The sequence below is a fragment of the Gossypium arboreum genome, chromosome 13 (assembly GCF_025698485.1).
Source record: "Gossypium arboreum isolate Shixiya-1 chromosome 13, ASM2569848v2, whole genome shotgun sequence".
Lineage (NCBI taxonomy): Eukaryota > Viridiplantae > Streptophyta > Magnoliopsida > Malvales > Malvaceae > Gossypium > Gossypium arboreum.
The window spans coordinates 87,296,349-87,368,437 of NC_069082.1; the positions used below are offsets into that span (position 1 = coordinate 87,296,349).

At 36.1% G+C, this 72,089-nt stretch overlaps 2 protein-coding genes across 2 annotated transcripts; both read left to right on the plus strand.

The window, feature by feature from the left end:
- Positions 1 to 15,324: 15,324 nt before the first annotated feature.
- LOC108464164 (protein HASTY 1-like) lies at positions 15,325 to 23,683 on the plus strand. Its single transcript, XM_053024208.1, is given in 22 exon segments — positions 15,325 to 15,902; positions 16,998 to 17,100; positions 17,255 to 17,398; positions 17,496 to 17,576; positions 17,667 to 17,736; positions 18,005 to 18,074; positions 18,150 to 18,314; positions 18,405 to 18,476; positions 18,566 to 18,805; positions 19,020 to 19,080; positions 19,173 to 19,463; positions 19,547 to 19,660; positions 19,764 to 19,890; positions 19,981 to 20,150; positions 20,240 to 20,350; positions 20,745 to 20,848; positions 20,931 to 21,177; positions 21,317 to 21,561; positions 21,907 to 22,410; positions 22,530 to 22,824; positions 22,930 to 23,117; positions 23,287 to 23,683. Coding segments are annotated over 22 exon segments (3,594 nt in total). The 5' UTR covers positions 15,325 to 15,786; the 3' UTR covers positions 23,363 to 23,683.
- Positions 23,684 to 28,761: 5,078 nt separating this feature from the next.
- LOC108463378 (myb-related protein 1-like) lies at positions 28,762 to 30,550 on the plus strand. Its single transcript, XM_017763325.2, has 5 exons — positions 28,762 to 29,179; positions 29,270 to 29,346; positions 29,445 to 29,502; positions 29,593 to 29,677; positions 29,757 to 30,550. Exons 1-5 carry the CDS (start codon positions 28,975 to 28,977, stop codon positions 30,454 to 30,456), a joined length of 1,125 nt encoding a protein of 374 aa, XP_017618814.1. The 5' UTR covers positions 28,762 to 28,974; the 3' UTR covers positions 30,457 to 30,550.
- The last annotated feature ends 41,539 nt before the right edge of the window (positions 30,551 to 72,089 follow it).

Genomic DNA, 72,089 nt, shown 5'->3' on the forward strand with positions numbered 1-72,089 from the left:
AACCTAAATGATAATTTGTACTGCTATTCACTACCACTGGGGTCAATAAGAGTGTACATGCCCCCAATTTTGTTTTGGCTACGGAACCATCTACATAAACTAGCCAACTTTTTGAAGTATCAGTTGCATGTACACTTTCTAGAAACGGTGTACAGCAAATGAAAAAGCAATTTAGTACAAAATACATGGTGCTTCATTATAAAGTATAACATATGGAATTGTTAGCATGTTATGCCTCTTCATGAAATATAACTAATCAAACTATTAACTTCCATCAATGTTCATGCAACATACAATTTTTATAGGGTAATTACTATCCAACATTTCAAGTTTTAGCCCACATTAACTGTCGAATCCTCAGTCCTTTCAAAAGAACACTTTACTATGAAGTCAGCTAGCACCTATACTTTTATTGTTGTTCCTAGGGCGAAGTCTCTTTTGAATTCAGTAAGTTCAGTACTCCACTTCCTTTCCCTTCCTGAAGTGTCCGTCTTGGACAACACTTCCTTCATGGGCTGATTGGTAACCACAACAACTTGATGGGATTGAAAGTACGGGCATAATTTGTGAGTTGCAATTATCCAAGTATAGATACATTTTTCTATTTTTAAGTACATCAGTTAACCATTTTGGAGTATCCTACTGATGTAGTATACCAGGAATTGGTAGACACCCTCTGACTTAACAAACACTGCTGCGACTGTTTCTTCTAGGGTAGCCAAATATAGGTAAAGGGTTTCTCCTACCCGGGGTGATTTCAAAAGTGGATGGGAGGTAAGGTACAATATCAAATACTCGAAGGCTACTTGACATTCTTCGGTCCATGAGAAGGAGGTCCTCAAAGCTTTGCAGAAATGGAGGCACTTATCTACCATTCTGGAAATGAATCTGTTGAGCACCACCACTCTGCTTATGAGGTGCTATATGTCTTTTATGGTTCGGGGATGAGGCATGTCCATTTTGGTTTGGATCTTTTCTGGGTTCACCTCTATCATTCTTTCTGAGATCATTAAACTTTATGTTATAAGCCCTTAAGACTACGACTACCTCTCATAAGCTTCACACATGTTCCCCCATCGACTCACTCTTTACTAACATGTCATCCACATAAACCTCGATCTCGCGACCTATCTGGTTCTAAAATATCCTATTTACTAGTCTCTAATAGGTTGCTCCCACATTCTTAAGGCCAAATGGCATGACCTGATAACAAAAAAGTCCTTCTTCGGTGATGAAGGTTGTCTTTTCTTGGTCGCCCCTATCCAACAAGATCTTATTGTATCTCGACAAAGCGTCCATGAAGCTTATGAACTTGTGACTTGCAGAGGTATCCACCAATCGGTCAATTGATGGTAGGGGAAAACTGTTCTTAGGGCATGCTTTGTTGAGGTTGGTGAAGTTAATACATATTCTCCCTTTTCCATTCGCCTTCTTTGCCATTACTACATTTGAAACCCAATCTGGGTATTCCACTTCTCTAATAAACCCTACTAATAGTAACTTAGATACTTCCTATCTCACTGATTCCACCACTTGTAGTGCGAATTGCCTTTTCTTCTACTTTGCTGGCTTCATCTCTAGGAGTACGCTCAACTTGTGCAAAATTACTAAGAAGTCTACACGCAACATGTTTGTTGTGGACCAGGGAAAAATATTTGAGTTCTTCTTAAAACACTAGATCAACATAATTTTCTCTTCCTCTTCCAATTTTGACAATTCTTTCCTTACTATTACAAAATAGCTATAGAGTCTCAGTATGTTTCACAGCCTCAAGATTTTTATTCCGATACTCATCTCTTACATCCAAACTATCTAAATCAAGAACTTGGCTTGCCAATTCAACCCCCTACGAACTTTTTCTTTCAATTACAGACTCTCTCGCTTACTTGACACACAATAATGGCATGTGTAATATCCTGATTTTGGGCCTAGTCAGAATAGCGATTTCGTGACCACAAAATCCGAGATAGAAATAATTATTTTATGATTATTTTGAGGTCTATGATATGATTGCATGATTGTGTGAAAATTTCGTGAAGAAATTTTATGCATAAAGCGCTTAAATTGAAATTAGGGACTAAATTGAATAATTTGTAAAACTTGCATTCTAGAAGTTTCTAGTATGAAATTGTTTTGAAATATTAATTAGGAGGTCTTAAATAGCAATTTTACCAATTTCTAAGTCTATGGACAAAAATTGGACATGGATGGAATTTTTGGAAAGTTTAATAGTAAGGGCATTTTGGTCATTTAGGGATAAAATGAATTAAAATACAAAATTAAAAGCCAATTTTGCTCATCTTCAACCCATGGCCGAATATAGCAAAGAGAAACCATGGCTAGGGTTTTTCAAGCTTCCAAGCTCGATTAGCAAGGAAAACTAAAATTCGGGCTAAAATGGGGAAAATACCAAGTTGTGGACGAAATGGTAAAAGTAGCCATTTTAGCATACGAGGTAAGTTCATATGTAAATGTTGGTAACATAGTTATTATTTTAAATGTTTTTATGTTATTTAAATGATATGATAATTATTATGAAATATTATCTTTGTGATAATTGTTTGTTAATATGTCAAATTATGTGATATACTTGGAAAATGTGAAATACTACCGAGTATCGATAACGGCATTCCGTAGAAGATGGTTGAGACAAATGATTGGGAAAAAGGTCCGTTGAACCTTAGGAATGGATTAGGATACAAGTGACATGTCACTAGGATATTTGGGCATTGAACTCGTTGAGTTGAGTCAGGAGTTCACTTATGGATGCAAATGTCAGAACTCGTTGAGTTGAGTCAGAGTTCGAGAGATGTAACTAGGCATCCGAGCTCGTTGAGTTGAGTCGAGTTCACTTATGGATCTGAACGCATGAGCTCGTTGAGTTGAGTCTGAGTTCACTTATGGGCGGGTTACATGGTAGCTTGGCTACATATGTGGCACTTATGTGCAAACTTTCCATGTATCCGAATTATATTAGATGTGTTCAACAGTAAAATTCTACTCAAATGGAGGAATACTCGAGATGAAAGGGACGTATTGGTAAGTGTTGCGAAATGAATACTTTGAACAGGTATGTACTTAACCCTCGGGTTGAAAACTCGATATAACAACAATATGGTAAGATGATAAATGAAAATGTGATATGAATGTCTCAGTGATGATTATGCAAATGATGTTTTATATTTGCTTATATAGTTATGTTACTTGCTATTTGCATGTGAGCTTACTAAGCATTTATGTTTACTTCCTCCTTTTCATTCCTTGTAGTGTTGACAAGCCAGCTCGGAAATCGGGAACGGTCGGAGGCATGCTCACACTATATCCGTATACCATCTTGGCATAATAGCTTGTATATTTTGAGTATGGCATGTATAGCATTATAATCATTTTGTATATATGGTTTTATGATATGGTTATTGAGTGGTATGGAAATGCTTGGTAATGATTAGTCATTGGAATGGCTAATCATGATCATATTTGGTGTTATGTATGCTAAATTGTTAGCTAATCCATGGAAACCATGAAATAGGTAAAATTTACCATAAAATAGATTAAGACAGCAACAGTGATGTGAGTTTGAAAAATCATTAAAAATAGTAGAGATACAATTAGATGATGAATAAAATATGGAATTGAAGAATTATGAGTCTATTTTCATATGGATGGAACAAAACAGGTATATGAGTTATATTTTATGAGATGTTTAAATTTTTGTGAAACAGGGCCAGAGAGATTTCTGGATCCCCTGTTCTGACTTTGGAAATTCACCATAAATTGTTCAAAGATAATTATAAGTCATGAATTATATGTACAGATTCCTATTTGAGTCTAGTTTTATTAGAAACAAACGGAATAGTCATTGAAACTCTGTACAGGGAGATATCTGATTCATAATACACAGAGGTCAGAGTAGTCAAACCCTGAAATAGGGGAGACTTTAACTAATAAAATGTACTAATTTGCTCAATCAAAAATTCTAAAAAAAAATTAGTAAATAGATATATGAGTCTAGTTTCGGGGAAAATTTACAGAATTGGATTTAGAGTTTTTGAACTCAAGATATGAATTTTTAAGCGACTGTGATGCAGATTGCTAGCTTGACTGAAAATTTTAAAAATAAATTATTTGAGCTGTTTAAGTAATGAATTAAGTCCGTTAACACCTCGTGTTCGACTCCGGCGATGGTCTCGGGTACGGTCCGTTACAGCATGTCTCATAGTTCGTTGATCAGATCGTAGGAATCTAACTCCAATCTTTGTTGAAAACTTAATTTTCATATAGAATGTTGCAATCACCATCTTTTCCATCCTAATTATCGGTCTTTTGAAGATGGCATTATATTCCATTGGGTGATTTACTACATGGAACTGAACATATTCCATAGTTGTATGCTCACCATCCCCCAAGGTTGTAACACCCCGTACCCGAGACCGTTTCCGGAGTCGAACACGAGGTGTTAACGGACTTAATTCATTACTTAAACAAATTTCATACAATTCATTTTAAAATTTCCGGACAAGTGGCTAACTGCATCATAGTCGCTTTAAAATCATATCTCGAGTTATGAAACTCAAATCCAATTATGTAAATATTTCCTGAAACTAGACTCATATATCTATCTAGTAATTTTTTCTAGAATTTTTGTTGGGCCAATTAGTACAGTTTATTAGTTAAAGTCTCCCTGTTTCAGAGGTTCGACTACTCGACCTATGACTATGATGTTTGTCTTTAATAAAACTATACTCAATAATGAATCTGTAAATATAAAGCATGACTTCTAATTATCTTTTAAAATTTATGGTGAATTTCCAAAGTCGAACAGGGGATCCAAAATCGCTCTGGCCCTGTTTCACAAAATTTAAACATCTCATAAAATATAGCTCATATACCTGTTTCGCTTCTTCCATATGAAAATAGACTCATCAAGCTTCGATTCCATAACTTATTCATTATTTAATTCCATTTTTACAATTTTTAGTGATTTTTCAAATTCACGTTACTACTGCTGTCTGAATCTATTTTATGGTAAATTTTACCTATTTCATGGTTTCCATGGATTAGCTAGTAATTTGACATACATAACACGAAATATGATCATGATTAGCCATTCCAATGGCTAATCATTACCAAGCATTTCCATACCACTCAATAACCATATCATAAGACCATATATGCAAAATGATTATAATGCTATACATGCCATACTCAAAATATGCAAGCCATTATGCCAAGATGGTATACGGATAGTGTGAGCATGCCTCCGATCGTTCCCGTTTTCCGAGCTGGCTTGTCAACACTACAAGGAATGAAAAGGAGGAAGTAAGCATAAATGCTTAGTAAGTTCACATGCAAATAGCAAGTAACATAACTATATAAGCAAACATAAAACATCATTTGCATAATCATCACCAAGACATTCATATCACATTTTCATTTATCATCTTACCATATTGTTGTTATATCGAGTTTTCAACCCGAGGTTAAGTACATACCTGTTCAAAGTATCCATTTCACAACACTTACCAATCGTCCCTTTCATCTTGAGTATTCCTCCATTTGGGTAGAACTTTACCGTTGAACACATCGAATATAATTCGGATACATGGAAAGTTTGTACATAAGTGCTACATATGTAATCAAGAAATCATGTAACACCCTAAGTGAACTCGGACTCAACTCAACGAGCTCGGGCATTCGCATCCATAAATGATCTCGGACTCAACTCAACGAGTTCGGATGCCTAGTTACATCTCACGAACTCGGACTCAACTCAACGAGTTCGGACATTTGCATCCATAAGTGAACTCGGACTCAACTCAACGAGTTCGGATGCTCAACCATCCTAGTGACATGTCACTTGTATCCTAATCTATTCCTAAGGTTCAAGCGGGCTTTTTCCTCGATCTCACATTTGCCGTCTTCCATGGAATATCGTAATCGATACTCGATAGCAATTCATATTTATCAAGTAGTAAACATAATTTGCATATTACTCAACATTAACCACAAAGCATAATATTTCATGATAAAAAATCAGCATATCATCATATCATTTAAATAACATAAAACATTTAAAATAATAACTATGTTACCAACATTTACATATGAACTTACCTCGTGTCACGAAAATGGCTATTTTACCATTTCGTCCACAACTTGGTATTTTTCCCATTTTAGCCCAAATTTTAGTTTTCCTTGCTCTATCATTTAAAACTCAAATCCAATTATGTAAATATTTCCTGAAACTAGACTCATATATCTATCTAGTAATTTTTTCTAGAATTTTTGTTGGGCCAATTAGTACAGTTTATTAGTTAAAGTCTCCCTGCTTCAGGTTCGACTACTCGACCTCTGTGTATTACGAATCAGATATCTCCTGTATAGAGTTTCAATGACTATGATGTTTGTCTTTAATAAAACTATACTCAATAATGAATCTGTAAATATAAAGCATGACTTCTAATTATCTTTTTAAAATTTATGGTGAATTTCCAAAGTCGAACAGGGATCCAAAATCGCTTCTGCCCTGTTTCACAAAAATTTAAACATCTCATAAAATATAGCTCATATACCTGTTTCGCTTCTTCCATATGAAAATAGACTCATCAAGCTTCGATTCCATAACTTATTCATTATTTAATTCCATTTTACAATTTTTAGTGATTTTCAAATTCACGTTACTACTGCTGTCTCAATCTATTTTATGGTAAATTTTACCTATTTCATGGTTTCCATGGATTAGCTAGTAATTTGACATACATAACACGAATATGATCATGATTAGCCATTCCAATGGCTAATCATTACCAAGCATTTCCATACCACTCAATAACCATATCATAAGACCATATATGCAAAATGATTATAATGCTATACATGCCATACTCAAAATATGCAAGCCATTATGCCAAGATGGTATACTTGATAGTGTGAGCATGCCTCCGATCGCTCCTGCTTTTCCGAGCTGGCTTGTCAACACTACAAGGAATGAAAAGGAGGAAGTAAGCATAAATGCTTAGTAAGTTCACATGCAAATAGCAAGTAACATAACTATATAAGCAAACATAAAACATCATTTGCATAATCATCACCAAGACATTCATATCACATTTTCATTTATCATCTTACCATATTGTTGTTATATCGAGTTTTCAACCCGAGGGTTAAGTACATACCTGTTCAAAGTATCCATTTCACAACACTTACCAATACGTCCCTTTCATCTTGAGTATTCCTCCATTTGGGTAGAACTTTACCCGTTGAACACATCGGAATATAATTCGGATACATGGAAAGTTTGTACATAAGTGCTACATATGTAATCAAGAAATCATGTAACCTGCCCCTAAGTGAACTCGGACTCAACTCAACGAGCTCGGGCATTCGCATCCATAAATGATCTCGGACTCAACTCAACGAGTTCGGATGCCTAGTTACATCTCACGAACTCGGACTCAACTCAACGAGTTCGGACATTTGCATCCATAAGTGAACTCGGACTCAACTCAACGAGTTCGGATGCTCAACCATCCTAGTGACATGTCACTTGTATCCTAATCTATTCCTAAGGTTCAAGCGGCTTTTTCCTCGATCTCACATTTGCCGTCTTCCATGGAATATCGAATCGATACTCGATAGCAATTCATATTTATCAAGTAGTAAACATAATTTGCATATTACTCAACATTAACCACAAAGCATAATATTTCATGATAAAAAAATCAGCATATCATCATATCATTTAAATAACATAAAAACATTTAAAATAATAACTATGTTACCAACATTTACATATGAACTTACCTCGTATGCGAAAATGGCTATTTTTACCATTTCGTCCACAACTTGGTATTTTTCCCATTTTAGCCCAAATTTTAGTTTTCCTTGCTCTATCATTTAAAATATAGTCTAATTAGGACTCACATTATTCAAATTGACCCAAAATCATATTTTGGAAAAATTACAATTTTGCCCCTAAACTTTTGCATATTTACACTTTTGCCCCAAAGCTCGTAAATTAAAATTCAGCCTATTTTCTTATGTTTTATGACATGCTGATCATTTTTCCCTTCTATGGCAACATCAAATTCTCACTCTAACATGTACTTATGACTATTAGGTATTTTTACCGATTAAGCCCTTTTGCTAGTTTTCGCTTAAAACCGAGTAGCACAAGTTGTCTAACATAATTTAAAACCTCATATTCTATCATAAAACATAAAAATACACAAATTTCACCTATGGGTATTTTTCCAAATATAAGCTTAATCGAGCTACCGGGACTTCAAAAACGTAAAGAACTTGAAAAACGGGGCTAGAATGGACTTACAATCGAGTATGGAAGCTTTAAAAACCCTATCCATGGTTTCTCCTTGCTATATTCGGCCATGGGGTTGAAGATGAGCAAAATTGGCTTTTAATTTTGTATTTTAATTCATTTTACCCCTAAATGACCAAAATGCCCTTACTACTAAACTTTCCAAAAATTCCATCCATGTCCAATTTTTGTCCATAGACTTAGAAATTGGTAAAATTTCTATTTAAGACCTTATAATTAATATTTCAAAACAATTTCATACTAGAAACTTCTAGAATGCAAGTTTTGCAAATTATTCGATTTAGTCCCTAATTTCAATTTAAGCACTTTATGCATAAAATTTCTTCACTAAATTTTCACACAATCATGAAATCATATCATAGACCTTAAAATAATCATAAAATAATTATTTCTATCTCGGATTTTGTGGTCATGAAACCACTATTCCGACTAGGCCCAAAATCAGGATATTACAAAGGTAATTGGCAAAATGATTGATCCTTTCACCTCAATAGGATGGTTTGCAAAACTATACAACAAACTAGCCTTGGATAACCCCTGTTCCTTTAGTCCCATCTTCTGATACACATCCCAAGATAGTACTTCTATCGCGCTTCCACTGTCCACGAGTATTTTTTTTACTCGAGACCCATGACGTTGCTGAAATCACCATCGGATCATTGCCTTCCTCATCTTGGACAAATTCTTCGTCATCACTTCCAAATTCAACATTCCATTTTTCCTACTGTCGTGACCTCTTAGGAGCACTGACTGACATCACACTTCTTATTTTCTCTGTTCTTTACATATTGGAGCTTGCCCAATCTTCCTTTGTGCCTACAATCATATGGATACTGCCTCTAAATTTTTACTTGCCTTTAGGATTATTGACGAGCTCTAACCTTTTTTGGAGCCATTTTGATTTACGAATTATACGAGCTGACCATTTCAAACTTCTCCTTCTATAACGTCTTTTAATGTAAATAAATTTTCGGTTTTATGCCCCATGGCTTGGGTAAGATGCCAAGGCTTCTAACTTGGTTGAGAATGTAGGTACGGGTAGCGTTTAAATGGTGTAAGCTTCGAACCTTCCTTGAGGAATGTATCTTTTAGCATAGTCTTGCTGAGGTCTTTGAGGAGCTCTGAGTGTATCACCTTGGGGCTGATTTTTCAGTGGCCTATCGCTTCTTACTTGCAGTGATTGGCTAGGGGGCTCGCTTATTAGGAGGTCCCTCCCTGTTTCTGAACTGTCTGTCTTTCCTTTAGAAAGTTGCAAGCGATGCCCGCTTGATCTTCTTTGCCTTCGTAAACTTGTGAGCTCACTCGTAGAGGTCCGCCAGACTCTACGATTTGTTATCTGTGAAGGAGTACTGTATATGGTTGTTCTGTACCCTTATGACGAAGGCATTTGTGGCCTACGGTCCTCGAAGTTCTTCATGTTTAGGATTGCCACATAGAATCTCTTTACGTAATCTTGAAAGGACTTACATTTCTTTTGTTTCACAAACATGAGCCCTATGGGCATATTTATAATTGTTTTATAGGCCCTGAATCTACCTAAGAACATTTGTCCCAACTGCTAGAAGTTTTGAACCGAACCATGTGGAAGAGACAAGTACCAATCCTTGGCGCTCCCCTTAAGTATTGTGGAAAATGCTTTATATTTTGCCACTTTTGATGCTCCTAGTGCGCTCATGTAGTCACTGTACTGCATTACATGAGCTCGCGAGTCCCTTCTTCCTTCAAACATGTCTTTTGGGACCTTAAAAACATGGTAGGTCTATTGTTGCGAGTTCAGGGGTTAGTGGGTTCTTGGACTAGAACAGCCAATCCATGTCTTGTGATTCAACGTGTAACGTCCGTATGTCTCTTCGCAACTCATCTATCTCACTTTGCCATTCCTTAGCCTGGGTGCCTGGGGTCTTTTCCTACATGTTTACATTGTCCTGAAAACCGGAGTTATCAGAATATGCCTACCTTCGCCACTCCTCGTTCTACTTTAGTAGTTCCTGCTGAACAGTGTGTTACTGTTCGAATCGCGCCTCATGATCAGCCATCAATCCTCTCATAAGTCTCATTTGCTTTTGAAGGGCCAAGAACTACTGTAGAGGTGCCTCTCAATTGAGAGGGAGTGGCAACTCCTGACTGGTAGAGATATTCAAGTCTAAAGGACCAGAAGCTCCACGATAAATTGTGTTGTCGTGGGTTTCTGGTCTCTTGACGAACCATCCAGTGAATAACTCTATTTCATTGTGCTGCTCACCAGAACCTGACACTACGACCTGTCCTGATGAAGAGTTAAAGGGGAAATTTTCACTTGGGTGAGCCATTTGCTTCGACAACTAAAGAAAACTTAATCAAACTCGAAAAAATTTGATGATCGGAAGTTCGTCCACGCTCATTGCACCAATTTTTGAGTAATATTTTTCTCGTATGTTATTGATAAGAGTGTTTAGGTATTTATACATATTGTTACAGATGTTATTATAGCTCATGACAAGGCCCTACTATTTTGTCTTAACTCTGCTACCTCTAGTACTGACATTCTCTGTGAGCTCCAGGTTTGTTGGGCATATGTCTACGGAGCATGCAGTCCTTTCTGTTCCTGAGGCTGACATTCTGGGCAAGCTTCGTACTTGCTGAACACGTGTTTGGGTTGTTTGTAGAGTACACGGCCCCTTTCTACGAGGTCTATGGGTCCTTGCAAGTTGGATCTGTGGCATTGCGTTACGAGCTAGGTCCTTGCTTTGCCTTGCAAGCTGAGTCCATGAGCTCGCTCTATGAGCAGGGTCCAAGTACTTGACTTGCTGTTCTCTCATGGCTCGCTTCACACTTAATCTTCTAGTAGCACCTATCCTGGTCATGGGTCGGAGACTCGGATCCTTAGTAGGGCTCAGGTCAATGATTACTGATGTATAACAACTTTCAATTGCAAAATTTTGGTTTTCATCATTCTGGTTCTTCTTTTGTCTGCACAGATTTCATTTAACTTTTTATTTTTTTCCTTTTTACTTTTACAAAATACTTGTTAAAAACTCCATTAATTATGTCAAATTTCATGTAGTTAACTTTTGATCTAGCTTTAGGCTGGTAAATAATTTTGTAAAAAGTCATGAAATTCGAATACGCACTTCAAAATCTTTATTTCGGTATTTGTTATTTTTCTGATTTAGTAGAAAGACTTCATTATTTCACAAATTTGTGTAGATAGGCGTACAATTGGAAGTACGAAGTTGATCTTTTACCGTATTCAGTCTATCGAAAAACACATTGGCATGTCCAATTAAGCAGTTGCTTGGATTTTGTCAAGAAAAATAACAATTGGATCTAAAGAACCCACATGGTTGAGGTTGTTGGTTCGAGTTGGGCCCTTTCAAGGCTACCAAAAAACTAAATCGTGGACACTTTTTTTGTAGTTGTTTGTTCGCTAAGGGTTAGTTATTGGGTGTTCTCGCAATTAATTTACACACAGAAGGGTTAGTGGTTTGAGGCGTCCTCGACCACTATAACTAACTTATCAGTTGAAGAAAAAAATTGTTATCATTGGTTAGAAATCAGAGAAAACTCGAGCTTGAAGCTGAAATTTCATCACATCAGTGTATTCAATTTAATTAAATTTTTTCTTATTTTTATAGTTATTTTTATTTTAATTATTTTTACTTTTATCATATTTACATCCACCCTTTTATTTTTGCATACCGTCACACATAGTTGGCACAACAACTGCCTAGGTACGCAACTTGATTAAACTAAATAACAATTTTAGATATCCCAGTCTTTCTCAGATCGACCCTACTCCCTATACTACTATTTATATAATGTTTAGGTGTAGGCATTTATTTTTGGTGGATTTAACATCCATCTAAATTTAGTGCCGTTACTGGGGACTAGTAAGAATCTAACTTTGTTTTCTTTTCTTAATGACCAGGTTAGATCCAAGAGAACTACTAGAGTTTAACCTTGAAATCAAGAAAACCGCTCGAGCATTATGAAGAGAAGCAATAAGATGTGGTAAATGACCAACCGGGTCTGAAACATCAGAAGACGAAATTGGAAATGAAAATACAATTGTGACAAAGGTCGACGATTAATTACCTCATAATATAATAGTCAACGAAGATCCACCTCGTGAACTGAAGCCATGGCTAATCGTACATTTAGGTAACTAGCTGAGGCACCGAATGAACAACAACCATTATGTATCGCCTATTCGAAGGTAGATACGCAGTTTGAACTTAAATTGGGCTTGATACACTTGTTGCCAACTTTTCGCAGTTTGCAGAATGAAAATCCACATAAGCATCTTAAAGAATTCCACATGGTTGCTTGAGTATGAAACCACAAGGAGTTACCAAATACCAGAATAAACTTTGAGCTTTTCTTTTTTCTTAAGTTGACTCTGCTAGAGGGTGACTATTTTATTTACCTTTTGGTTCAGTTAACACATGGGCTGACATGTTTCATTTACTCATTAATAGGTTCTTTCTAGCATCTAGAGTAGATGCGTTAAGAAGGAAAATTTTTAGTGTTCGACAAAGGGTTGTGAATCGCTTTACGATTACTGGAAGTGTTTTAGGAAGTTGTGCACAAGTTGTTGTAATACCCTATACCTGACCCAGTCGTCAGGTCTAAGTTACAAGATGCCACAATTGTTGTCAAAGCAACTATAGTCACGTATTCACCATACGACCATTCACACATGCAACTTAATGTATTTCACATTCATTTTATGCTAAATAATCATTTTCGAGTCTTATATGAGCTTACAAAAGCTCTATTGGTTAACCTGAGGTTAAATTAGGATCAAATTGTAAGGTTTTCAAAATCTCGAGCTGACATCGTGACTTCAAGGGTCTCGACGTCGTGACGCCACTCACTGTCGAACTGTGTCATGACGTTGAGGACAGTTGGTCACACCGTTGCCTTATTTTGGTAAAAATCACATTTGGTATCAATTCATGCTTTCAATCCAACACTTATATCCATTCATACAACTTACCACAATCCAAAACACAATCAATACATATCCATCGATGCTAATTCAAGTCTATGAACATCTGAATTCAAACATTCAAGATAACATCAAGCCAACATTTATCATTTAAGCAAATTCATCCCTTTAGCAAATAGTTATACCAAATTGTTACATTTTCCACCTCAAACATTCCTTACTTGTACAATTTAGGAGCCAAGCACTTAAATGGATGCAAAACGACAAGATTATGAAGCTCGGAGGTCATTCTTTTACTTTTGCTTTCCATCCACTTTAACTGCTGGCTGTTTTACAAAATGAAACCTTTTCTGGCATTATTATGCAGACTCCAAGCTGCTAGAAAAGCCCAAGGTGATGCTGCAAGGAAGACACGGACACGGGATCGTGCAAGGGCAGTTCCTGCTCCCGAAGCCAATGCTGAGCTTCAATCTAATATTTATGTACGTCTAAAATCTCACTTTGTTGACAACAGCTATCTTGTATGCGGAGGTACCGTTATACAAGTACATATATATATTGTCAAAGAAGGACATGCTTTTTTGTTGTCGTATATCTTTGGCGTTTGTTCCGTACTTCCTCTAACTAAAATAGCGAGGACTTTGAAAGCAGTGCTTGTTTGTTGGAAGCCGTTCTATTGTTGGACTGGAAGTTAATATGCGATGAATGCACACGTACTCTTATCAAGATCCGGCATTAGAGGTTTATATCTAAGCTCTTCCTCGTATGACATGTTGCTCCGTTTAATTATTTTGAGATATAAATTATAAGAGTATTTGTGAATATGAAGGTATACTCATAAGATGTCGAATCCTGTAGATTTAGGTTAATTTTTGACTGCCATTTAACAGTTGTTAAAGTTTCCTGATACTTTTAACTAATTTACGGTTCTGTTGTGAAGCAGAGAAGGCGCTTAATAACCCATGCGAATGCGAAGAGCAAAAGCGAAAAGTTCCCCCCACCGCACCGGGATGGAGCACTCGGTGTTTATCTTGGAGCATCACAACACATTGATCCTGCATTTGTTCCTCACCATGTCCCTTTCAGCTCGACATTGTTCACTTCTTCAAAAGAACCAATTCAAACTTGGTCAGGTCCATTAATCAACTCTACCAGCACCGGTGCTCTGAGGAAAAAGAAACATGTTGCAAGTGACTCACTCGAACCATCTAAACCTCCAGGATCCCAAACAGACAAAAACGGCAACACCCTGGATAGAGGATAGAAAAGCATACTTTAAAAGCTTTAACTCTCGGTGTATACATAAGAAGGCGATTTAACAATCGCATTTTTCTGGCAGTGTTACGGATTCTTCTACACTCCCATGCAGGTATATTTAACAGCTTCTTGTTTCCATACAGATTGTTTTGTTAAAATGGCATTGAAGGGTTCAAATCTTTTTTGTTCTTCTATACTCTTTTTTTTTCTCTCTCTCCTTTTTTGTGTCCTTTTTACCCCAAAAAAGCTCATCGATATGTTGTCATTCTTTTTACCCAAAATACCTCATTGATATATTGTTGGGACATTGAGGAATAATTTTACTCGTGTATATTTTTATATATCAGTTCTTAATGGTGGGTGTTCCAAACTATACATTGTTTAGATTAATAGAAATTGGAGCAAATAGAATATACATGATTACTTTCACTGATAATATTAGTTACACATAAAATGGGAATGAAAATGGCAAGAAAAAGAAAAAGTTCTGACCCATTTACTTTTTGCAGCGAAATAATAATAATAAATCAATCTTTTAAGAACTTCTAAGCTACGTAGATGTTAGAAAATATTTTTTATACATAGTAGTGGTCAGAAAAATTACTTTTAAAAGAAAGGATAACTATATTTAAAATGTAATCGAATTAAATAAAATTATATTTTAATTTTTAATTTAAAAATTACGAAATAAAAGTTGTCATCTATATTATTAAGTTGTTAAATTATTATTTTTAAAATATGATTGATGAGCTTCAAATATTAATTCCATAATGGAACAGTATCTGTTAATGAATAAAAGAATTTAATGATTAAAGATGAGAGAAGAAAATTTTAGAATTTTTATTCTCAAGTTGTTTTATTAAAAAAACTAAAGTGGAGAAGAGACATGAAAAAAAAAAACTCTTTCTATTGGTGCGGTCTGAACGAAAAATTCCGATTTTATCAATGATTTAAATAAAATTTTTTAAATAAATTAATGATATTTTATAATTTTTTGAATTTGAGTTAATAAAAAGGGTTTAAATATGAAGAAGCATCACCGCAATCTGCGAACGATTATGCGAAAACTGTTAGAAGTTAAAACCTTTCCTGACTTTGATAAACCCCTTCTTTCAAAAAGAACAAATTCTTTCACTATTTTCTTTGAAATCTTCAACCATCAAAGGTAGAGCCTTCAATAAACAATCCCCAAAACAATATTGTTCAATACGGAAAACCCTGAAACATTATAGTTTTAGTAAAAGCAAGAGCAGAGAAAACAATGGATGAAGGCAACAAAAACAGCATAGGAAACAATGTGGCCAGAGCCATTGTTGCTGCTCTTGATTGGAACTCCACTCCCGATGCTCGCAAAGCCGCCGTTTCTTACCTTGAATCCTAATTTCTCTCTCTCTCTCTCTCTATATATATATATATATATACACGCATATAGAATGTATGTGTTTTTCTCAATTGTTTGTTTCTGAATGTAAATTGATCAACTTTGATGTAAAGAATACTTATTTGAAAGTTTATGTCATTGGTGAAAATTTCCAACTTTAACTCATTTGACTGGGTTTGGATTTATGTAAAGTTGGAAAATTTATGAACTTCAGTTTTTTTTTCCTTTTTCCTAAGATTGATTAGTGGTTCAAGTGAGTTTAAGGGTTTGATCTAGAGGGTCATTGTATTTTGCTTTTATGGAACTGATAGTTCCATTTTCAGCTTTGCATTTTTTTACAATAATGGTATGATCTTTGTATTTCTTTCCCTTTGTTTTTTTTTTTCATTTTTGCAAAATAGTTTTTGGATATCCATTTTTTTGAGCAGGAATTGATTAACTTTTGGTCTCTATAGAGGTTTCAAAATCTGCCTTTTGCAGTGTCTACCTGCATTTTCTCTTTTATTTTTTGATTTTCAGCATCTTATGATCAGTAAATATTCAATGTTTATATGAAGATTGGGATGAGTTTTGACCATCTGCGATCGGGTTTGCACTTGTTCCATAAGTTTGTGCTGCCGTAATTTGAAATTTGATCGAAGTTTGAATCCTTAGAATGGTTCTGACTGTTTAGAAATGATTCCACTTCGTGACATTTTGATGCTTCATTAATAATATGATTGAGATTTTGTGGCTTTGGCAACTAGGATGAATAATTGAGCATCCTGCTGAAATTCGTTACTATGATTTGGAAGCAATTAGTTTTTAGGGTTTCTCTTATATCGTTTAGGATAGTGTCTGGTTGATCAACTTCCTTTCATGATTAGTACAAGTGAATTGTAATAAGTAATAACTATGAAGGAGAGATTCCCTAAATAGACAGCTAAAGGTATCCTGTGAAAAGAGTTTAGTAAATGATGATTGAGAAAGCTGTCTGCATACCTTGCAAATTAGTGTCTACTTTAGTCTACGAATGATTGCAGGATCTAATGTAGTGCAGCTTTTACTTTCATACCTTGACCTAAGTGATTTATCTCTCTTAAATATTCACAGATTAAAGCAGGAGATATACGGGTTTTGGCAAACACATCATTCCGTTTAGTGAAAAAAGATTGGTCTTCAGAGATTCTCTTACATGCATTTAAAATGCTACAGGTTCAAGCTCATTCACTGTTTTTCCCCCTTTTCGGTTCACGCTGAGTGCTGACTTTGAAAGATTAATTTCTGGGTACCAATATGTTAATTATGATGGTAAGTCTGTGTCTTGAGTCTTGACAATAAGATACTTATCATCTCAATCTCTGTGCAGCACTTGGTTCGGTTTCGGTGGGAGGAAGTTGGTCCTTTAGAACATAGAAACTTTGCAAATGCTACTTTCGAGTTAATGTCTGAAATTGCAGACACTTGTGAGGAATGGGCTTTGAAAAGTCAAACTGCTGCACTTGTTGCTGAGGTTTTCACCACATTGCCTTGGCTTTTGACTTATTATATGTGAATCTGATTATCATTTTATCAGTTATATAACTATATATGTATATGCATTTTTACAGATTGTTAGAAGAGAATTTCTAAATCTTTGGCAGGAGCTGCTTCCCTCTCTTGTTTCCCTATCCAGCAAAGGCCCTGTACAAGTAAAGCTCCTTGTAACATACATGTAGTTGTGGTCTTTTTGTATTCTTGAATCATGCATTGGATGATTTTTCCAATTTTTTATGTTTTAGGCTGAATTGGTCTCCATGATGATGAGATGGTTACCTGAAGATATTACAGTCCACAATGAAGATTTGGAAGGTTTATGGTCTACCTTGACTGAGATTTTATTTTTGTTCTAAAACTGAATGTTTTCATATTTTTTGGCTCCCAAGATCCCAAGCCAAGATCTCAAAATGCTGCTTTCTTAGAAACTTAAGAAATGGAATGCATATTTGTTTTCTCTTCTCTCCTTTCTTTCTTCACTTTCTATTTCAAGGGAGTGATATTATATATCATATGATGTTTAATGCTTCTTTTGTTTCATACTGGTGTATCTTCTCCCTCTGGAATCAACTTTATCACTCAGGTGATCGGCGTAGGTTACTGTTCCGTGGGCTTACTCAATCTTTGCCAGAAATTTTTCCACTACTGTATACTTTATGCCTCCATCTTTTCCTAGAACATTAGTTGATTCTTTTAGCATTATTTTATTATCCTTAACTCTTTATACAGTTACTGGAAAGGCATTTTGGAGCTGCAATGTCTGAGGTGGGTAGACAACAACTTGATATTGCAAAACAGCATGCAGCTGCTGTAACAACTACTTTAAATGCTGTTAATGCCTATGCTGAATGGGCTCCTTTGTCCGATCTTTCTAAGTATGGCATCATTCACGGGTATGATATTCTTCTTTTCACTTATCAAGAGATGAGATTTTTAATAATTGATGCAGTCCCTTCCTTATTCTTACTTCCCTATTTTCACAGGTGCGGTTTTCTACTTTCTTCTCCCGATTTTCAGCTTCATGCTTGTGAGTTTTTCAAACTTGTCTCTCCAAGGTATGCTTTATGGTTTGCATGATTAAGATATAGGTTTTCTCCTAGAAGACTACTGCTTGACATTGGGATCTCTTGATTCTGACATGCAGAAAGAGACCTGTGTATGACTCTGCTTCTGACTTCGATTCCGCAATGAGTAGCATCATTCAAATCTTGATGAACGTATCCCGAGAATTTTTGGTCAGATCTAGCCCAGCTGGTGGGGCTATAGATGAAAGTGACTACGAGTTTGTGGAATATGTATGTGAAAGTATGGTGTCTTTGGGTTCCTCAAATTTGCAATGTATTGTTGGAGATAGCACTACATTCTCACTCTATTTACAGCAGGTAATGACTGTCAAAAGATTATGGCCTTGTTTTATAAAATTACTACTTTTTATCTTTTAATTCAACTGAACTTGTATATTTACAGACAAGTCTCCTAACATGTTTCAGTTTATATGCCAAGATTGTGTAATATTTTCATTTGCTAATTATTTTTTCACTACTTTTGTTTAATGAGTAATATCTTCTGATTATGATCTAATTTTATCTTTTCAGATGCTTGGGTTTTTTTCAACATTTTAAGCTAGCTCTTCATTACCAATCCCTGCAATTTTGGTTGGTATGTGGAAATTTTTGTAAATTTTGTAATTGCAAAGCATGAATAACAAATAGCTGACTTTGAATAAAATTCATGTTGGCTTGTTTCTCCAGGTGCTGTTGAGGGATGCAATGTCAAAGCCAAAGCTTTCAGTACATTCATCTGGAGATGGGTTGACTGCTACCAATGTGGACTCTACTTTGGCTCAGGTTGATGAAGAAAAGAGAAAGATTTTAAGTTTTCTGAATGACGATATTTGTAGTACAATTCTCGATATATCTTTCCAACGCATGCTTAAGAAAGAAAAGCTCATGACTGAAACAGCCCTTTCTCCGGGGATTTTGGAATTGTGGAGTGATGATTTTGAAGGCAAGGGTGATTTTGGCCAGTACCGTTCTAGGCTGGTAGGCTTTGTAAACCTCAGATTTGTTTATATCTAGATCTATATTTGGGTACTTTTGATTGTAAAAGCATATCTAAATTGCAGTTTGAGTTAATCAAGTTTATTGCTTCAAACAAGCCTCTTGTGGCTGGTGCTAAAGTTTCTGAGAGAATTATTATGATCATTAAGAGCCTCTTGAATTCTCCGATGCCATCTCAGGTTTGGTTGCCAACCCTTTTCATTTCAGTCCTTCCTGTGACACCTTTTCCATATGTTTTCAGGCTTAGAAGCTTCATCGTTATTATCTTTTCGAACTTTTCAGGACTTGGCTGTGATGGAAAGCATGCAAATGGCTCTTGAAAATGTTGTCATCTCTATTTTTGATGGATCAAATGAGTTTGCCGGGGGTAGTTCAGAAGTTCACCTGGCTTTATGTAGAATATTTGAAGGTTTGCTGACAGTTTTTTCTTATTTTATTAGAGGCTTTCGGTTTATCATACAATACCTACTGAACAACGCCATTTACTGCAAATTGAAAGGTTTACTTCGGGAACTTCTTTCTTTGAATTGGACTGAGCCAGCCCTCGTGGAAGTACTTGGCCACTATCTAGAAGCAATGGGTCCCTTCCTCAAGTATTTTGCCGATGCAGTTGCCAGTGTCATCAATAAGCTTTTTGAGCTCCTAAATTCACTTCCTTTTATTGTTAAGGTTCTCCTTGTAGTTTTATCTTTGTTTCACCCTATTACTCACAATATGGACCTAGAATTGTCCTTTTACCTGAATCTTTTGTTTTGTAGGATCCTTCAACGAGAGGTGCACGACATGCACGACATGCAAGGTTGCAGATTTGTACGTCATTTATTCGAATAGCAAAAGCTGCTGATAAAAGTATTCTGCCTCATATGAAGGTGACCGGTGTTTCTTTTTTATCTGTCAAGAAATGATAATATATTTGATTGTAGCTTTTTGAAGTTTCAAAATGCTAACTTAGATAATTTCAAGCTGAAATAAAAGTTTCAGATGCAGAAGCATTAGATTGCCAGTTTCCAGTCTGCAGAAAACTCCACAAGACCAAGGAATAGATAAATAGTATAATCAAGTGCCTCAAAAATGAACTTTTTCAATATCTTTTTACTTTTTAAGGATCTCTCCCGAATATTTCTCCATATGCCAAAAGTGAACTTCAATGCCTTCCTACAGCAAACAAAATTGGAGTGGAAAAAATCCACTTAATCCTTTAGTTACGAACTTATCACAAAGGTTTAGATAATTTACTTTTATAGCTATCATATTCTCACGCAGGGTATTGCTGATAAGATGGCATGTTTGCAAAGAGAAGGTCGTTTGCTTCGTAGTGAACATAATCTTCTAGGTGAAGCATTTCTTGTCATGGCTTCTACTGCAGGGTAATTACTTGCTTAAAGTATGCCTCGTGAAGTCAACCTTTTCTTTCTTCCTTATTATCGAATTTTTCTTGAAATGGAGCAGGATTCAACAGCAGCAAGAAGTTTTGGCGTGGTTACTTGAACCTTTGAGCCAACAGTGGATACAGATAGAGTGGCAAAATTAGTACTTGTCTGAACCTCTTGGTCTAGTTGGTTTATGCTCTGAGAAAGCACTTAAGAGGAGCGGAACAAGGAAAGGCAATTCTAACTTACAGAACAGCTCAACAGCAATTTCTACTCCACATCCATTAGCTTCTCATCTGTCGTGGATGCTTCCTCCTCTCTTAAAAGTATGCTATCGTGTTTAAGAATCAACCTTTATTTTCTTATGGACTTTTTCCTTGTTGTATTGCTACTTAATGAGGACCAGTTGGTATCAACTGAATCTCATCGAGAATATAACCTTAAAACATTGTTTTCCATATGCAGCTGCTTCGTGGTATACATTCCCTTTGGTCACCATCTGTATTCCAAATGTTACCCGGAGAAATCAAAGCGGCAATGAGCATGAGTGATGTGGAGCAATCCAGTCTTCTTGGTGGTGGGAACCCAAAATTGTCAAAGGGTGCATTAACTTTTGTAGATGGATCTCAGTTTGATATGAATAAGGAAGGATATATCAAACCAAACGAGGCTGACATACAAAATTGGCTAAAGGGTATTCGAGACAGTGGGTAAGTAATGGCATCTCTGTACATCTCTAACTTACGAAATTGGTTAGTGTACTAGCAACGAGATTTTAGCTCGTCCCATTTTACTTTGACTCAAGTGGGAGTGTCAGATACAGGTATGTTCATTTTTTCTTATTTTTTTCATTTGTTTGGGGGGTCATATCTCTACACTTATGTCTGAATATGTGTTAGACATGGGTACTTACAAGTAAAATGAAGAGTTGGAGCAACATAGAATGCAACTACTTGACTGAAAATCAAACTAATATTTTGAATCGGCGTACTTCAGTCATCATCTGCTCATCATGTCTTTTCAAATTGGTGCTGATCTGTCTTTCATAATCATAGGTACAATGTATTGGGCCTATCTACAACCATCGGGGATCCGTTTTTCAAGTGCATTGACATTGATTTTGTTTCTTTAACTCTAATCGAAAATATACAGTCAATGGAGTTCAGACATACGCGGCTGCTTGTTCATTCTATTTTGATTCCGCTAATTAAGTCCTGTCCTCTGGACATGTGGGAGGTGTGGCTTGAAAGGCTATTGCACCCATTATTTATTCATTGTCAGCAAGCTCTAAGCTGTTCATGGTCCAGTCTTTTGCACGAAGGCCGAGCAAAGGTCCCCGATAATCATGGGATTCTCACCGGGTCTGACTTGAAGGTGGAAGTAATGGAGGAGAAACTGCTTCGAGATTTAACTCGTGAGATATGTTCACTCCTCTCTACTATAGCATCACCTGGATTAAATGCCAGCCTTCCTTCGTTAGAACATGCTGGCCATGTTGGCCGTGTCGACACATCTTCTCTGAAAGATTTGGATGCATTTGCTTCGAGCTCTATGGTCAAGTATGAAATACGCTCATTAGTTATATATTTTATATTGACATGCAGTTATACTTGCACATATCAAATATTTATTCTGTTCCATAAAATCTAGTTTTCTCAACAGTCACTTGTTATTGCAGTTTCCTTTTAAAGCACAAGAGCCTGGCAATTCCAGTGTTACAGATTTCTTTAGAAGCATTTTCTTGGACCGACAGTGAAGCAGTGACCAAAGTTTGTGCTTTCTCTGCTGCTGTAGTTCTTCTAGCTATATTTACGAATAATGTGGATCTCAGGGAATATGTTTCAAGGGATCTATTTTCTGCTGTCATTCAAGGTCTGGCCCTTGAGTCAAATGCTGTTATCAGTGCCGATCTTGTTAGTCTTTCTCGTGACATATTCATATATCTATGTAACAGAGATCCAGGCCCCAGGAAGGTTAGTTTCAGATCTAATCACTTCACAAGTATTAAGTGGATACACTATGATCATACAAGCGTCTTGAAACACTAACTGAAGGGCATCTTTATTGGACTATTCCAGATTTTACTCTCCCTCCCATGTATTAGCCCCAATGACTTACATGCCTTTGAAGAAGCCTTGACAAAGACGGCTAGTCCGAAAGAACAAAAGCAGCTTATGAAGAGCTTCCTTTTATTAGCTACAGGGAACAACTTAAAGGCTCTTGCTGCTCAGAAATGTGTAAACATTATAACAAATGTCACAGATAAGCACTCCATTTTTCATTGAAGCACACTCCTCTAATCTGAGTAAGGGTTGTTCTAATTATTCTTTTTTTCTTCCTAACCTTTCTAATCTTGAGCTCGGAATAGTAGGAACCTCCGAGTAAGTTCAATGATCATGTGCTTACTAGTTTATTATGTTCCACCTCTCAGCAAGGCCACGTAGTTCAGTCAATGCTCCAGAAAATAGAATCGATGAGGGGGAAACTGTAGGATTGGCAGCTATTTTGTGAAGGGTATTTGGTTTTAGTACTGTACAGAAAGTTTAATCCAGAAAAAGAAAGGCGAACATCTTTTCGACAGACACAGTTATACAGCGAGGTATAGTGAAGCTCCATTTTTGCTATTTAATATAGAGGTTATGCAATCAATTCATCCACCGACTCTGTTGTTTCAAGTAGAAGTATATGGCATTGCTCATATGATGCTGCCACCATTTATGTTCTAATATTTCTTACATCTTTTGGATGATTGTAGATATGGTGGTGGCAACCTTCGAATCTTATATTCTTTTGTTTGTTTGAATTTACGCATGATAAGATTTGAATTTTAAATTTAATACTATAATATTTAAACTTTCATTTTATGTATATATATTTAACTTTTAATAAATATATATTTTTATCTGTATGTTATAATCTAATTATAAATTATATAAATATTAATATAAAATAATTATTTATATTTTATAATATATATGAACAGTAAAAATGAGACCTTTTTTAAAATTGAGCTGTGATCCAGCTTGTCCATGGACATGTGTACTTTAACGGCATGAGCTTCACTATAATATGTTGTTTCAACTCTATTTTTTAAAGTGTTAGTGTTTGACATATTTTTTAAATATGATGCACTTAAATACATAGAAAACTTTGAATAAAGTTGCTCATATTTGACATATTTAAACTTTGAATAAAGTTGCTCATATTTGACATATTTATATTTAACATCGAGTATAATAGTAGGTTTTTATAACTCTTATATTTAGCACCGAGTATAATAATAATAATAATTTTTAACTTATAACTCTATCATAAAAGAATTTTAAGTTAATTTGAGGATATTTGGGTTAGCAGTGGGAGGGTGGCATAATGTATAATCCCAATCTCATGCCTAAATGAAAACATCTATATTATTTTCACTGATCTAAAAGAACTTGGTATATATAGTTGACGACAGTGACATTCAACACATATAAAGTTCAAATCAAGGCATCTACAATTTCTTTCACTGTCCTCAGCCTTTTTTTTTCTACCAAAAAAATTGGTGAAAAGAAAAAGAGAAGATGGGGAGGGAATCTATTTTTTGTGGCTTTGAGTAGAGAGGAATAATACCCTCCCCCAAACTTCACTTGAGAATATGACTCAGTGGCTTTAGTTTGAGTTAAGATTCTTACATTCCAGTTCCATGCATGGGAATCTGGAAAAAATAAATAAGACTTTGGCCTTCTTTTCAACAATGGAATAACATTCCGTGGTCATTTCTCACTTTTCCATTTTAGCCAATGCTTGTGGTGACTGGCCAATAAGAATCTCACACGTGTGTCTTGCTTATGATTAAAACTAGTCCTTTTAACCTAATATTCTCATCTGGTTATGGTGCTCTGCTCTTTTCATAGCTTCTTCTTTCTAGTCTTTGGAAAAAAAGGGGTGAAATTATATTAAACTTTTAGTACAAGGAAGAACAAATATTGGCCTGGAATGCAGTAACTGTTAATCATTCGTGTCTGTATTATTTATATTTTGTGTCGGATAATCGGTATTTGGGTGTAAGTCAAGTATTCTAGTTATATTTCGCTATCGTGTCTTATGTTCTTTTGTGTCACGCTGGTATCATACAATGGAGTTTGATGTATAAAATGGTCGATTTATGGACAAAATGACGTACACCCGTACTGAACTTTCGGTTTGACACCATCAGGGAATGTTAAGTAACTTTTATGTACCGAAATGTTGGGAAGATGATGATTGGGTCCTTAACAGACCCTGTATTTTTGGTCCTACAAATGGTTTATTTACATGCACTTAACTTTTTGGATATCAAGTGAAGTACTTATTTTGTCTGAACAAAAATACTTTTTCTGTCAACATAATAACAACTGATAAATGGAAATATACATATTTTAAGTTGGGTTCAATCTAAAGACATGGTTTAGATATGTTGGGTAATTTTAACATCTTCAGTTAATCTCAAAAGCAGAAAGAAATCATATATATCATGTTTTATTCGTAGTTTGAAATAGTTGCCTTGCGTTGTATATTTATTTTAAAATAGGGTAAATTACAGTCAAGGTCAATTCTATTAGTAAGTTTATGTTTTGGTTATTTAACTTCAGAAAATTACAAAATTATTTGAAAATTTTCTTTCTCTATTTGCACCACCAACACTAATCAAAAGCTCTCTTTCACAATTTTGTTTTTATTTATTTATTTGAAATAACAGCTGTCACGAATTTACAAACTAAAATCCAAATAACTTTTTTCTCCGATTTTCAATATTGACTGTATGATCGGCTTATGTGTAAGGTATGTTCTTCTATTTGTTGATGGATATTGATTCATTGTATTGATTGTTAAACCGTCGCTTGGAGCTCACTCATCAGACTTTTTAAAAAAAATAAACTTAACTGCCATTGATTTAAATAAAAAATTTCGAATAATTCAGTAACCATTATGTAACTTTTAAAAATTTAATTATCAAAACGTAAATTTAATAATAACTTGTGACCTTAAGTGTAATTTACCCTTTAAATTTGTGTTGGACAAAACTTTGTAAGTACTTAACAAACACATAAATTAAAAAGAGCCTAAGAAAAGCATATCGATATTTGGCACCTGATTTGTGATTTTTTGTTTTTCTTTGTTTCTATTTGATGATGATGATCAAAAACAGAAAAATTAGGTGATATGGAAAGAGAGGGTGGGAGAATATTAGTAAAGCATATCGGTTGCAATTCTTTTCTTCAAAAATTTAATCTTTTAATACGCCCTCTTAAAACTAAATGTCAAAATCCCCTATTGTATCTGTACTTACAGGTTACGGACTAAATTGCAAATAACTATAACATGACTGTTAGCCTATTCTCAAATCATATTCCACCAAACTGTTTTCAGATTCTGTTATTATTAACTTTGTCTAAAGCTATTCTTAGATTCTTTCAAACTGCATCCTCACATTACAGAATCAATTGATTTTCCAAAAATGCCACTAAACATTGGGAAATGGAGTTTTGTCGGGTATAAGTATCATATTTACTCAAAAAATCATTTTAGTTTTCATTTAAATTTTACCTTTTAAAATTTAAATCATTTCTAAATCATCTAAAATAAATAAAAAACTAATATCATTTATTTACATGGCATATATGTGGACTTTCACATGTATGCTACGTAAGCAATTATTTTTTAAAATTAAAATATTAAAAATATATTTTATTTTTAAAAATAATTAATTGCTAACGTTGCATTCATGTGAGAACATGTCAACAAAGTTAACACATATTAACTTTTTTTTATCTATTTTGAGATGATTTTATAAGTAACACAAATTAAAAGATTAAAAGAGGTGAAAATTTAAATTTAAGAATAAAATATTTTTTTATAAAATTAAAAATCAAACAAATCATTATACCTTTTAAAAGTGTAATTCAAAGTTTTTTTTGGTAAGATATTAAAAGTTGTTATTCTCATATTTATATTTGAAAATTGTTTATACATGAGATTAAGGAGGTTAAGATAGAGGGGGATGGTGTCCTAGTTCAGAAACAGAGTCGAAGCTCAGTGTCCTAATTCAGAAACAGAGTCGAAGCTCTCAAAATAGAGTGTCTGGAGTTGCTTGAATCATGAGTATTTTGGGTTGAATAATCGAATCGAATCGAATTCCAATTTAAATTTTGAATTGAGTTATTTTATGTTTTATTATAAGTGTATAATAAAAGTATTTGAAATACAAATGTTAAACATAAATGCAACAATTTATAGCTTATAATTGTTTTGAAACACACGCCAATGTAATTTCTGTTTTAGTAAATTTTCAAGCACTCATTTTATTGTGGGCATCAGCAGTCAGCATATATATATATATATATATATATATATATACCTATTCTTCAACAATTTTTATTAAAATTTCTCTATATTTGTTGGTTTATATTATTTACCGGATTTGGTCTCCATAACTTAATATTACGAATTTATTCCTCATTAGCTGTTGATCGTGCAGATATTATTCTTTTTTATTTTAAACAGTAATATTCTGGCCAAAAAAGAGATTAATAATATCATATAATTCCTTCATTATCGCCAAAACTAGTTCCCTCTCTGGCTTCTTTTTTGTTTTCATTTTAATTATATCTCATTTGTAGAGGATGTAGGCATAAATGAATATTATTTACCACATTGATTGAAGATATAAACAGAATATTACAGAAGTGAATAACAAAGAATACGAAACAGCAAAAAACAACTACACTTCCAAGTTTAAGCATGTATATTTCTGCATTAGGCTGACATTTCTATATATATCTATAAGAAGGATGTTTGAGAAGCCACTTATAATTGGTTAATTAAGATAAGCTCATAAGTAAGTAATGGAAATGAAGAAAGAAGAGCGTATAGATTCATGGAAAGAGAATCAAGAAAAAAAACCAGACAAAAGCATTAAGGTCAATGGTAAGTTGTCGTTTTCAGGGCCAGGGTTTGTCATGTTTTTTCAACAAATGCAAGTACAAAATCCCTTCCTTTTCATCGGGTGCTTAGGATTCCCCGTTTAAGGTACCGGCTGTTTTATACCAGTTCAACAAAGCCAAAGGATTTGGGACCCCTGCTTCTAAATTATAACTACATTATTCAGACCGAGTGCCAAATACAAATATATTTAATATTTTCAGACACGTGCTCATTGGGTCTTCGAGGTGCCTAGTAAGAGGCAAGAGTTCTCTCCTACAGCTTCTAAATTATACCTATGTTAATTGGAGTGGGAAAGGGTTGATATTGGTGTGCTTAGTGTTTTTTTTTTTTTTTTTTGTTTTAATATATTTGCTCGTGTCATTTAAGTAGTAAACTGGAGGTGTAGTAGACAGATTGCGGAATGCATTCCATATTTCATTCCTTTGCCACCAAACAATAATCATCTCCAATGAAGAGCATATTTCTTCCTCAAATTTTTAAAATTTTCTTGTATGTATCTAATTCCAAAGTTTCACGGTGCTTCAGTCAAAAGAATCTTACCTGTTAAAAACTAAAATTTGGTAATTATATTCTTCATCACTTAATTGTATTCCTGACATCGCTCCAATTCCATATTGAAAAACTCTAGGATGAGCTGTAGAGACTCAGATGGCCCCAAGCGAAACGGTTTGTAGGACAAAATCATGTGGTTTGGGGTGTGATAGTGAGGAACAAAGGTACAAGAGTTTCTAAGAATCTTGTTTGAAGTCGAGAAAACATAGTTAGTGGATTCCCCTAATCCAAGTCACCCATGTGGGAATAAGATTCTTGGACCTTTTGCCAGTAGGGACGAATAGGAAAAATGATGGATCAATTCCCAGTATCTAATGCAAGTTCTTGCAAGTGTTTTTTAGAAAGTTGGTTTTGTGTTGCAGGAATTCAAAGCGCTTTCCATAGTTTAACAATATCTCTTTGTTTCAGTCACTGTTAATAATGGATCAGGTCATGGTGTTGCCATGTAGCTATTTCCCAGATTCTATTCTTGTAAAACCTGCTTTATAAAGCCATCATGGCTGGGCTCACCTTTGGCTTGTAATTACTGGGCATTAGGGAGAGGCAACATTTGAGCGTGTCCTCTTGTCTATTTGCATGCTTTGAGTTCCTTTTGGAGATAGAAGATGTACCATCATCATCATCAAGGGAAGAACATCCAGGCTTGTTTGAGAACGGCCATTCCTGACAGGCATTTGTTACTGCAAGGTGGGAATGGCACTGGAGATTCTGGCCTTGTCCTCTCGACTGATGCCAAGCCCAGACTGAAGTGGACGCCTGACCTCCATGAACGCTTCATTGAAGCTGTCAATCAGCTCGGAGGAGCAGACAGTAAGTAATTTCATATCCAAATATGTCTCCGCCACATGCATAAACTGCTTCGGACGAGTACAAATAACTGTATACACCTTTTCATTGCAGAGGCTACTCCTAAAACAGTAATGAAAATAATGGGGATTCCAGGCCTTACCTTGTATCATCTCAAGAGTCACCTTCAGGTAATTTGTATCTAGCTCCGCATTGTCACATGTTCAGAATCGGCCTCCAACATAACACGTTGTACAATTGCTAAGTAATTCTCACATTTTGGCTGCAGAAATACAGGCTTAGTAAAAATCCCCATGGACAAGCTAATAATGGCAGTAACAAAATAGGTAAGTAGGCTGTGTTCCCCTTCTTTTTAGTGTACTTCAAACAAAAATATAAAAGGTCAGGAGCTATAACTTTTAACCCAATGGATATAGGTGCGGTTGCAATGCCAGCAGACAAAATAAGTGAAGCAAATGGGATTCAGATGAATAACTCAACTGTTGGACCTCAGACAAACAGGTAATAACATCAATGGTGTCTCAATCGTTTATATATATTTTTTTCATATACTGACTTTGATGTTCATAAAACAATCCAGAGGCTTACAAATCAGCGAAGCACTGCAAATGCAAATTGAAGTCCAGAGGCGGCTTCACGAGCAGCTCGAGGTGCAGCGACATTTACAGCTTCGGATCGAGGCTCAAGGGAAATACTTACAGTCAGTACTGGAGAAAGCTCAAGAGAGTCTTGGAAGACAAAATCCGGGTTCAATGGGGCTTGAAGCAGCCCAACTTCAATTATCTGAACTGGTGTCTAAAGTGTCTAACCAATGCCTGGATTCAACACTAATGGATTTGAAAGAGTTGCAGGGTTTATGCCACCAGAAAACAAAAACAAATTCCATAGATAGCTGTTTGACCTCCATTGAAGGATCTCAGAAAGACCAAGAAATACACAACAATGGGATTTGTTTAAGACCCTATAGCCTTGTAGCAGAAGATCCATGGCTACCCCAAACTGGGCTGAGAGAGAACAAAATGGTTCCGTCTTCAACAGCCAAGATTGCAGATAGAAGCTCCAATGGCAGTGATTTGTCCATAACTGTAGGATTACAAGGAGATAAAGGGAAGGGCTTCAACAGCAACAGCAGCAGATTTTCTGAAAGGAAGTTTAATGGAAGAAATGAAGATGATGGACTCCATTACTTCGCAACAAAGCTTGATTTAAATGTTGATGAAGAAAATGATGTAGCTTCAAGGTGCAAACAATTTGATCTCAATGGTCTCAGCTGGGGCTGAAAACATTGTTGAGCTTCATGATTTTACAGAAAGCGAACACCACCAAAGTCCATTATATTTATAATCGAATTTCGATTAAACATCGGTGACGAAATGTTTGATGTCTCTGATTCAACCTAAAACAAAATATACTTTAATAAATTATAGTGCAACAACTACATAACAATTAGATATTTTCAGCAAAATATATTTCAAAAAAAAAAACTGCTGAAGCAGTTATGGTTCCAATTGTCACACAACATAGGTTATCTTATTTAAATTAAAAATCTTTTGAACTAAAATTCATTGGGTTACGCAATTGTTGATTATGCCAAAAATTTTTTTGGTACATATATTAAGATTACCTGTATCGAATCAAATCACATAAAGATCATATCCAAGTGTTCCAATGCAATCTGAATTTTCTATTTTATTGAGATTGGATCGAGTTGACTTGAAGATATCTTGAAAATCACTATACTTATCTTGGTATTTATTAGGATAGTTGTAGAACTGTTTGCAAGGCTACATAGGAGATTGTAATTGATATGTATATTAGCAAGCCTAAAACTCTTACATCTGATAAGCTTGTATTGGGTAGTATGTATGAGAATTAACACTTGTCTTTTGTTCAGTAAGGAATCTAGAGTGCATTTTGTGTAGGTAAAATTCAAGTAAGTCACTTGGTTTAAAAACTAAGCTTTTAAGGAGAAAGACCTAGTGGAGAGTGATCTAGATTTTTGTATGAGTGTGAGGTTGCTACATGGTGAACTATAAAACTTAAATCATTACTTGGATGTCACACCCAAAAATATTAAAGGATAAGTACAACATTAATTTCGGGTATCAAAGTATAAAACCTCCTATTTTTGAGGGTCCTAGTGTAATTACTTGGATCTTGCTAACTAATTTAGCAAATGGTTAGATTTCCATTATTAGTCTCGTTACTTTAGAACCAAGTATTTTCTTAGTAGGAAACATTATGATGGATGGCACTAATGTTGCTGCTGATATATTGATTTTGGTGTACAAGTGCGGGAGGGTTATATAAGATATGGATGTCATTCTCCTGGGAACACTCTCTCATTTTTTTATTCATTTTCTTTCTTCTTTATCTTCTCTGGTTTGTTTTGGTAAGAGAGAAATCATGGAGCGGTCTGCATGAAAGGAGAAACTAATGAATTAGCTTATGAAATTGAGAAATTTAGTAAACTGGCTTAGTTAATCGATTAAGAGGAGGTTCAAGCAATGGAGAAAAGTTTAAGCAGATATAGTCGGAATCGGTTTTCAGGTATATTCCTGGTGAGTTTCTGAACTTAAATCCTCAGTGGTTGTTTATGTATATTAGTATTATGTTGTTGTGGTATGTTTAACTTCATGTTCAGCTGTTGATGAAAAGTGGAATTATAATAGAATGTTGTCATACTAATGAAGCATGCAAAGTGCTAATTTCAAATGCATGTCTGGTAAAATTTATAAGTTGTTAGTTTAATGAATTGTTAATTGTGATAGGTTTGTTATGATTTATGTTGTGTTATTTAAAGTATGTTTAGTTGAATGCATGATATATGTTAGTAGTGAAAATGATTGGTATGTGGAGTCTAAGGTCTTAAGCCTTATGTATGTAAGCAAGTTTTATGGCCATGGGTATACGCAAAATAATACAATTTGATGGAATTGTTCTCTAAGCTTCATGACAAGGTTACTCGTGGAAATTCTCCATACAGAAGTCCACAGAACAATTTATGTAAATGAATCCACATATATATGTATGATAGTCTACTAATACAAAAGAATGAGATCAGGATATAAATGAAAGTGTCCTGATGACCTTAGTAAAATACTCATACACATGGTCAAGTGTTATTTCCTGATGATTCTAAGATCCAACATTTGTTGTGGACTCAAAGATACATGTGACACAGATTTAGTCTGGACTAGTAATTTGATTTCGTTTTAAAGGTTTAGCCTGGACTGGTAACCTTACATGTATATACAGCTCTGGCCAGGCTATTATTGTGTCGGTAAAGGTTTAGCCTGAATGGATGACACCTTTGTACATGATTAGCTCAAACAACCTCTGATGTGAAGCGTACCTGTGATTATCTTTCATGATAGTCAATATGTCTATTATCCAAGAGTCTGTCAAGGATTAGCGTTAAGTCAAGAATCTGCAATGACTATCCACCAAACAAGAATTTAGTATTGACTTCTTCAAATAAGAGTCTTGTGGTAGCTATCTTTTAATGTTGAGTTCATAAGTAAGAACCCGCATATATGAATCTGTCATGATAATTTCGCACATAAAAGTTTTCCAGCATGTTATCGCCAAGATCAAGTTATCATATATAATATTTTGTGTATATCCACATGTAAAAGCTCACCACGTGTGAATCCTAATGCATGATTTTACTAAGGTCAATTCATCGTACGTTAGTCCGCGATGGTAATAATTGTTAAGGAAAATTGCATATGTTTTGTTGGCAAGAGAGGTAATGATTCATTTGTAATAAACAAGAGCAAAATGGGTGAACAAAGTTATTCCGCATTGTAGCTTATAGCATGACTGATTGAAATGAAGGATTGTAGTAATGCCAAAAGTGTACAAATTCTTAAGTTGAGCCAATGCAAGGGGGGAATAATTAGTACGCCAAGGATATTGTTGCATGTAAAATAACTAGCGCAATTGTGCAAGTGTACACGTCATTCAAGTAATAAAGTGATAAGTAAGTATCGTCTCCACAGGGATCTAAAACTGGTAAGAAATTGAGTACGTTATTATAATCTTGTTAATTATACCAACATATTAGGAAATAATCTCAAAGTGAATAAGAAAATTGAATAATGAATTACTGAAATTAAATGATAAAGAACAAAGAAATGGTATGGAAAATAAAATGATGTGGCAATTCACAGAGAATATCAAGAGTAATTCTGTTGTTGAATGAATAGGGTTGGAATTAATCGGGTGAAATGTTCATATAAAATAATGCCATGGCAAAATATTGTCTAATCTACTGCCCAGAGATTCGCTACTGTGACCTCCCCTTTTTGATAGCTAGATCTTAAGCTAAAAATCTAAGTTCATGTGTAACACCCCTTACCCGAGTTCGAGGCCAGGACTGGACTCGAGGCATTACCATACTTACCCACATGCATATAATCATTTTCGAGTCACCAAGACTTGATCAATTTAAAACTTTTCTGACCTTGTTTAAAAGTCTTTAATTTAGGCCTACGAGGCCTCAAACTCTCGTTGGGAACCATTTGGGACCAACTCGGGTCCTTAAACCGACTTAATAAAAATGAACCTTGAAACAGGGCAGACGCCCGTGTAGAAGGGTAGCACGCTCGTGTGTTCATTATAATACTGCCGTGCTGATGGCCTATGTGACACACACGGCCTAAGCCTCTAAGGACACGCTCGTGTGCCATGCCCATGTGAATTAAATTCTAGATTCAAACTTACAGGGGTTTTCACACGGCCTGACACACACCCGTGTCCATGGCCCGTGTCCTTCACACGGCTATGACACGCCTGTGTCTTAGCCCATGTCTAAAAACATGGACATTCTGTTTCTGACGCCAACAATTCTTAAGAGTCATAAGGCCAAGACACACGCTCGTGTGCTAGGCCGTGTCCTTCACACGGCTGTATCTCTATCCGTATGTTTACTATCATGCATACTAACTCATAAATTTTACGTGCAAGGGACACACGGCTGGATCACACGCCCGTAGGGCATACCGCGTGTCACACACGGCCTAGACACACGCCCTTGTGTCTAGCTGCGTGGGCAAAAATAAGGCTATCTACCAAGCTTCTTTGTCACTCTTACTCACATAACCTACATAAACCAATTGACACTAATACAAGAATGATCCACATAACTAAAACAGTCACAATAGACAACATTTCTCATATGTAACATACTCATTCATGAAAATAACATCTTTTATGTATGTATAAAAAAAATGAATATTAGCCCACATTCAAAGCTTTATACAAAATAAAGGGTTTTAGTTCAAGCCAACACATTTGGCCAATTCTCAATAACACAAAACATTAAAACCTAAGCCCTATACATGCCATACTCAAAACAAGTAATCTAACTATACCGAGTGCTTCGACTGATAGTGTGATCATTGGCTCCAACGTCTGTTGGTCCTTGAGCTATTTAGTGGCACTATAAGGAAATGGAAAGGAAATGGGGTAAGCATAGTAAGTTGCATGAAAATAAACATCAACTAATTATCATAGAATAATATACTCATAACCTTTCCTAGCTTGTTCATGAATACCATAAATGGATATAAGTAGAACTTACTTATCATCGTCTAATACAATTCATATGGCATATATTGTAACAGTCCAGTTTTGACCCTAGTCAGAATAGTGGTTTCGGGACCACAAATCTGAGTCTGAAAAATATTTTAATATTATTTTCTGTGTCTGTGATATATGAGTTTGCCTCTGTGAAATTTCTGTGATTTAATTTGTCTGTTTCTGTGTTTAATTACGAAAAAGGACTTAATCGCGTAAAGTGTAAAAGTTGAGTGCTAGATGATAAAGCACCTATTTGGCTTGCCTTTTAAAATGAGAAGTCCTTATGATGCAATTGGACCATTATACTAATGCATGGACAAGTATGGACACTAATGGATGGAATTTTTATTTGTTAATTAAAGGGCAAAATTGGAAAATGCATATTAATGTATATTATAATAACATGAAAACATGAAAGTGGATATACTTTCACCTTGTTCATCTGAAATTTTGAGAAAGAAGAAGCCATTGAAGCTTCAAAACTGTTGGCCCTTGCATGATTAAATAGGTTAGTCTATTTTGTTAGGTTTTTGATAATTTCTGTGTTTCTGTGATCGTTGCTTTGTGTTCTTCAAAACCCATGTCTAAATTTCTGTTTTTGTTGAAGATTATGAAACGTGCCATTGATGATTATATGAGCTTTGTAGTGCTCTTATATGGATTATGAAAGATGTATGTTAGATTATCATGTTTTGTTCTTGAATTTTTAATAAAATGAGCTATTTGAGCTAATTTGTGAAAATGAGGTTTTGAAGGACTAAATTGTAACTTAAATGTGTTAATTGGGCTTGTATGGAAGCCATGTATATTTGGCCAAGCTATAGTTTTGGTGAATTTTTACATATTTGTGATTTTGTGAAAAATGGACTAAATTGTCAAAGTTTGAAATTAATAGCCTAAAATGCAAAGTACTCTAAATATGTGTTCATGGATTATTTTGAATGAAATAAATGATTGAATGGTTGAATTTGGATTTAATTAGATCAAGAACAAATAAAATCAGACTTAGATCAAGGGAAGTCCAAAGTAGTCGAATAGTCGACTCATTTCCGTCCGAAATTCGAATGAGGTAAGTCAAACTACACTTATGTGTTAAGTTGATTAAATTCTGTGTTTATAAACTGTTATCTGCATTGGACGGCCTTGAGAGCCTGATAAAAGAAAGTTGGTATTGATTTGAATTACGTGTAAGACCATGTCTGGGACATCGACATCGTATCTGTTTTCGTAAAAGACCCTGTCTGGGACAGAGGCAACGATACTGAATTACGTGTAAGACCATGTCTGGGACATCGACATAGTATCTATTTTCGTAAAAGACCCTGTCTGGGACAGAGGCAACGATACTGAATTACGTGTAAGACCATGTCTGGAACATCGGCATCATATTTGTTTTCGTAAAAGACCCTGTCTGGGACAGAGGCATCGATACTGAATTATATGTAAGACCACGTTTGGGACGTCGGCATTGTACTTGTCTATGAATATTTATTTCATTTCTGGATTTTCTGATGATAAAATATGAGATATGAAATGTATAATTCATACAGGTACGTTCGTATCGTACTTAATTTTTGAACATGAAAGACTCTGTTTCTGCGAAGTAGGTTCAGAATCATGGAAATGAATATGATATGCTTACAAGCAAATGAGCATGGTTAAGTTTATGAACAACTCTGAGAAATGGCTATGAATTCTTATTGTTATTTTGAACTACATATATGCTTTATGTAATTAAACCATTTGTGTTTGGCTTACTAAGCTCTTTGTAGCTTACTTTGTGTGATTTCTGTCTGTTTTATAGTTATCGTAGCTACTGAAGGCTCAGGATAGTCGAGGATTGTCACCACACTACCAAACTCATTTTGGTACTTTTGAAGTGTAAATATTGCTAAGTATGGCATGTATAGGCTAGTATGTTTATGTATTAAGTTTTGAATTGTATATTTGTTATGCCATGTCAATTGGCTAGCAAATGTTAAGTTTTGTGCATAGTTTTGATGCATGTTTTGAAATGTGTTATGTTCTAATATGAAATGGTCATCTTTAAGCATGGAATTGGTTAGAAATGTTGGTATAATTGTTGCATATTAATGTTTGTAGGATTGGAACCATATGTGGTGGAAAATTGGCTTAAACCAAGCCTGCATTGTGCCACACGGCCAGGGAATACGGGCGTGCCTTGTGGCCATGTGAGAAAGTCAGTAGCTAGCTAAATTTTACACGGTCATGGCACACGGTCGTGTCTGTTGGCCGTGTTAAAAATTTAGTATAGGACCTCTTTTTGGCACCGTTGGACCACATGGGCGTGTCTTGTGCCCGTGTGAGTCACACGGCCTAGTCACACGGGCGTGTGACTTGGTCAGTTTTGAAAATATTGATTAAGTTTTGAAATTTCTGAATGGGTCCGGTTTAGTTCCGACCTTCCCTAAATGTACGTTTTAGGTCTCGTAGACCATCTTAATGGATGAATTGTGGATGAATATTTATGTATTGATATTATATGATATCTATGAATCTGTGTTACTCTGAAATGCTCTGTCTGTCCAGTGACTCCCCTTTCCTTTTCCGGCGATGGTTATGGGATAGGGTTGTTACATATATTGAGCCCACTTCTCATACATTTCAAATATGTACCTGTACCACTCACCACATGGATATAACTTTTCTCATTTTGATATAAGTCATAAATTTTTTGATGAACCATTTGAAATATTATTAGATACTCAATAGCCCCGAACATGGGATCAAATGTCTATGTCATGCCCCAGACATGGTCTTACACTGGCTAGCACATTAAAGTCGATGTCGTGTCCCAGATAGGTCTTACACTGACTTTCATATATCGCGGCCGATGCCATGTCCCAGATAGGTTTTACACTGGCTCCCATTTATCGGTGTCGATGCCATGTCCCAGACAGGTCTTATACTAGCTTGTATATCCCGAGGCCGATGCATGTCCCAGACATGTCTTACAGTGGCACTCATGATGTGGCCGATGCATGTCCTAGACATGTCTTACACTAGCTCACATACCACCCAATGTCATGGTATGAATATCCAAGTCTATTCCAAATGTTCAACCAGAATTCATTACTACATTAATTTCTCAACATGCATTCTCATAATTCACAATTATAACAACTCATGCAATATTGATTCAATCATACATTATAACAATATAGTTGTATTATTGACATACAACTTACCTCGGTATACAAAAGTAGGCGGCTAGTTGAATTACTCTGCTAGTTTGGTTTTCCCCGGTCTAGGTCCGAATTCTGTTTCATTGGTCTAAAATGATAAAATTTCACTCATTTAGCCACCATATTAATAAAACATCAACAATACATAATTTGGCAATATTGGCCATTTTTCCCTTAGACTTTCACAAAATTACGATTTTACCATTGGGCTCGTAAATCGATTTTTATCAAATTTTCATGTTAACCAAGCCTAGCCGAACCTATTTCATACTTATGGAAGCTCACAAATTCAAACATTTCACCCATTTATCCTCTATTTTTCTACTTTACAAAATAGTCCATTTTAGATGTTTTTCATGAACACCAATTCACAAAAGTTGTTTATCTAACAACTAGGATTCATTTTCTTCCATAGAAACTCCGCAAATATTACAAATCCTTTCATGGTAAATCCCTAGACTATCAACCATTTTGCATAATAGTCCCCTCAACAGCTAGATTAAGCTTTAGGGGTTCCAAAAACACAAAAATTATCAAGTAAGGCTATCTAAATCACTTACTTTCAAAGATGGAGAGTGGATGCAAATCTTAAGCTTCCAAAACCATCAATTTGCTGGTATTTTCAGTGGAGAAGGAAATGAGAAGAATATGATATCTTTTTCTCTTTCCTTTATTTTTATTTTATTCATTTAAGTCACCAAACACACCTAATATTTGACTTTTGACCTCTCTTGTCCCCTTATGTCCGGCCACTCTCCTAAATATGGTCTATTTGCCCTTTAAAGACTCCCAATTAAGTTTCCTTGGCAATTTAACACCTTTAGCTATCCAAATAGGACTTTTGCACTTTATGCGATTTAGTCCTTTTTCACAATTAAGCATGAAATCGATAAAATTAATTCACCAAAAATTTCATACTCTCTTATAATTATGTCTCAGCACATAAAATAGTATCAAAAATAATTTCTCTAACCTCGAGCTAGTGGTCCCGAAACCACTATTCCGACTAATCCCAAAATCGGGCTATTACATCATGTATGTCTAGAAAACTTGGAATTGATAACTACAATGACGTTCCTATCTATATAACTCTAAACATCTATGTTTAGAGTGCTATGAATATTCTATAGAGTATACGTTTGCATCAAACGATTCAAGATCCAGTATTCTTAACCTTTCCAAAATTAAATACACCTAAGAACACAACATACAATCAACTATGTCTAGAGCTTGCATGCATGTATTTAAAATAAGCATAAACTGAATGAAACAGTGATATAGACAATCTCAAATCCTAGGCATTAAAGATGATAAAAAATTCACCCAAACAACTGCAACCCAGAAAAGATTTAGTTCATGGGTGGAAAAGTAAACATCAAAATAAAATCGTTCATCAACATTTCTTAAATAAGTTTGAATCACAAAAAATTCAATCTAGAAAATAAAGGCAGAACTGTAGGAAGTTAATTCCACACTTCAGCTCCTCTTAGTTCTTTAGATTGCTTGTGAATTCAGGATAGATTTCTCTTCCCCTTCCTTACATCTGTATTATGCTCTCTTCCAAGCTCCTGCCCTTTCTTTATTTGGAATTCTCAATGGAGTTCTTCTTTACGCAGAGATAAAATTACTGTCACCAGTCTCTTTCTCATGCCAATTCTCCCCTCTTTGCTCATGTCTTCTCGATCCTTCGTTTATTGGGTAGATCTATCCCTCTCAACACACATTTTTCTCCTCTTTTTTAGGGTGGTTTTTCTGGTATACGTCCAACTGGCTGAGAGTGACGTGGATAAAGTGCTGAGTTATCTTCCTGGAATTTCTATGGCAGTTTTGTCGACAATAAATCTCACTATTTTCCATGACAATGTCTCACTTCCCTTATTTTCCTTCTACATCCTCTTCTTCTACCGGTGCTTGTGTCCAACCACAACCATAGCTTTTCCTTCCCCAAGCAATAAAAGTAATAAATAATGACCAATACAGCGCAATCCGAGTTCTTTTATGCAATGGTCCAAAATTATCTTAAAATGCAGATATATTTACATAATTACAAACAATTAATTCCATCTAGTGTGACATCCCTAAATTGACCCTAGTCGGAAAGTGGTTTCGGGACCACTAAACCGAGTCATAATAATAATTAACCATCATAATTGATGCTCATTATATGTATATATGCATGTGTGAAAATTTCATGTTTGGATTTTGTTAATTGTAAGTGAATTTTTATCAAATAGGACTTATGTGAGAAAATTTAGAAATGTGCTAGGAAAATGTAAGGTGGCCTATTAATACATGTGGGAAAGTGTTGTCCTTGTATGTCAAATTAGCCAAAATGAAGCATGATGGCCGGCCATGCTATGGGTGGAAACATGTCTCCAACATGTTAGACTAGTGATGCATGTAGGAAACAATAAAATAAGAAAGTTAGCATTAAAGAAATGGAAAAAGAAAATGATGATAACAAAAAAAAAAAAGAGTGTGGATGCTTTCCCCCCTTGCAGTACATGAGAGAAACAAAAGCAAAGAAAGAAAGAAAAAAAAAGGGTGTTCATTCTCTCATTTTCTCCTTGCTTGGCGAATATACTAAGAAGAAAGGGGAAAAAGCTTGAGAAAATCAGCCATGGGAGCTTACTAGACTAAGGTGTTTTGATACAAGAAGGTATGTTTTATGCCACTCTTGAAAATGCATGCATGATTTGGAGGATTGGTTCAAAATTTTCCTTGAATCTCAAATCGAAACTAAGTTGTTAGGTGAGTTAAAATTCGCCATGCATGTTGTTTTCCTTGGTGAGTGTTTTGATGTTGTTGTGATGAAAGCATGGAAATGAGTAAGTTCGAATGTTTAACAAAAGGAAATTTTGTGCCATTGAGTTCTTGTTGTTATGTGTGTGTGCATGAGTATTCGGCCATGCTATAGAATTTATGTTGCAACATGATTAATGCTTAATGAGATGTATAATAGTATTTGTGAATGAGCTTGAGAGTATTTAAACAATTAGACATGAAAAGGGTGGTAATGAGGCTGAAAAATTGTTGGATGGTTAATTGGGTAAGGAATGAAGCATTCGACCATATAGGGTACAAATGGGCATAGGTGTTAAATACCTTGTATTGGAAACTTTGATAAATAAGTAGCAATAAATTAAGATGAGATTGAGTAAATTTTCAGCTTAGTTGTGTTAAGTATTCGGCAATAACCATAATAATGCATGTGAATGCCGTATGTTTGTGTTTGATGGAGAGGTAAATTGTTTGATTTAGCTCAAGAGCAAAGGGAACTAGATTGGACAAAGGAAAGGAGAAAGCAAGCGAGTAGCCGATTTGGAACCGTTCTACCCCAAACAAGGTAAGTCATTAAGCACGTATTTGATATTGCTTAAATGATTGTAAAATTTATACAATTGTGTTTAATGGGATGACATATATATATATGAATGAAAATGTATGTGTATGGAGTGATGACATTTGTTGAATGTAAGAGAAATAGTGAAATGTGTAGAAAGTTTGCTTTCGGCACTAAGTGTCTTGAGCAAATCTCGGCACTAAGTGTGCGTGTTGAAATATATGGCACTAAGTGTGCGTGCTTGGAAATATATGGCACTAAGTGTGCAAGTTGGAAAAAATACTGACCTTGGGTGTGCGAGCTCGGAAGGTATGGCAATGTGTGTGCGGGCTTAAATTACGTGGCACTAAGTGTGCGAAATCGAGTAGTAAGCACTGTGTGTGCGTACTTTAAATATATGGAGGTGTGTCTCCATTGAATTGAGTATGGACAGCGGATCGGGTAAGTACCTCGAGCTCATGACGAATAGAGAATACGTTCATGCTTGGGGTTGAAATTGGTAAGCCTTAAATCTATGTGATGATTGAAATTGTATGGTTGTGCTGGAAAATGAGTTAATGTGTAAAATGCTTGATTATCTTGTTGTGTAGAATATGAAATGTGGATGTATGAATTGGTGCGAGATTGGACCGAAAGGTCCGAGGTATTATGGTATAGATTCGATATGGACGAGTACCTAGCCTCATTTGTTGTACATGTAGTAGTAACTTTATCGATGGATTGATGAATGCTTATGACTTCTTGAGTTGTAAACTCACTCGGTGTTTTCTTGTCACCCATTTTAGGTCTCTCGGACTCGTATTGTTTGCGTGATCGGGACCGTCGTTGAAGTCATCACACCGGCTGAAATCTTGTGGTATTGTTTTTGTTGTTGAAGAACATTTGGCATGTATAGGCTATTATATTTTGTCGAATTGTGGGTTGTAAACTTTAAGCCATGTGAAAATGGCCTATGTGGTCGTCGAGTGGGATGCTAGAACCTATAGCCACGAGTCTTAGAAACTCAAATTTTGATAAGGTGGCCATAATTTGTGTCATGTATGATGGATGATTAAGGCCAAGGAAAAATTCATGAAATTGGCATAGTCTCTGCAGTAACTGTTGCGGACAGCAGCAGTGAGATGAGATTGAAAATCACTAAAAATAGTAGAAGTAGAACTAAATAGTGAGTAAATTATGGAACTGAACCTTGATGAATCTATTTTATATGGACGAAACGAAACGACCATATGAGCAGTATACTGAGAAATATTAAGGTTCTCGTGAGACAGGGCCAGAACGGTTTCTGGGTCCCCTGTCGCGACTTTGAAAATTTACCATAAATTATCCAGAAAGAATTAGGAGTCATGCCTTATATGTACAGATTCCATTTTGAGTCTAGTTTCATTAGAAACAAACAGCACCAGTATTAAAGCCCTGTACAGAGAGATATTAAAGTTGTAACGCGCGAAGGTCAGAGCAGTCAGTCCCTGTAACATGGGTGACTTTAACTAATAAACTGTACCAATTGGCCCAACCAAAAATTCTAAAAATAAATCCATGGATGGGTATATGAGTCTAAATTTAGGGGAATTTACGAAACCAGTTTCTGAGTTTTGAAACTCGAGATATGATTTTTAAGGCGACGGTGACGCAGTTTTCCACTTTGACTGGTAATGTCAAATTGGTTGGCATCTTGAGAGGGTTTGGCGTTAACCCCTCGTGTCCGACAACCGGCGTCGGTCACGAGTTAGGTGTTACAATTTTATTGGTATCGAGCTATGGTTTAGTCGGTTCTAGGACTACCATAGCGCGTGTGAGTCTAGCTATACATGCCAAATTGTTAGCGCTTAATAATGTGATGACTTGACGGTTGGAATTTTTGTTTTGATTAGCAATGGAACCCGGGAGAGAGACCCTTGGCGGATGACGTTGAAAGTGTAGCGGTTGCTCTGCGCAAGGGACACCGCCTGTTGAGCCTCGATCATCCGCGAATAATCAAAATGAAGGCGAAACAAGCCTTCTTCACCATGATGAATGAGTGGGTCGCGCAATATGTCCGAACCAACCCGGCTGTCCAACCATTCCGAATTTAAATACTCCACCCCAAGAGCCCGCAATGCCTCCGATTCTCGATCCTGTGAGGTGAGTAAACCACCGTGGACTTGATTAGGAAGCGTGGGGAGGAGTTCAAGGCCATTGTTACCGATGATGCCGAAAAGGCCGAGTTCGCTCGATAACACCATTAGAGTGTTAGATGAACTGTCATGCACACCGATGAATGTCTTAAGTGTGCTATATCCTTGTTGAGACTCGACTTACTATTGGTGGAGGACTTTAATTTCCATAGTCCCAAATGAACGAGTTACTTGGGATTTCTTCCAATCAATTTCGAAAGAAATACATTAGTCAACGGTTCATCGATCAAAAGCGTAAGGAATTCTTGGAACTCAAGCAAGGCGGGATGATCAGTATCTGAATCGAACATGAGTTCGTAAGACTTAGTCGGTATGCTCGGGAGTGTGTGGCTGATGAGGTTGCGATGTGCAAAAGATTTGAAGAAGGATTGAATGAAGAGTTAAAGTTACTAGTGGGAATTTTAGAGATAAAGGAGTTCGTGACACTAGTCGAACGAGCACGCAAGGCGGAAGAACTTGGGAAGGAGAAGAAGAAGGCTGAATTTGAAGCAAGAGATTACCGTAAAAGATCGACGAGTAAAGCTCCGTTCTCGGTGTAAAGAGGTTCGGGAGGACACCAAGAAGTCGAGGACGATGCGGGAATTTCCATTAGAGCCCGACCATTGACGGACTTCCGAGCTACTTGATAGCTAGTGTGGGCAATAATCGTCAAGAGAGACCTGAATGCCCCCAATGTGGAAGACGACACCTAGGTGAATGTTGGGGTAAGTCATTAATAGGGCTGTTATGGATGTGGTTCAAGGACCACTTCATTAGAGATTGCACGGAGCTAGATGAGAGGAATAAGACGCAAGGTGCAAGACCTAGTGGAACGACGGTTGGAGGTAGGCCCCCGAGAATCTCTGGAGGTAGGGGTGGTAATCAGAGAGGAGCCTCTAATACGGCTGTCCGATCCGAGACCCGTGCTCTGCTAGAGCATATGCCATCCGCGCACGAGAGGAGGCATCCTCCCCGACGTTATCACGGGTACTTTTACTCTCTTTGATACTATTGTGATTGCATTGATTGACCCGGCTCTACTCACTCATATGTATGTGAAACCTTAGCATCCAAAGAAGACTCTACCGTTGAGTCTCTGAGTTCGTAATTCGAGTGTCAAACCTTTTGGGTCAATACGTGCTCGTTGATAAAGTGTGCAAGAGATGCCCCTAATAATTCGAGAATCTGTTTCCGCCGATCCGATGCTTCTACCATTTAATGAATTCGATGTTATTCTTGGTATGGATTGGTGACCGTACATGATGCGATGGTGGATCGCAAAAGGAAAACCATTGATTTGAGGAGTGCAAATAATGAGGTAGTCCGAGTCGAGTCTCTCGATTTAAAAGGAGCGCCAAATATAATATCTTCTATGACCGCTCGGAGGTATGTGAAAAGGGTGTGAAACATACCTTGCGTATGTGTTTGGAAGTAAAGAGACGGAAAGGAAACTCGAATCGGTACCAGTGGTTTGTGAGTATTCAGATGTTTTTCCCGAGGAGTTACCGGATTGCCACCGTTCGAGAAGTGGAATTCGCATCGAAGTTGTACCGGTACTACGCCGATTTCAATAGCCCGTGTCGTATGGCATTAACGAATTAAAGGAATTGAAGGTTCAATTGCAAGAATTGACGGATAGAGGTTTCGCTCGACCGAGTTTTTCTCCATGGGCGCACTGTATTGTTTGTGAAGAAGAAGGACGGAACCATGAGGTTGTGCATCGTCTATCGTCAACTCAATAAAGTGACGATAAAGAATAAATATCCATTGCCACGAATTGACGATTTGTTTGATTAATTAAAGGGAGCCTCGGTGTTTTAAAGATAGATTTGAGGTCGGGTACTATCGGTTGAGGGTCCGAGAATCGGACATACCAAAACCGCTTTTAGAACGAGGTACGGTCACTACGAATTCTTGGTGATGCCGTTTGGGCTCATTAATGCCCTGCGGTGTTTATGGATTTAATGAATAGAATTTTCAGCCATACTTGGATCGGTTCGTAGTTGTATTTATCGATGACATTTTGGTCTATTGGAGAGATGAAATCAACATCCCGAACACCGAGGCTAGTGTTGCAAATCTTACGAGATAAGCGATTATCGCAAAGTTCATAAATGTGAATTTTGGTTAAAGAGGTTAGCTTTTTGGGGAACGTGGTGTCCGCATCGGGTGTCGTGGTGGACCGAACAAAATTTTGGCCATAGTCGATTAGAAACCACCAAGGAATGTTACCGAAGTTAGGAGCTTTTGGGGCTTGCGGTTATTACCGACGATTTGTAAAGGTTTCTCGACGATAGCCACGCCAATGACGGCTTACTCCAAAAGGATGTTAAGTTCGAATGGACGGAGAAATGTCGAAAAAGTTTCGATCAACTGAAAGCTTATTTGATGAAGCCCCAATTCTAGTGCAACCCGAATCGGGCAAAGAGTTTGTCATTTATAGTGACGCATCCCTACTTGGGTTGGGTTGCGTATTGATGCAAGAAGGGCGAGTTGTGGCCTATGCGTCGAGACAATTAAAGCCACATGAGAAAAATTATCCAAGCCATGATCTCGAATTGGCTGCCATCGTGTTCGCCTTAAAGATATGGCGACATTACTTATTTGGTGAGAAGTGCCATGTGTATTCGGATCACAAAAGTCTCAAATATTTGATGACTCAGAGAGACTTAAATCTGCGATAAAGACGATGGCTCGAGTTGTTAAAAGATTATGAACTCGTCATTGATTATCACCCGGGAAAGGCTAATATGGTTGCGGATGCCTTAAGTCGGAAATCACTGTTTGCTTTACGAGCGATGAATGTACACTTGTCTATTCTACCCGACAATGTGTTAGTAGCGAATTAAAGACCAAACCATTATTGGCTCATCAAATTCGAAGCTCGAAAGTTGATGAGGAGTTGCTTGCAAAACGGAATGAGTGTGTTCGAACAAGGAATCGAGTTTCAAATTGATGATGACGATTGTTTGAGGTTCGAAGTCGTCTGTGTTTCCAAAGAATTGAAACTTATTTCGATAATTCAATGAAGCCCATTGTAGTCGAATGTCAATCCACCCGGGTAGTACTAAAATGTACAATGACTTGAAACGCCAATTTTGGTGGCCCGGTATGAAACGAGACATTTCTGAATTTGTTTCAAGGTGTCTGATATGTCAACAAGTGAAAGCGGAACATCAAGTGCCATCGGGATTACTTCAGCCGATCATTTTATCCCTGTCCGCACGGATTTTACGCTCGATAAGTTGGCAGAATTATACGTCTCCCAAATTGTTCGATTGCATGGGGTACCTATTTCTATCGTGTCGGATAGAGACCCAAGATTTACGTCGCGGTTTTGAAAGAAATTCCAAGAGGCTTTGGGTACCAAACGCATTTTAGCACTTTTCACCCCAAACCGATGGTCAATCCGAACGGATAATTCAAATACTCGAGGATATGTTGAGATGTTGCATCCTTGAGTTTAGTGGTTCATGGGAACAGTATCGCCTTTGATTGAATTCGCTACAACAATAGCTTTCAATCAAGTATTAAGATGGCGCCTTACGAGGCTTTATACGATCGTAAATGCCGTACCCATTATTCGGACTGAACTTAGTGAAGGTAAATTCTTGAGGTTGATTTGGTTAAGGATGCCGAGCAAAAGTTCGAGTAATTCGTGAAAGTTTGAAAGTCGCCGGATCGCCAAAAGTCGTATGCGGATTTGAAAAGAAAAGATATTGAATATCGGGTTGGAGACAAGGTCTTTCTCAAAGTTTCACCTTGGAAGAAGGTGCTTAGATTTGGTCGTAAGGGCAAATTGAGTCCGAGGTTCATCGGGCCATATGAAGTATCCGAACGAATTGGGCGATCGCATATCGATTAATTTTGCCCCCGAGCTCGAAAGGATTCACAATGTTTTTCATGTCTCAAGCTTGACGATATAGGTCTGATCCATCGCACGTAATTGCTCCATCCGAGATTGAGATTCACCTAATTTAAGCTATGAAGAGGAACCGTTCACATTATGAGGCGTGAAGTAAAAGAGTTGCGCAATAGGAAAATCCCGTTAGTGAAGGTGTTGTGGCATAAACTCGGAATGGAAGAAGCCACTTGGGAACTTGAGGACTCTATGAAAGAGCGATACCCGAGTCTATTTACCGGTAAGATTTTCGGGGACGAAAATTTCTTAAGTGGGGGAGAGTTGTGACATCCCTAAATTGACCCTAGTCGGAAAGTGGTTTCGGGACCACTAAACCGAGTCATAATAATAATTAACCATCATAATTGATGCTCATTATATGTATATATGCATGTGTGAAAATTTCATGTTTGGATTTTGTTAATTGTAAGTGAATTTTTATCAAATAGGACTTATGTGAGAAAATTTAGAAATGTGCTAGGCAAATGTAAGGTGGCCTATTAATACATGTGGGAAAGTGTTGTCCTTGCATGTCAAATTAGCCAAAATGAAGCATGATGGCGGCCATGCTATGGGTGGAAACATGTCTCCAACATGTTAGACTAGTGATGCATGTAGGAAACAATAAAATAAGAAAGTTAGCATTAAAGAAATGGAAAAAGAAAATGATGATAACAAAAAAAAAAAAAGGTGGATGCTTTCCCCCCTTGCCGTACATGAGAGAAACAAAAGCAAAGAAAGAAAGAAAAAAAAAAAGTGTTCATTCTCTCATTTTCTCCTTGCTTGGCGAATATACTAAGAAGAAAGGGGGAAAAAGCTTGAGAAAATCAGCCATGGGAGCTTACTAGACTAAGGTGTTTTGATACAAGAAGGTATGTTTTATGCCACTCTTGAAAATGCATGCATGATTTGGAGGATTGGTTCAAAATTTTCCTTGAATCTCAAATCGAAACTAAGTTGTTAGGTGAGTTAAAATTCGCCATGCATGTTGTTTTCCTTGGTGAGTGTTTTGATGTTGTTGTGATGAAAGCATGGAAATGAGTAAGTTCGAATGTTTAACAAAAGGAAATTTTGTGCCATTGAGTTCTTGTTGTTATGTGTGTGTGCATGAGTATTCGGCCATGCTATAGAATTTATGTTGCAACATGATTAATGCTTAATGAGATGTATAATAGTACTTGTGAATGAGCTTGAGAGTATTTAAACAATTAGACATGAAAAGGGTGGTAATGAGGCTGAAAAATTGTTGGATGGTTAATTGGGTAAGGAATGAAGCATTCGACCATATAGGGGTACAAATGGGCATAGGTGTTAAATACCTTGTATTGGAAACTTTGTAAATAAGTAGCAATAAATTAAGATGAGATTGAGTAAATTTTCAGCTTAGTTGTGTTAAGTATTCGCAATAACCATAATAATGCATGTGAATGCCGTATGTTTGTGTTTGATGGAGAGGTAAATTGTTTGATTTAGCTCAAGAGCAAAGGGAACTAGATTGGACAAAGGAAAGGAGAAAGCAAGCGAGTAGCCGATTTGGAACCGTTCTACCCCAAACAAGGTAAGTCATTAAGCGTATTTGATATTGCTTAAATGATTGTAAAATTTATACAATTGTGTTTAATGGGATGACATATATATATATGAATGAAAATGTATGTGTATGGAGTGATGACATTTGTTGAATGTAAGAGAAATAGTGAAATGTGTAGAAAGTTTGCTTTCGGCACTAAGTGTCTTGAACAATACGTGTGTGCGGTGACGAGATCGGCACTAAGTGTGCGTGCTGGAAATATATGGCACTAAGTGTGCGTGCTGGAAATATATGGCACTAAGTGTGCAAGCTGGAAAAAATACTGACCTTTGGGTGTGCGAGCTCGGAGGGTATGGCACTTTGTGTGTGCGGGCTTAAATTGCGTGGCACTAAGTGTGCGAAATCGAGTAGTAAGCACTGTGTGTGCGTACTTTAAATATGTGGAGGTGTGTCTCCATTGAATTGAGTATGGACAGCGGATCGGGTAAGTACCTCGAGCTCATGACGAATAGAGAATACGTTCATGCTTGGGGTTGAAATTGGTAAGCCTTAAATCTATGTGATGATTGAAATTGTATGGTTGTGCTGGAAAATGAGTTAATGTGTAAAAATGCTTGATTATCTTGTTGTGTAGAATATGAAATGTGGATGTATGAATTGGTGCGAGATTGGACCGAAAGGTCCGAGGTATTATGGTATAGATTCGATATGGACGAGTACCTAGCCTCATTTGTTGTACATGTAGTAGTAACTTTATCGGTGGATTGATGAATGCTTATGACTTACTGAGTTGTAAACTCACTCGGTGTTTTCTTGTCACCCATTTTAGGTCTCTCGGACTCGTATTGTTTGCGTGATCGGGACCGTCGTTGAAGTCATCACACCGGCTGAAATCTTGTGGTATTGTTTTTGTTGTTGAAGAACATTTGGCATGTATAGGCTATTATATTTTGTCGAATTGTGGGTTGTAAACTTTAAGCCATGTGAAAATGGCCTATGTGGTCGTCGAGTGGGATGCTAGAACCTATAGCCACGAGTCTTAGAAACTCAAATTTTGATAAGGTGGCCATAATTTGTGTCATGTATGATGGATGATTAAGGCCAAGGAAAAATTCATGAAATTGGCATAGTCTACTGCAGTAACTGTTGCGGACAGCAGCAGTGAGATGAGATTGAAAAATCACTAAAAATAGTAGAAGTAGAACTAAATAGTGAGTAAATTATGTAACTGAACCTTGATGAATCTATTTTTATATGGACGAAACGAAACGACCATATGAGCAGTATACTGAGAAATATTAAGGTTCTCGTGAGACAGGGCCAGAACGGTTTCTGGGTCCTCTGTCGCGACTTTGAAAATTTACCATAAATTATCCAGAAATAATTAGGAGCCATGCCTTATATATAAAGATTCCATTTTGAGTCTAGTTTCATTAGAAACAAACGGCACCAGTATTAAAGCCCTGTACAGAGAGATATTAAAGTTGTAACGCGCGAAGGTCAGAGCAGTCGGTCCCTGTAACATGGGTGACTTTAACTAATAAACTGTACCAATTGGCCCAACCAAAAATTCTAAAAATAAATCCATGGATGGGTATATGAGTCTAAATTCAGGGAAAATTTACGAAACCAGTTTCTGAGTTTTGAAACTCGAGATATGATTTTTAAGGCGACGGTGATGCAGTTTTCCAGCCTGACTGGTAATGTCAAATTGGTTGGCATCTTGAGAGGGTTTGGCCGTTAACCCCTCGTGTCCGACACCGGCGTCGGTCACGAGTTAGGGGTGTTACATCTAGAGGCCTACAATATAACTCTTTTCAGGAGTTATCACACCCCCAAACCTAAATTATTGTTTATCCTCAAGCAAATAATGTAAGAATATGCATGAATGCAACGAATTGCCAAAACAATCAGTCACCAATTATACTGCCAAATTATAGTGAGCATACTGTGTACCTCTATTCTCAGCAATCTTCTACTGAGACAAAGAAAAATTGCTTACAGTTCTTGTAAACCTGTTTAGCAAATGAAGTGTAGAAAATGTTTCCTAAAGGTAAAAATTCCTAAATATTTTAGCAATTAAAACTATAGCAGATTTCTTCTGAATATTCTTAGGTTACCTGTCTCATAAACACATTTTTGTTTTTGGAATTTATTTAATTTCCAACAGAAAATTTTTCTAGGGAATTCATTTTCTCACATGCTTTTATACTTGACAACCTTAATGGAGCATACACTAGACTGCCATGTATTATAACATGTCACATTTTGAATATAAATCACTCATGAAACAAAAGCTTTTAACTAAAAAGATGATGGTGCAAACAACTACCTTCTTAGCAATTTAGCTTAAAAATTTCAATGGAGTGTCCTAATAATATATATATTTTTTAGACAAACACTCATATCTGAACTTATTTTTCTTGTCAACAATATAATTGAGCAAACAAAATATTACTGACTTTCTCAACATATTCAAACATTGGAGTATTTATATTATTTTTACCATGACATAAATTATACACTATTACTATACTTAATTTAAGTCAAGAAGTCCTAAATTTATTCAAAGAAAACTACTATAGCTTAATTGCATTTATATTTCAATTATTCTATTTTAAAATTCAATTTCAACAATTGTCCTATGCTAAACATGCCTAAACAACTATCACATTATTTTGTAAGTTTACAAAGAAGAGTTATTATACTCATCGAACATCATTGATAACCACATACTCACATAATCAGGCAATTGAATGACAATTGAATGTTATGGCAAAATGACTAGATGAACAATTAACAATGTAATCTATATGCACAACACACTCCCAAACCTAAGGGATGCATTGTCCTCAATGCATGAACATGAAAGAATTAAATGAATAAAAGCTACATGAATGCAATTAACAAATATGTAAAAAATGAATGAAAATTATCAAAATCAAAGCTTGGATGGAAAGAATGTTACTTTACTTGGGTTATGTAGATTTCCTTGCACCTCGTTTGTAACGTTGCGGCCTGTCTTGGTCATCACTATCAGCTTGAGCGGTTTTACCAGTAGCCTTCTTGAGTTTTTTTCTCTTAAGTTGGTTGATGGGTACCTCTTCCTCATCATCGTTGGTATCTGACTTTGTAATTTCATCAATTAGTTGATGAATTGCACGTTATTGGGCAGTCGTAGGGGCCTTGGATTGTGGTGCAGGTGCAACAACCCATTGACTAGAAAGTTAACAATACCAACATACGATGGCAATGCCATAGTTGACAATAACTGCTCATCCAGGAATTCATCTTTGATCATTTGACTATCACCATAATTATTCCCTGCTTCCAGTCGTGACAAGTGATCAGCCACTTGATTTTCAGTGCTTTTCCTATCTTTGATCTCCAAATCAAATTCCTGCAACAACAATATCCATCTAATGAGTTTGGGCTTGGCCTCTTTTTTCTTCACCAAGTATTTAATGGCAGAATAGTCTGTATAAATTGTGACTTTGGTGCCCACTAAATAAGCTCTGAATTTCTCAAAAGTAAATACCACAGCTAACAATTCTCTCTCCATAGTGGTATAATTGAACTGTGAATCTATCAATATATGACTGGCATCATATACAGCATGAAACATCTTGGCTTTTTTTTGCCCCAAAACTACTCCTACAACAAAGTCACTTGCATCACACGTCAGTTCGAACAGTAAACTCTAGTCTAGTGTAGTGACTATAGGTGCTGTAATTAATCACTCCTTTAACTCTTTGAACACTTTTGAACATAACCCGTTAAATGAAATGGTCTGTTTTATTCCAACAATTAACATAGAGGTTTCAATATTTTAGAAAAATCCTTGATAAAATGATTGTAAAATCCAACATGACCAATGAAGTTTCTGATTCCTTTCACTGAAGTGGGTGGTGGAAACTTTTCAATTACTTCTATTTTTTTCTTTATCAATGACAATTCCTTGCTGTGAAATCTTGTGGCCCAAAACAATGGCTTCACAAACCATGAAGTGGCATTTTTCCCAATTCAACACAAGATTTTTTTTTTAACATCGGCTAAGTACTAATTCCAAGTTTTTCAAATAGTCTTCAAAAGTGTCACCTAACATTGAGAAATCATCTATGAATTCTTCAAGGAAATTCTCCACCATGTCGAAAAATATTGCCATCATGCAATGCTAGAATGTTGTAGGGGCGTTACATAACCCAAATGGCATCTTATAGAAGAAAATGTTCCATAAGGACAGGTGAATATAGTATTTTCTTGATCTGTAGGAGATATGGCAATTTGGTTGTACCTTGAGTAGCCATCTAAGAAACAATAGAAGGCTTTCCCTGCTAGTCTGTCCAATTTTTGATCTATAAGAGGTAGAGGGAAATGGTCCTTCTTCATTGCTTTGTTAAGCTTTCGATAATCCATACAAAGTCTCAAACCTGTAACAGTACGTATGGGAATGAGTTCATTGTTATCATTGCTGACTACAGTGAGCCCTCATTTCTTGGGTACACACTGAACAAGGCTCACCTAAGAGCTATCAGAGATTGGGTATATAATTCCAACATCCAACCATTTGATAATCTCCTTTTTAACTACTTCCTTCATGACAAGATTCAGTTCCTTTTGTTGTTCAATAGATTTGCCATGGCAATTTTCAGTTATTATTTTGTGCATGAAGATTGTAGGTCTAATTCCTTTGATATTCGCGATTGACCATCCTAAAGATTTCTTGGAATTTTTAAGACTTCCAGTAATTGCAACTCCTGGTCTATTGTAAGCTCGACAAAGATAACTACATGCAATGTATCGTTATCTCCCAAATAAGCGTACTTCAAATGCACTGGTAATGGCTTCAAATCTAGCACAGGTGGATCATCTATTGACGGTCGAGGAGGGTTGAAAGATAAACTTGATAAGTCTAATGATTCAAAGCTCCTCTTGAATCCATTTCCAAGTTGCTAAATTCCAATCAATTCTCTAGATTCTTCAGTTAGTTTTGTTTCATTTAATTCAATAGACTCTGCATCGGAATTGTTGTACATATGACCTACAAATTCTTCCTACAGTACAATGTCAACAAATTCAACATCATGGCATTTGTCATCTGGGTCTGCATACTTTAAAGCATCAAACACGTTAAATGTGAACTACTGATCATTAATTCTCATGGTTAATTCACCTTTCTGTACATTAGTCAATGTTCTACCAGTTGCTAAGAAAGGTCGTCTAGTATTATGGGTACCTCTTTATCTGCTTCTCATTCCAGAATAATAAAATCTGCTGAAAAAATGAACTTGTCAACTCTTACTAGTACATTTTCAATTTTACCTTCTAGATGGACGTATGATCTATCTGCTAGTTGTAGTGTAATTGTACTAGGTCTTGCCTTTCCTATCTCGAGTTTCTTGAAAATAGACATAGGCATTAGATTGATACTCACACCTAAATCGTATATTGCTTTGCCTACATAATGGTTTCCAATTGAGTAAAGTATAGTGAAACTCCCTGGACCTTTTAATTTTGGTGGCAGTTTTTCTTTAGCATTGTTGTGCATCCTTTCAGTGAGTGCAACAGTTTCGAACTCCCCTAAACTTTTCTTTTTGGAAAGGATATCTTCCATGAATTTCACATATTTAGGCATTTGTTCTAATGCTTCCACCAAAGGTATATTGATTTGCAATTGCTTCAAGACCTCTAGAAATTTCTTGAATTGAGCATCTTACTTTGACTTTTGGAAACACTGGGGAAAAGGTGGAGGTAGCCTTCCTTCTATTTGTTGAGGTTGCTTTTCCATGGCATTAATATTGGATTTACAAAATGTATTTGCTTTTGTAACACCCCTTACCCGTGTCCTACGCCGAGATAGGGTACGAGGCATTGCCGGGCTTAAACATAAACAATCATGCAAATCGGACCATAAAATTTCATTCATATTCTAGAACATTCAATCACATGCACATAGTTCATTATTTGGGTTTACGAAGCCCATAACATACTTTAGAAATGGGTTTGGGACTAAACCGAGAACTTTGGAAAGCTCTGGGAAAAACCTAGAAATTTTTCCATGAAACAGTCACATGCTCGTCTGGACACAAGGGCACTCTTTGTTTATTATGTCAGCAAAAAATTAAACCACACGGCCAGGCCACACGCCCGTGTCAACAAGCCGTGTCCCTCACACAGTTGAGACACATGGCCGTGTCTTATCCCATGTAGTTAACTCTTAGGCTATTTTCCTAAGCCTTGTTGTTACCCTTACATGCATACACATATACATGGATCCAATGGAATTCAACATCCTCAATTATGATACAAACATATCATTTACCTATCAACATGCATGTGTTACACATTCCCACATTAAACCAAGACTAGTCATACCATAGTTATCTTTATGCCAATTTATTTCAACTTATCATCAAACTTCCATGTTCAAAGCATTATTATTTTATCTCCATATTACATATTTAATTCATGGTCATAAAACATGCATTCAATACACATGACATATTGCCAACCATGCATGACAAACAAGTATAATCATATCTTCACATCATAAGCAATAAATCATAACATGACTAGTTAGACTTACAAGCCATAATCAATATGAGCCACATCTCATGACCACATACAATAGCTCAAAATGGGACAATACATTTGGCCAAATCATAATAACACATGTCATAGAACTAGGTCCTTATATATGCCACTTACTTGATAATTCTAACATATATAACAATATTCCAAAGGTATTGGCTTGATAGTGTGATGCTACCTCCGATGATATCCAACCCCAAGCCAACTAGACAAAACTAAAAGAAATGGAAAGGAGGGAGTAAGCTTTACGCTTAGTAAGCTCACATGAAAAATAATAAGCAATGTATTAACATGTTATTTTCTAATTCTTTCTATTTATTCAAAGTCCATTCAAGCTATTTTCTCAAGTCACAGTGATTAAATTATTTATATCCGTAGCTATGGAACTCCAAATTAATATCCATTAATTTTCCAAGAAAACAGACTCACATATCTTCTTACCATAAAATTTTCAGAATTTTTGCTCTAGCCAATAAGTACAGTTTATTCTTTAAAGTTACCACTATTTTGCTGTCTGATAGTTCCAACATCTCTTCACTACAAATTAATTATCTCATAGTACGGGATTCAGATGATGCTACCGTCTATTTCTATTGAAAATAAAATCATTAAGGACTTAGTCGTATTAATTATAACCCATAATTATTTTTTTTACAATTTTTAGTGATTTTCCCAAGTCAGAACAGGGGATTCCGAACTCATTCTGACTCTGTCTCATAAGAATTCGAATATCTCATAATATTAACTTCTTTTGCTTATACTGTTTTTCTATGTGAAACTAGACTCAATAAGCTTTCATTTTATATTCAAATTAGCCTTTAATTCGACTTTCACAATTTTTGGTGGATTTTCAAAAATCAGACTATTGCTGCTATCCAAACAGTTTTAGAGCAAGAAAATGATAATCAACACAAGATTGCTATAAAAATTATTCTCATATATATCACTCATTTATTTGCATTCTTACCCCAAGTCCATTTCACTTCCCATGTCCAACGCATGTTCGTGGGTTTCGAGTACATACCTGTGCTATCTCTTAGCACTACTACTCGTCCAAACGTGAAAATCATATTCATCATAATAGTATCTTATAACATAAATAAGTTTATCATGGGAAAAACCCTTTTTATTCATTTCTCATATTAATCCTGTTGAATTTTCTCAGAAATTTCGATGGATATCCCATGTACCGTCAAATCATACAAGTAATCATTTCAAGTACGCACTCTTGCGAACCTCGTATCTTACGGCAGGATTACCGGTCTAGGCTAAATCCCCTGTAATATAAACTCATAGAGTATTGTCTGGATTACCAGTCTAGGCTAAATCCCCTACAACGACATATAATGAAATGTGATCGGATCTGAATTACCAGTCCAGGCTAAAATTAGAACCTAATTCGGATTACCCGTTTGGGCTAAATCCATTCACACTTATTCTTTGGGATCACTCGTCCGGGCTAGATATTAATTCCTTTTGAAGAATCCATCGAATATCTTATTTCATTCAACCGAGATTTTTCTACCTCTTATTATCAATCATGTCAATGTTTCATAAATTTTCATACATTAAGCATTCAAATCATATCCTTGTCAAGAGCGTACATTTATCATATAATCATCAGTTGAGCAATTAACTTACCTCACACATTGTATTTACTTACAAATGGACTTACCTTCCTTTTTCACTCTTTCACAAGTTATCCAACTTAATAAAACATCATATTATATCAAATTCTCAATATATTCAGCTATTATATAGCAAGCTATCAATGATTGAACCATTAAACATTTCATGTGCTACTAGACATATATCATTGTTCTCACAAATTTTATTTACCATTCTTTCATCATTTTTCAATATATATTAAATCATGCCATTTGTGCAATAATAATATAGAATTTTCAATTCAAATATAGCATTGCAATATTATTGACACAGGAACTTACCTCGACACCAAAATAGCAAAGAGGAACCTAACCGTCGATTTTTCATTTTTCACCCGATCTAGGTCCAATCCTCGTTTTCCTTGATCTATAATATCAAATTTAGTATAATTATTAGTCGCATTATTAATGTGATCCAAAAATTATATTTTGGCAAAATTATGTTTTTACCCCTAAACTTTATCAAAAGTACACTTTTGCCCTAGGCTCGTAAAGTGATTTTTATTCAATTTTCTCACTCTATAGGCCTGGTTGAACCATTTTCATAACTATAGAAAACCATAATTCTCATCAAAACACCCTTTTATGCCATTTTTACAACTTTTACAAAATGGTCTTTTCGGACGTTTTCATTGAAAATCGCTTAGTAAAAGTCGTTTATTTAGCACCCAACACTAATTTTCTACCATTAGACATCAAAATGCATGCGTGTAACTCATGGGTCAATTTTTAAACATGAACCTTAGCTCAAATTAATGGTAGAAATAGATAGATCTTGTTATGGGGATTGCAAAAATGTAAAAATCATTAAAAACAGGGCTAGAACGGACTTACAATCGAGATTGGAAGCTTGAGAAACCCTAGCCATGGTTTTTCCAGGAAAGTTTCAGCCAAGAGGTTGAAGATGGACAAAAATTGGCTTTTCATTTTGTTTTTAATTCATTTTAACAACTAAATGACCAAAATGCCCTCAATGAAAAACTTTGGAAACATGCCTAACCATGTTCATTTTTGTCCACAAACTTAACCAATGGTATAATTACCATATAAGGACTTCCAATTTAAAATTTCATAGAAATTGGACACCTCTAGCATGTAGAACTTAACTTTTGCACTTTTTACGATTTAGTCCTTTTGACTAAATTGAGTGCCCAAATGTCAAAATTTTCGAATGAAATTTTCATGAAATCATTTTGTTAAATTGTAGACCATAAAAATATAATAAAAATAAAATTTTCCTCATCGAATTTGTGGTCCCGAAACCACTACTCCGATTAGGCCGAAAATCAGGTCGTTACATTTCTCCCATTTTAGGGATTTTCTGTAACGCCCCGAATTTGGGCCTAGAAGAAATGGTCTTCGCGTATCGTAGGAATTGGAAAGTAGTTGTGCAAGTGAATGACACAATTAAATGTCTACTTTGGTGGTTAATGGCCCTGAGAAGTGTTGTAGAAATCATGGGTTCAAACCTGGCTTTAGCAAAAATTTTGGTTTTAAGTGAATAAAACCCTGGATGCTTGGAAGTAGGCCTTTTAAATTATTGTGTTAAATAAATGACGCAAGGAAGCGTGTGGTCCAGTGGTTGTGGCGTCATTAAGGTTGCAAGGAAGCCTAGGTTCAAGTCTTGGCTCTTGCAATTTATTTTAGGTTTTCTTTTAAAGGAACCTGGACTTTGGCCTATAGACCTTATAATTAATTGAGGATATTTTGTGACACAAAAGAGCTTGTGGCAAGGAGACAAGTAACGTGTTGAGCTATTGAGAAGGGCTTGGGTTCGAATTCCCTTGTAAGCAAAATGCAATTATTTTGCTACATTAGGATGGTAAGTGGTTGAATTGGATTGAAACTCTCTTGAGGTTGTTGTGGACTTGGTAAAAGGGTGAAGTTTGAACTGGTCATGGTTGTTGAATTGAATTTGAATTGAGGGAAGCTAGAGTAGATTAAAGAGGGATTGTGGAGAAAATCAAGGAAATTCAAAATTGGGAGAGTTGTAGCGGAATGGGGAGGTTTGTGTATGACAAATTCGGCTAAGGGTGCTCAAGAGCTACTGTTTTTCTTGTGGCTGAATGGTGTTGGGGAGGGGTTTTCTTTCGGGTTTTGGCATTTTGCTTATTCGGCTTTTACCAGTTAGTTCTGTCACTTTTTACACTTTCAGGTTTTAACTATTGGTTTCATCTTTGGCTGACTTCTCCATCTTCCCCTCCCTCTTCTAGTTTGTTGGTGACTGAATAACTTGTCTCTCTTTTCTATCTGCACCTCTTTTCTTCTGTTAACCACTTCTCTTATCATCCTTCCTTTCTTTTGATCCTTTACCAAATACTTCTTCTTTTCTCTTTTCTCCTCTTATAACCTTTTCACTCTTTGGTACTGTGGCAGTGGCAACATAACTCTTTTTCCCTACCTCTACTTTCGGCTTTTGCAACTGATTTTGGGCAATGGGTAGGTGCTTGTCTCCCTCTCTATTCTTTTCTTTTCATGGAGTAGTAATCTCTCTTATATCTTCTTACTACCGTTTATGGCTAGAAGCGTGTTGGTACTGAACCTTGCCTCTATCTTTTGGATTCTCACTTCGAGAATAGGATGACTACTTTATTTCCACAACCGATTTCACATTTTCGGTAAGTGATTATATTGGTTCAATCTATATGTGATCGATATTGATATAGGTTAATGGAGTTCGTTTGTATGCAGTTTAGTCAAGGAGTGGTATTCAGCCTTTGTCAACAGTTCATTCAGGGTTAATCTCGCTCTTGCAAGTAAGGCAAGTGTTGGTGTAGCAATTTTGATAAGAGTAGAAATGGGATGTTAATCCTATTGCTTTGACTAATGGAGAATTTTTGGTGCAGTGTAGGCTTTGGACTCGAGGGCTATTTGCGCAACTTCGTTTAAGGTGTGTAATCACACTGTCTCAACCGTTAATCGAGAAAAGCAGAAAAGCCAAAACTTTGGCATTTGAGGCCTCACGAGCGTGCGATTGCTTGTGTGGTAAACCGTGCCCACATATCAGGGGCGATAGACTATAGAGGCCACCACGAGCGTTCTCGTGTATTGGGGCTGTTCTGGGCCTCGATGGGCTTAAATGGGCCATGTAGGCCTAATAAGCTCGTGGGCCCCACACTGATATAATCTGCGCTGAGTGAAAAATTTTGAACTGGGCTATGGTGTTCGCATAACCGTGACTAAAATTGGGCTAAATGGGCCACACGAGTGTGTGGGCCCACTTGGGCCGAGTAACGGGCCTTGGTCCTATTTTCACCGTTTTGACGATCTAGGTTACTTGAGTCACTTGAGGTGACGGTAGACCATCTATGAGGTCGTAACCTATACTGGGACCCTAAAATTTGTAAAATGACCAAAATACCTCTAAAGGATAGAATGACTGTTTTGCCCCTCAGGGTAAATGACTAATTTGTCTGTGATTTGTATGACTGATTTTGTGCATGACATTCTGCATACATGACATACTTCTTGGGATTGGGGTATTGTTATGGAGAAAGAAACCGTATTGTTGGCTGTGCCACATATTCTGATATTAGCAGCTTTGCTGCGACTCTATTTAGTGCTACAGCCAGTGCTAACACTGTAAGTGTAGGGATGGCGTGGGTGATTTATTCCCCACAGGTAGTGCAGGGTTGGACGGAGGCAAGTGCAGGGTTGGATGGGTTATCATGCATTATTCATATGGGTTTGATATTGAAATGGGCTAGTGTAACACCCCGTACCCGAGTCCGTTACCGGAATCGAACACAAGGTGCACACAGACTTAACTATTTTCACAGTCCATTTAGAAATTTCCAGACAAGCTGGTTACTGCGTCACTGTTGCCTTAAAAATCATATCTTGAGTTTCGAAGCTCGAAAATTTGTTTCGTAATTTTTTCCCTGAAACTAGACTCATATGTCCATCTACAGATTTTTTTCTAGAATTTTTGGTCAAGCCAATTAGTACAGTTTATTAGTTAAAGTCTCCCCTATTCCAGGGTTCGACTACACTGACCTTCATGCATTACGAATGGGATATCTCCATGTACAGGGCTTAAATTCAGATACCGTTTGTTTCTCTAGAAACTAGACTCAAAGAGGAATCTATACATATATGGCTTGACTCCTAATTATCTCTGGTTAATTTACAATGAATTTCCAAAGTCGGAACAGGGATTCCAGAAACCGTTCTGGCCCTGTTTCACAAAAACCTAAATATCTCTTAACATACAACTCATATGACCGTTTCGTTTCTTCCATATGAAAGTATATTCATCAACGCTCATTTACATAATTTATTCACTATTTAATACCATTCCTACTATTTTTAGTGATTTTTCACATCCACATCACTGCTGCTGTCAGCATCTGCCTTTAAGGTAGGCTTTACCTATTTCATGATTTCATGATTCAATTGGCCCTTTTTGCATACATAGCACAAAGAGTGATCATGATTAACCATTCCAATGGCTAACCGTTTCAAAACAATATCATATCTCATAATGATCAACATACAAACGATTATAGTACTATGCTAAAAATGTATATGAGCCATTTTCGCATGGCTATCCAAGTTTACACAAACCAAAAGGTACATGACCTACAACAAAGGGTAGTCCTATACATGCCATTTCAAAGTTCAACCAAAATTGTACCAAAATAGGGGGCTTTGATAGTGTGGATGACTTCGACTTCGATGATCCCGAATCCGATAGCTAACGAGCAAAATCTATAAAACAAAGAACAAAGAAACGGAGTAAGCAATTTATGCTTAGTAAGTTTTAAGCAAAACAAAGTGTTCTCAATCACTATCATTGGTCATTCATTTCAACTGTTCGATGAAGTTAATCTAGAGCTTCATCTCGATCTATAATGTCATTAAACGCAACACTTGGCTGCCACATATATACTTTCGAATAACAATGACCTAGATGGTCAAATATTTCCAAAGCACATGCTTCATCGATTATCAGCTTTCAATAATCCTTTCCACTTGTTTATAATCACATCTATACTTAAGCTTACAAATCATAATCCTTACCTCTTTGATACTGATAATTCACCTAGAAATCACTCCACCGATGAGTAAGTGATACGTACCTGAACATCTTAAGTACATAATACTTATTTGATGGTAACTTGATGCAGATACTCAATATCAAAGTCTTACTTGAATCCTAGCATTTAGCCGTCGGGTCTTTAAAGCTCGGATATAGTACGAGCACGAAGCCTACGGACATTAATCAGGATAATATTCTCGCATAAAGCCTGCGGGGTTTTAACCCGGATATAATACTGACACAAATGCCCTTCGGGACTTATCACATTTATACACTTTCACATTCATCACATCGGCCATTAGGCCTTATCACATTTATATACACTTTCACATTCTTCACATCGGCCATTAGGCCTTATCACATATATACACACTTTCACATTCATCACGTCGGCCATTAGGCCTTATCACATATATACACACTTTCACATTCATCACGTCGGCCATTAGGCCTTATCACATATATACACACTTTCACATTCATCACATCGGCCATTAGGCCTTATCACATATATAGACACTTTCACATTCATCACATCGGCCATTAGGCCTTATCACATATATATACACTTTCACATTCATCACATCGGCCATTAGGCCTTATCACATATATTTACACTTTCACATTCATCACATTGGCCATTAGGCCGTATCACATATATACATCTCATACATATTTCATATTTTTCTTGTACATCAATTTCAGCAATAGCTCATAAGCAACTCAAATAATTTCATCAAAGTTTACAACAAAATCACCAATTCACTACAAGCAGTTTTTCCTGAGCAACAGTCACTAAATTATTTATAACTGGAGCTACAAAACTCAAAATCATTTGCCGTTAATTTTCCCCGAATGTAAACTCATGTATCTTTCATCCATAAAATTTTCAGAATTTTAGGTATGGCCAATCAATACCAGATTTTTATTAAAGTTTCCCCTGTTTCACTGTTTGACTATCCTGACCAGTCTTCACTTCGAATCAAAATTCTCATTGTACAGAATTCGAAGTGTGTTCTATTTGATTTCATTTGAAACTAGACTCATTAAGGAGTCTAAGCATATAAATTTTATCTTGTAACCATTTTTGTACAAATTATAATGGTTTTCTTAAAACCGAACAGGGGATTTCGGGGTCATTCTGACACCGTCTCACACAACTTTAAGTATCTCTTTATAGGAAATTTCTTTGCTTACACGGTCTCTTTTATAAGAAACTAGACTAATTAAGCTTTGATTTCATATTTTGTTCAGCCTATAATTCCACACCAAACATTTATAGTGATTTTCTAAAATCACGTTACTGCTGCTGTCTTGAGCAAATTATTACAATTTGCTCTTAAATTTCCAAGTCCAAACACTTAGGAACTTACCATTTGAGTTTAAGACATATCATGGCCACATCATATCTTATTAAATCAACTCATTATATCCTATTATAGTTGAATTTACTCAACATTTAATCACTTAAAACTTACCTCGGAAGTGGTCGACGATTAGATGTCCACGGCTATTCGTTCACTTTCTCCTTCCCTTTATCGGATTTAGATCCCCTTTGCTCTTGAGCTTAATTTACACAAATAAATTCATTTAATTATTTTTCACTTGGGCAATTCCGTTCAATACATGTATGTCATACGATTCAAGTACAATGACCTTGCTCAATACTATTTAAACATCATGCATTACCGAATTTCATCAACACCATCTAACTTCATATAGAAACACACATATTGTCCACACAAGTCAAATGCATCATTTAAATTGTCAAAGTCCACAATTTAGTCATATTTCTCTATCATAGTTTCTTCACTTAAACCGAATTAGCAAGCCCATATAGTCCTTGGCCGAATGCTATTAGCTACTAATGCCACACACACACATGTGCATAAAATTCATCCATACATAACCTCTAGCTCATTCGGTCATTCATCTCTCAAACCTATCAAAGTTTCATGTCAAACTTCCTTGGCCGAATACACACATAAGCACATAATGCACATTTAGCATTTTTTTTTTATTTACTTCATGATACATTCGGCCTTGACAAAATTTCATTAGAAATCCCTATTAGCCACTTCATCAATCAATTATATCATCTACTTAATATTTCATAACTTATCATGCTAGCTGAATATTATTTATTCAAGTTCGTCATCTTCATATTCGGCATTAGCATCAAATATAATAGCCCATTTCTTCCCACTTTGAATCTATGCATCCATTTAATCATAGTTTGTTCAAGCACTCATACAACAAGATTCACCCAATTTATCAAGAAACAAAAACTTTATTCCTCCATAGCTACAATGGCGAAAGATCTAGACATCTCAATACCGAAATTTCTAACATGGGTTGCCTAAAGAATTTGGTAGGGAGTTCAAATTTATCTAACATTTCAAGTAACTTAACACATCCATATAGCTAACATGCTAGTAGTATCAAGGCATCAACTAAAATTTTGAAGCCTCTTAGCGAATCCTAACTCTCCAACAACTCCAATTTCATCCATGAGATAAATAGAAGTAGGCTAACCCTCCAAAGGATGTGTAAACCTCCAAAACAGAATTGAACATACCTTAATCTCAAGAATCACCTTGGCGAACTTCCCTCTTCTTCTTCCTTCAATTCACGGCAATGGAGGAGCAACCTAGCTCATTTTTGTTTCTCCCTACTAACCACTATTATTTTATCACCCATGTTCTTTATTTTATTAATTCTAACATAAAACACTAACATAAAATGTCTAAAATACATTTTAACCCATAGCATGGCCGCCACTAGTCCCTCTTTTGGGTATTTTGACATGCAAGGACAACATTTTCCAAGATGCATCAATAGGCCACTTTAACATTTGCCTAGCACATTTCTAATTTTTCTCACACAAATCCTATTTAGCAAAATTCACTTACAATTAACAAAATTCAAACATGAAATTTTCACACATGGCTATATACATATAATAAGCATCAAATATAATGGTTAATAATTATTTTATGACTCGATTTTGTGGTCCCGAAACCACTTTCCGACTAGGGTCACTTTAGGGGTGTCACAACTCTCCCCCACTTAAGAAATTTTCGTCCCCGAAAATTTCTACCGATGCATAGTTTAGAATAACGTCCTCTTATTGAATTATATTCATATGAACATTAGCTCATCGATAGCAATTGTAATTTATTATTGATTTCATAAGCAATAATCACTTAATTTAATTCACAATTGCATTTCAAACACATATCAAGCACATATTAACATGTATAATTCACATCATCAACCCACATTTTCATCCATGTATAAGCTGTAACCTGGCCGAAAATACACATATACTCAAACATCCCAATAAACATCCTTTATAGCTCCATCGTATCTCAATATTCAACTTAACTTACTTCCAAAAGAAAATTCAACTTCCACACACCTGAACATTTAATTCATTCAAAGACATACTGAACATACCTCATTGCTGGAATTTTTGCAAGCGTATTAACTGAAATTTTTACAGCAAGATTGCTCGTTTCCGAATCACGTACCTTCGGAATTTAACCGGATATAGCGACTCACTCGATTGTCTTCGGGACATAGCCCGGTTATAGTGATTCGCACAATTGCCTTCGAGAATTAGCCCAGATTTAGTCACTTAGCACAAAAGCCTTCGGGACTTAATCCGGATACCATTCGAATAACCAAGCACATATATCAACAAATCAATACACATTCTTATTACATTCTCATTACCAAAGCTCAAACACAAGACACTTATCATATTTACAATTTCGGCTCAATAGCCACACACAAAGAGCATGATTTCAATTTGCTTAACACATGATCTAATCAAATCATAATCTAAGTTCCATTACTCAAAACTTACTTCACATTACCAACCCTTATGTTCATACACAAAGATCAACTTAGCCAAGGGCCGGTAGCTCGTTTATCAACTGAGCGTCTACTTACTTGTAAGGGCTCAACTAATTCAAGCACATATAGCTCTTACAATGCCATATCCTAGATATGGTCTTACATATTCTCATATATCGAGCCGATGCCATGTCCCAGGCATGGTCTTACACATTATCTCAAATCAAAGCCTTCGTCCCAGACGAGGTCTTACTTGAATTCCATTTCACACACTTAGTGCCCACTGACCGATCTCGCACTCATAGTGCTCGGTTAAAGGGATTTACACACACACAGTGCCTCCAATCATTCACACACATAGTGCTCTTATTCATTCGTTATTACACATTGAAATGACTTAACCAAGTCGATAAACATCATATATGTACACTTTTAAACATATCATCTCATTTAAATTTGAATTCGTATAGTAATGAACACTTAAACTTTGCTCAAATTACCAAGCACGAAGCCTACTAGGCACGAAGGCCCGAATACACGTCACCAGCATGATTGCTCTTCGGGACCTAGCCCGGATACATCACTAGCATGAATGCTCTTCGGGACTTAGCCCGGATACATCACTAGCACGAATGCTCTTAGGGACTTAGCCCGGATACATCACTAGCACGAATGCTCTTCGGGACTTAGCCCGGATACATCACTAGCACGAATGCTCTTCGGGACTTAGCCCGGATACATCACTAGCACGAATGCTCTTCGGGACTTAGCCCGGATCATCGTCGAGACTTTTAGCTCGGATGAGATCTCCACACAAAGCCAGCGAATTTTAATCCGGACATAATCTCTGTACATAGCCATCGGGTCTTTACCCGGACATAATTTCTTCATATAGTCAGCGGGTTTTTAAACTCGGATTCACATCACTGAGTCTCATACATATTTATTCACATGTTATCATGTTTCACATGGCACAAATCACATTTATAATTTAATCAATTCATTCACATGTAAACATATAACATGATTCTTGACTTTAAGTCGTAAAGATCATTCAAATCAAATACATGTATGCTTCTTTTACTAAACTTTCAGCTCAATAAGCAATCACACAAAAGCATATATCCCCAATCTCTTCCTTTGTTCATTTCTCTAATAACCTTATTATGATAAGGACAATGGGACATCATTCATCTATCATACATGTATTTCATGGCATTTTAAATTAAATACCAACTTCAATTACTCAAAACTTACTTATGTTATACCCTTCTCAATATTGACACACCATAAGCATGTCTCAGTCCTCTCAATACCATCTGCTACAGCTCAATCGGGATCGGAATTCATTACAATAAATAAACACATTTTCAATTATCAGAAGTCACCACACTATCAAATAATCACATAATGGCATGTATAGCTAGACCCAAACGTATTACAGTAGTCCTAGAATCGACTAAACTGTAGCTCTGATACCAATAAAATTGTAACACCCCGTACCAGAGTCCGTTACCGGAATCGAACACAAGGTGCACACAGACTTAACTATTTTCACAGTCCATTTAGAAATTTCCAGACAAGCTGGTTACTGCGTCACTGTCGCCTTAAAAATCATATCTTGAGTTTCGAAGCTCGAAAATTTGTTTTGTAATTTTTTCCCTGAAACTAGATTCATATGTCCATCTACAGATTTTTTTCTAGAATTTTTGGTCAAGCCAATTAGTACAGTTTATTAGTTAAAGTCTTCCCTATTCCAGGGTTTGACTACACTGACCTTCATGCATTACGAATGGGATATCTCCATGTACAGGGCTTAAATTCTGATGCCGTTTGTTTCTATAGAAACTAGACTCAAAGAGGAATCTATACATATATGGCTTGACTCCTAATTATCTCTGGTTAATTTACAATGAATTTCCAAAGTCGGAATAGGGATTCCAGAAACCGTTCTGGTCCTGTTTCACAAAAACCTAAATATCTCTTAACATACAACTCATATGACCGTTTCGTTTCTTCCATATGAAAGTAGATTCATCAAGGCTCATTTACATAATTTATTCACTATTTAATACCATTCCTACTATTTTTAGTGATTTTTCACATCCACATCACTGCTGCTGTCAGCATCTGCCTTTAAGGTAGGCTTTACCTATTTCATGATTTCATGATTCAATTGGCCCTTTTTGCATACATTGCACAAAGAGTGATCATGATTAACCATTCCAATGGCTAACCATTTCAAAACAATATCATATCTCATAATGATCAACATACAAACGATTATAGTACTATGCTAAAAACGTATATGAGCCATTTTCGCATGGCTATCCAAGTTTACACAAACCAAAAGGTACATGACCTACAACAAAAGGGTAGTCCTATACATGCCATTTCAAAGTTCAACCAAAATTGTACCCAAATAGGGGGCTTTGATAGTGTGGATGACTTCGACTTCGATGATCCCGAATCCGATAGCTAACGAGCAAAATCTATAAAACAAAGAACAAAGAAACGGAGTAAGCAATTTATGCTTAGTAAGTTTTAAGCAAAACAAAGTGTTCTCAATCACTATCATTGGTCATTCATTTCAACTACTCGATGAAGTTAATCTAGAGCTTCATCTCGATCTATAATGTCATTAAACGCAACACTTGGCTGCCACATATATACTTTCGAATAACAATGACCTAGATGGTCAAATATTTCCAAAGCACATGCTTCATCGATTATCAGCTTTCAATAATCCTTTCCACTTGTTTATAATCACATCCATACTTAAGCTTACAAATCATAATCCTTACCTCTTTGATACTGATAATTCACCTCGAAATCACTCCACCGATGAGTAAGTGATACGTACCTGAACATCTTAAGTACATAATACTTATTTGATGGTAACTTAATGCAGATACTCAATATCAAAGTCTTACTTGAATCCTAGCATTTAGCCGTCGGGTCTTTAAAGCTCGGATATAGTATTTAGCACGAAGCCTCACGGACATTAATCAGGATAATATTCTCGCATAAAGCCTGCGGGTTTTAACCCGGATATAATCTCGACACAAATGCCCTTCGGGACTTATCACATTTATACACTTTCACATTCATCACATTGGCCATTCGGCCCTATCACATATATACACCTTCACATTCATCACATTGGCCATTAGGCCTTATCACATTTATATACACCTTCACATTCTTCACATCGGCCATTAGGCCTTATCACATATATACACACTTTCACATTCATCACGTCGGCCATTAGGCCTTATCACATATATACACACTTTCACATTCATCACATCGGCCATTAGGCCTTATCACATATATAGACACTTTCACATTCATCACATCGGCCATTAGGCCTTATCACATATATTTACACTTTCACATTCATCACATTGGCCATTAGGCCGTATCACATATATACATCTCATACATATTTCATATTTTTCTTGTACATCAATTTCAGCAATAGCTCATAAGCAACTCAAATAATTTCATCAAAGTTTACAACAAAATCACCAATTCACTACAAGCAGTTTTTCCTGAGCAACAGTCACTAAATTGTTTATAACTGGAGCTACAAAACTCAAAATCAATTGCCGTTAATTTTCCCCGAATGTAAACTCATGTATCTTTCATCCATAAAATTTTCAGAATTTTAGGTGTGGCCAATCAATACCAGATTTTTATTAAAGTTTCCCCTGTTTCACTGTTTGACTATCCTGACCAGTCTTCACTACGAATCAAAATTCTCATTGTACAGAATTCGAAGTGTGTTCTATTTGATTTCATTTGAAACTAGACTCATTAAGGAGTCTAAGCATATAAATTTTATCTTGTAACCATTTTTGTACAAATTATAATGGTTTTCTTAACACCGAACAGAGGATTTCTGGGTCATTCTGACACCGTCTCACACAACTTTAAATATCTCTTTATAGGAAATTTCTTTGCTTACACGGTCTCTTTTATAAGAAACTAGACTAATTAAGATTTGATTTCATATTTTGTTCAGCCTATAATTCCACACCAAACATTTATAGTGATTTTCTAAAATCACGTTACTGCTGCTGTCTTGAGCAAATTATTACAATTTGCTCTTAAATTTCAAGTCCAAACACTTAGGAACTTACCATTTGAGTTTAAGACATATCATGGCCACATCATATCTTATTAAATCAACTCATTATATCCTATTATAGTTGAATTTACTCAACATTTAATCACTTAAAACTTACCTCGGAAGTGGTCGACGATTAGATGTCCACGGCTATTCGTTCACTTTCTCCTTCCCTTTATCGGATTTAGATCCCCTTTGCTCTTGAGCTTAATTTACACAAATAAATTCATTTAATTATTTTTCACTTGGGCAATTCCGTTCAATACATGTATGTCATACGATTCAAGTACAATGACCTTGCTCAATACTATTTAAACATCATGCATTACCGAATTTCATCAACACCATCTAACTTCATATAGAAACACACATATTGTCCACACAAGTCAAATGCATCATTTAAATTGTCAAAGTCCACAATTTAGTCATATTTCTCTATCATAGTTTCTTCACTTAAACCGAATTAGCAAGCCCATATAGTCCTTGGCCGAATGCTATTAGCTACAAATGCCACACACACACATGTGCATAAAATTCATCCATACATAACCTCTAGCTCATTCGGTCATTCATCTCTCAAACCTATCAAAGTTTCATGTCAAACTTCCTTGGCCGAATACACACATAAGCACATAATGCACATTTAGCATTTTTTTTATTTACTTCATGATACATTCGCCTTGACAAAATTTCATTAGAAATCCTATTAGCCACTTCATCAATCAATTATATCATCTACTTAATATTTCATAACTTATCATGCTAGCTGAATATTATTTATTCAAGTTCATCATCTTCATATTCGGCATTAGCATCAAATATAATAGCCCATTTCTTCCCACTTTGAATCTATGCATCCATTTAATCATAGTTTGTTCAAGCACTCATACAACAAGATTCACCCAATTTATCAAGAAACAAAACTTTATTCCTCCATAGCTACAATGGCGAAAGATCTAGACATCTCAATACCGAAATTTCTAACATGGGTTGCCTAAAGAATTTGGTAGGGAGTTCAAATTTATCTAACATTTCAAGTAACTTAACACATCCATATAGCTAACATGCTAGTAGTATCAAGGCATCAACTAAAATTTTGAAGCCTCTTAGCGAATCCTAACTCTCCAACAACTCCAATTTCATCCATGAGATAAATAGAAGTAGGCTAACCCTCCAAAGGATGTGTAAACCTCCAAAACAGAATTGAACATACCTTAATCTCAAGAATCACCTTGGCGAACTTCCCTCTTCTTCTTCCTTCAATTCACGGCAATGGAGGAGCAACCTAGCTCATTTTTTTGTTTCTCCCCTACTAACCACTATTATTTTATCACCCATGTTCTTTATTTTATTAATTCTAACATAAAACACTAACATAAAATGTCTAAAATACATTTTAACCCATAGCATGGCCGGCCACTAGTCCCTCTTTTGGGTATTTTGACATGCAAGGACAACATTTTTCCAAGATGCATCAATAGGCCACTTTAACATTTGCCTAGCACATTTCTAATTTTTCTCACACAAATCCTATTTAGCAAAATTCACTTACAATTAACAAAATTCAAACATGAAATTTTCACACATGCCTATATACATATAATAAGCATCAAATATAATGGTTAATAATTATTTTATGACTCGGTTTTGTGGTCCCGAAACCACTTTCCGACTAGGGTCACTTTAGGGGTGTCACAGCTAGGCCCAACTAATACTGGTTCTGATATGGGCTAGCTCCAACTAATATTGATTATGAGATGGGCTAGGCCCAATTAAGACTGTGTTAGGTTGAGACCTAAATGTTAATAAACTGGGCTTTGGCCCGCATATATTTTGAATTGGACTGTACTGTTACTGGATAGGGCTCAAGCCCAGAATGGTTCTAAATTCTATTTTTA

Excerpts from the sequence above, each read along its gene's own strand:
- LOC108463378 (XM_017763325.2), top strand. The coding sequence starts at position 28,975 with ATGTACCATCATCATCATCAAGGGAAGAACATCCAGGCTTGTTTGAGA. Across the intron at positions 29,347-29,444 it reads ATCTCAAGAGTCACCTTCAG|AAATACAGGCTTAGTAAAAA; the intron begins GTAATTTGTATC and ends TTTTGGCTGCAG. Across the intron at positions 29,678-29,756 it reads GTTGGACCTCAGACAAACAG|AGGCTTACAAATCAGCGAAG; the intron begins GTAATAACATCA and ends AAAACAATCCAG.